Source organism: Mobula birostris, unplaced genomic scaffold (assembly GCF_030028105.1).
Source record: "Mobula birostris isolate sMobBir1 unplaced genomic scaffold, sMobBir1.hap1 scaffold_1312, whole genome shotgun sequence".
NCBI lineage: Eukaryota > Metazoa > Chordata > Chondrichthyes > Myliobatiformes > Myliobatidae > Mobula > Mobula birostris.
The window spans coordinates 37,490-108,478 of record NW_027274353.1 but is presented as its reverse complement, the minus strand read 5'-3'; the positions used below and the strand labels follow the sequence as shown (position 1 = coordinate 108,478).

The 70,989-nt window shown below is 53.7% G+C and overlaps 1 protein-coding gene across 1 annotated transcript; it reads right to left on the bottom strand.

Annotated features, from left to right (window-relative positions):
- Nucleotides 1-24,640: 24,640 nt before the first annotated feature.
- pfdn6 (prefoldin subunit 6) lies at nucleotides 24,641-41,331 on the bottom strand. The gene is made up of 4 exons (XM_072250035.1): nucleotides 41,235-41,331; nucleotides 33,797-33,867; nucleotides 26,057-26,181; nucleotides 24,641-25,529 (listed from the first exon to the last, which is right to left on the bottom strand). The coding sequence occupies exons 1-4, from the start codon at nucleotides 41,296-41,298 to the stop codon at nucleotides 25,409-25,411; spliced, it is 381 nt and encodes a 126-aa protein (XP_072106136.1). The 5' UTR covers nucleotides 41,299-41,331; the 3' UTR covers nucleotides 24,641-25,408.
- Between the last annotated feature and the right edge of the window lie 29,658 nt (nucleotides 41,332-70,989).

The window sequence follows — 70,989 nt, the reverse complement described above, 5'->3', positions numbered from 1 at the left end:
CTCCTCCAATTCTTACCATCACTGTCACGTAGCACTGGCAGCAATCCTGAGAACGTCACCCTTGAGGTCCTGTTCTTCAGCCTTCTGCCTAATTCCCGAAACTCACACTTCAGGACCTCATCCCTCTTCCCGCCTATGTCGTTGGTCCCAACATGCATCATGACTTCTGGTTGCTTTCCCTCTCGTACCAGGATGTCGTGCACCCGGTCAGAGACATCCCGGACCCTGGCCTCAGTTCCCTTGCGTCCCACGTTACCCAGACCCTCTCTCCTCTCCCCTCTCCCCATCACCCTGCCATCCAGTCCGTGTCGCAGACATCAACCCATCACCCTGTCCTGGCCACCACCCCCACAGGCCGAGGGGTTGGGGACAGAAGGTGAGGCAGGAGGCGGGCACGGGGGAGCTAGGAAGGAGAGAGGGATGGGTAGGGAGAAGGTAGGGAGGTGAGGGGGCGGAATGAGGGGGGAGGGAGAAGGTAGAGAATATGAGGGGGTGGAATGAGGGTGGAGGGATGGGGAGGGAGAAGGTGGAGAGTATGAGGGTGGAGGGATGGGGAGGGAGAAGGTGGAGAGTATGAGGGGTGGAATGAGGGTGAAGGGATGGGGAGGGAGAAGGTGGAGAGTACGATGGGGTGGAATGAGGGTGGAGGGATGGGGAGGGAGAAGGTGGAGAGTACGAGGGGGTGGAATGAGGGTGGAGGGATGGGGAGGGAGAAGGTGGAGAGTACGAGGGTGGAGGGATGGGGAGGGAGAAGGTGGAGAGTATGAGGGGGTGGAATGAGGGTGGAGGGATGGGGGGAAAGGGACACACCGGCGAAAGGAAACGGAGGAACAACAGAAAAGGAAGAAGAAAGGTGGAGAGTATGAGGGTGGAGGGATGGGGAGGGAGAAGGTGGAGAGTATGAGGGGGTGGAATGAGGGTGGAGGGATGGGGAGGGAGAAGGTGGAGAGTACGATGGGGTGGAATGAGGGTGGAGGGATGGGGAGGGAGAAGGTGGAGAGTACGAGGGGGTGGAATGAGGGTGGAGGGATGGGGAGGGAGAAGGTGGAGAGTACGAGGGGGTGGAATGAGGGTGGAGGGATGGGGAGGGAGAAGGTGGAGAGTACGAGGGGGTGGAATGAGGGTGGAGGGATGGGGAGGGAGAAGGTGGAGAGTACAAGGGGGGGAATGAGGGTGGAGGGATGGGGAGGGAGAAGGTGGAGAGTACGAGGGGGTGGAATGAGGGTGGAGGGATGGGGAGGGAGAAGGTGGAGAGTACAAGGGGGGGAATGAGGGCGGAGGGATGGGGAGGGAGAAGGTGGAGAGTACGAGGGGGTGGAATGAGGGTGGAGGGATGGGGAGGGAGAAGGTGGAGAGTACGAGGGGGTGGAATGAGGGTGGAGGGATGGGGAGGGAGAAGGTGGAGAGTACGAGGGGGTGGAATGAGGGTGGAGGGATGGGGAGGGAGAAGGTGGAGAGTACAAGGGGGGGAATGAGGCTGGAGGGATGGGGAGGGAGAAGGTGGAGAGTACGAGGGGGTGGAATGAGGGTGGAGGGATGGGGAGGGAGAAGGTGGAGAGTACGAGGGGGTGGAATGAGGGTGGAGGGATGGGGAGGGAGAAGGTGGAGAGTACGAGGGGGTGGAATGAGGGTGGAGGGATGGGGAGGGAGAAGGTAGAGAGTACGAGGGGGTGGAATGAGGGTGGAGGGATGGGGAGGGAGAAGGTGGAGAGTACGAGGGGGTGGAATGAGGGTGGAGGGATGGGGAGGGAGAAGGTGGAGAGTACAAGGGGGGGAATGAGGGTGGAGGGATGGGAAGGGAGAAGGTAGAGAGTACGAGGGGGTGGAATGAGGGGGGAGGGATGGGGAGGGAGAAGGAGAGTATGAGGGGGGAATAAGGGTGGAGGGATGGGGAGGGAGAAGGTGGAGAGTACGAGGGGGTGGAATGAGGGTGGAAGGATGGGGAGGGAGAAGGTGGAAAGTACGAGGGGGGAATGAGGGTGGAGGGATGGGGAGGGAGAAGGTGGAGAGTACGAGGGGGTGGAATGAGGGTGGAGGGATGGGGAGGGAGAAGGTGGAAGTACGATGGGGTGGAATGAGGGGGGAGGGATGGGGAGGGAGAAGGTGGAGAGTACGAGGGGGTGGAATGAGGTGGAGGGATGGGGAGGGAGGGTGGAGAGTAAAGGGGGGGAATGAGGGTGGAGGGATGGGGAGGGAGAAGGTGGAGAGTACGAGGGGGAATGAGGGTGGAGGGATGGGGGAGGGAGAAGGTGGAGAGTACGAGGGGGTGGAATGAGGGTGGAGGGATGGGGAGGGAGAAGGTGGAAAGTACGATGGGGTGGAATGAGGGGGGAGGGATGGGGAGGGAGAAGGTGGAGAGTACGAGGGGGTGGAATGAGGGTGGAGGGATGGGGAGGGGAGAAGGTGGAGAGTACAAGGGGGGGAATGAGGGTGGAGGGATGGGAGGGAGAAGGTGGAGAGTACGAGGGGGTGGAATGAGGGTGGAGGGATGGGGAGGGAGAAGGTGGAGAGTATGAGGGGTGGAATGAGGGTGGAGGGATGGGGAGGGAGAAGGTGGAGAGTACAAGGGGGGGAAATGAGGGTGGAGGGATGGGGAGGGAGAAGGTGGAGAGTACGAGGGGGTGGAATGAGGGTGGAGGGATGGGGAGGGAGAGGTGGAGAGTACAAGGGGGGGAATGAGGGTGGAGGGATGGGGAGGGAGAAGGTGGAGAGTACGAGGGGGTGGAATGAGGGTGGAGGGATGGGGAGGGAGAAGGTGGAGAGTATGAGGGGGTGGAATGAGGGTGGAGGGATGGGGAGGGAGAAGGTAGAGAGTACGAGGGGGGGAATGAGGGTGGAGGGATGGGGAGGGAGAGGTGGAAAGTACGAGGGGGGAATGAGGGTGGAGGGATGGGGAGGGAGAAGGTGGAGAGTACGAGGGGGTGGAATGAGGGTGGAGGGATGGGGAGGGAGAAGGTGGAGAGTATGAGGGGGTGGAATGAGGGTGGAGGGATGGGGAGGGAGAAGGTAGAGAGTACAAGGGGGGGATGGGGTGGAGGGATGGGAAGGAGAAGGTAGAGAGTACGAGGGGGTGGAATGAGGGTGGAAGGATGGGGAGGGAGAAGGTGGAAAGTACGATGGGGTGGAATGAGGGGGGAGGGATGGGGGAGGGAGAAGGTGGAGAGTACGAGGGGGTGGAATGAAGTTGGAGGGATGGGGAGATCACTTAGCTTATTTTTTTTATCACTTTTGTTCTTGGATCCCTAATTCTACGAATTGTATTTTCTATCTTTTTTTTCCAGTTTCCACACCAGTATTTTCATAGATTTAGATCCACTTTCATAGTGTCTCTGTTTCAGATACATTAATTTTTTTCTAATTTCTTGTGTAGCCAAACTATTAATTTCATTCTTAATTTTTAAATCTCCTCTAGTGTATCCTGTGTCAAACTCAATTTGTTTTTTTTCTAGTTCCTTCAGCTTATTTTGTAATTCCTCTAATGTTTTATTCCTTAATTTTTTCGTATATGAAGATATCGCTATAATTTTCCCTCTTAAGACAGCCTTCAGAGTATCCCATAGAATGGGAGGTGAAACCTCTCCATTATCATTGAATTCTAAGTAAAGACCAATTTCTTTTTTAATTTGTTCCTTAAAATAGGGATCATTGAGTAGACTTGAATTTAGTTTCCAAATTGTAGTCTTTGGTTGTAGGTCAAAATCAACAGATAAATATATAGGTGCATGATCACTTACATCTATTGTCCCAATTCCACAGGTGATTATTTTGTCTTTATCTTTTCCAAATGTTATGAAATAGTCTATTCTTGTATATATGGAATGGGGGGCAGAATAATGAATGTAATCCCTTCTGTCAGGGAAAAGGTCCCTCCATATATCAATTAGACCAACATCCTCAAAAAGAGTGTTAACTTTCTTATGTAAGGACTTTGTTTCATAAGTTTTTCTATTGGAAGAGTCTAACTTTGGTTGTAATTGTAAATCTCTCCCACATATCAAGAGACCTTCTGTTTCCGTTACCATAATATTAGTAATTTTCTGGAAGAAACTAATATCACTTCCTGGGGGTGCGTATATATTCAATAAAGTAACTGGATTTCCATCTATATTCCCCCTTACCAGAATATATCTGCCCTCCTTATCTCCCATTTCGAATACTTTTTCAAAATTTAGCTTGCTTGAGATGAGAATAGCAACTCCTCTCCTATGTCCTGATTTATATGAGGAGAAAAACAAATTAGTGAAGCCCATTCTCTTTAATTTTCCATGCTCATTATCACTTAAGTGAATTTCCTGTAAATATACTACATGGGCTTGTTCTTTTTTCATTTTTGTTGGAATTTTACTTTGTTTGATTGGATTCAACAGTCCATTGACATTAAAAGAAATGTCCTTAGCCATGTGTATTTATCTGTTAGTGTATCATTGTAATTTGCAGAATATAACTTAATCGATCTACTCCCTGAACAAATAAGAACCAAGAAACGCGAATAATGAAAGAAAAGGTAACGGAGGTGTGATTCCAAGGCTGGGGTCTCTAGATGACCCTGGGTTGGGCTGGAGGAAACGTCTAGCCGTGGGGGAGAGCCCCTCCTACCTGTGAGTCGAGGGCCCCCGCTGCAGTATCTATAAAAGTAAGTTAAAAAATCTTATGTCCATTACACAGAAATGATTTCCCTGTATATTCCTCCCATATATATATATATATACATATATATTCTCATTTAGGTGGGAAAAAGGAGTGAATGAATGAATAAAAAAAATTGAGTAATATAGAATCTACATTATAATACGTATTTCTTGAGATAGGTATATCACCATCTATTTTTGCTTCCGTTTAGTTTCTCAGCACTTTTAAAGTTAGCCAAACCTTATGGCTCTTCTAGAGGAGATGAGGGCTGCCCTCGGAGAACTGACAGTCTCTTCCTAATATCCTTCTCTCGTCCTGCTCCCGTCCCCTGCTTTCTCGGTTCTCTTACTATTTCCCAAACAGTTCGGGATAACTGCTCAGCCAGAGTTTCCCTTGGTTTGACCACGCTAGTGGAAAGTCCTCTGTTGTTCATGTCTGTAGTCGCCTCCTCCACCGTCTGGTACAGTCGCATCCCTTCTTGGTAAAATACCCTCAGTTTAGCAGGGTACGGGGTTTGGAATTTAATCTTTTCTTGTTTTAATATTCGTTTCGCTTCGGAATATTCCTTCCATTTCTGTAGGACCGCTGGGGGGTAATCATGATCGAAGTATATTAACCTCCCGTTCCAAAACACCCTCTTCTTACCCCAGGCCCTTCGCAGAATCTCCGCCTTGCTCTTAAATCGAAGGAATCTAAGTACCGTTGAGCGCGGTTTACTTTCTCTGTCTCCGGGAGGCCTCGGGACGAGCGAACGATGCTCCCCCTCAATTTCAATCTCCATAGTCTGGGGAATCTCCAGCGCTTCCCACAGCAACTTTTCTACAAACTTCATCATCGACAATCCCTCCGCTCCTTCGGGAACATTATAAATCCTGATATTTTTCCGTCGCGATCTTCCCTCCTGGTCAAGCGATTTACTTTCCTGTTGGTTTAATATTTTTATCGTCTAATTTAGTATCTGTTCCACGTTTTGCACGCGATCTCCCACCTTCTCAATTCGAGTCTCTGCCACCGCTATTTCTGGTTGACCTTGGCGAGCTCTGACTGTATATCGTTGAGCTGCTGTTTTATATCTTTTTGGACTTCCCTTGTCTCCTCCAGAATCCTCATCATATTTGCCGCTTCGCCCGAGCGAGGCCCCAGGTCAGCCTCGCCGCCGGTCACACGTGTAGGAGAGACTCTCTTCCATCGGCTCCGCACTGATGCTTTTTTAATCTCCATTCTTTTTCCCTTTATCAATTCAGATATTTTCGGAAGATCTTATACTTGATGGATTAGCGGGGCAACATATGCGTTTTTTCGGAGGAGCTGTCGATTTAAGCTGCCATTCTGAACGATGCCGTCACCGGAACCCTCAGTAGTCACAGTTTCAACACCACCGGTCACCGACCCACCACCACTGGTCACCGGGACCCACACCACCGGTCACCGACCCACCACCTCCGGTCACCGACCCACCGGTCACCGGGACCCACACCACCAGTCACCGACCCATCACCACCGGTCACCGACCCACCACCACCGGTCACCGACCCACCACCTCCAGTCACCGACCCACCGGTCACCGGGACCCACACCACCGGTCACCGGGACCCAACACCACCGGTCACCGGGCCCCACACCACCAGTCACCGACCCATCACCACCGGTCACCGGGACCCACACCACCGGTCAACAGTCCCATCACCACCGGTCACCGACCCACCACCTCCGGTCACCGGGCCCCACACCACCGGTCACCGGGACCCACACCACCAGTCACCGGGCCCCACACCACCGGTCACCGACCCACCACCTCCGGTCACCGGGCCCCACACCACCAGTCACCGACCCATCACCACCGGTCACCGGGCCCCACACCACCGGTCACCGGGACCCACACCACCGGTCACCGACCCACCACCTCCGGTCACCGGGACCCACACCACCGGTCACCGACCCACCACCACCGGTCACCGGGCCCCACACCACCAGTCACCGACCCATCACCACCGGTCACCGGGCCCCACACCACCGGTCAACAGTCCCATCACCACCAGTCACCGACCCATCACCACCGGTCACCGGGACCCACACCACCGGTCACCGACCCACCACCACCGGTCACCGGGCCCCACACCACCAGTCACCGACCCATCACCACCGGTCACCGGGCCCCACACCACCGGTCAACAGTCCCATCACCACCAGTCACCGACCCATCACCACCGGTCACCGGGACCCACACCACCGGTCACCGACCCATCACCACCGGTCACCGACCCACCACCTCCGGTCACCGGGCCCCATACCACCGGTCACCGGGCCCCACACCACCAGTCACCGACCCATCACCACCGGTCACCGGGACCCACACCACCGGTCACCGACCCACCACCTCCGGTCACCGGGCCCCACACCACCGGTCAACAGTCCCATCACCACCGGTCACTGACCCACCACCTCCGGTCACCGGGCCCCACACCACCGGTCAACAGTCCCATCACCACCAGTCACCGACCCATCACCACCGGTCACCGGGACCCACACCACCGGTCACCGACCCACCACCTCCGGTCACCGGGACCCACACCACCGGTCACCGACCCACCACCACCGGTCACCGACCCACCACCACCGGTCACTGGGCCCCACACCACCAGTCACCGACCCATCACCACCGGTCACCGGGCCCCACACCACCGGTCAACAGTCCCATCACCACCAGTCACCGACCCATCACCACCGGTCACCGGGACCCACACCACCGGTCACCGACCCATCACCACCGGTCACCGACCCACCACCTCCGGTCACCGGGCCCCACACCACCGGTCACCGGGCCCCACACCACCAGTCACCGACCCATCACCACCGGTCACCGGGACCCACACCACCGGTCACCGACCCACCACCTCCGGTCACCGGGCCCCACACCACCGGTCAACAGTCCCATCACCACCGGTCACTGACCCACCACCTCCGGTCACCGGGCCCCACACCACCGGTCAACAGTCCCATCACCATCGGTCACCGACCCACCACCTCCGGTCACCGGGCCCCACACCACCGGTCAACAGTCCCATCACCACCGGTCACCGACCCACCACCTCCGGTCACCGGGCCCCACACCACCGGTCAACAGTCCCATCACCACCGGTCACCGACCCACCACCTCCGGTCACCGGGCTCCACACCACCGGTCAACAGTCCCATCACCACCAGTCACTGACCCACCACCTCCGGTCACCGGGCCCCACACCACCGGTCACCGGGCCCAACACCTCCGGTCACCGACCCATCACCACCGGTCAACAGTCCCATCACCTCCGGTCACCGGGCCCCACACCACCAGTCAACAGTCCCATCACCTCCGGTCACCGGGCCCCACACCACCGGTCAACAGTCCCATCACCACCGGTCACCGACCCATCACCTCCGGTCACCGGGCCCCACACCACCGGTCACCGGGCCCAACACTACCGGTCAACAGTCCCATCACCTCCGGTCACCGGGCCCCACACCACCGGTCACTGGGCCCCACACCACCGGTCAACAGTCCCATCACCTCCGGTCACCGGGCCCCACACCACTGGTCAACAGTCCCATCACCCCCGGTCACCGGGCCCCACACCACCGGTCAACAGTCCCATCACCACCGGTCACCGACCCACCACCTCCGGTCACCGACCCATCACCACCGGTCACCGGGCCCAACACTTCCGGTCACCGACCCATCACCACCAGTCACCGGGCCCAACCCCTCCGGTCACCGACCTACCACCTCCGGTCACCGACCCATCACCACCGGTCACCGGGCCCAACACCTCCGGTCACCGGGCCCAACACCTCCGGTCACCGACCCACCACCTCCGGTCACCGGTCACCGGGCCCAACACCACCGGTCACCGGGACCCACAGCATCGGTCACCAGGACCCACACCACCGGTCACCGGGCCCAACACTTCCGGTCACCGGGACCCACACCACCGGTCACCGACCCACCACCTCCGGTCACCGACCTACCACCTCCGGTCACCGGGCCCAACACCTCCGGTCACCGGGCCCCACACCTCCGGTCACCGGGCCCCACACCACTGGTCAACAGTCCCATCACCACCGGTCACCGGGCCCAACACTTCCGGTCACCGGGCCCCACACCACCGGTCACCGACCCATCACCACCGGTCACCGGGACCCACATTACCGGTCACCGACCCATCAACACCGGTCACCGACCCACCACCACCGGTCACCGACCCACCACCTCCGGTCACCGGGACCCACACCACCGGTCACCGACCCACTACCTCCGGTCACCGACCCACCACCTCCGGTCACCGACCCATCACCACCGGTCACCGGGCCCAACACCACCGGTCACCGACCCACCACCTCCGGTCACCGGGCCCCACACCACCAGTCACCGGGCCCAACACCTCCGGTCACCGGGCCCCACACCACCGGTCACCGGGATCCACACCACCGGTCACCGACCCACCACCTCCGGTCACCGGGCCCCACACCACCGGTCAACAGTCCCATCACCTCCGGTCACCGGGCCCAACACCTCCGGTCACCAGGCCCCACACCACCGGTCACCGGGACCCACACCACCGGTCACCGACCCACCACCTCCGGTCACCGACCCACCACCTCCGGTCACCGGGCCCCACACCACCGGTCAACAGTCCCATCACCACTGGTCACTGACCCACCACCTCCGGTCACCGGGCCCCACACCACCGGTCAACAGTCCCATCACCTCCGGTCACCGGGCCCCACACCACCGGTCAACAGTCCCATCACCTCCGGTCACCGGGCCCCACACCACTGGTCAACAGTCCCATCACCACCGGTCACCGACCCATCACCTCCGGTCACTGGGCCCAACACCACCGGTCAACAGTCCCATCACCTCCGGTCACCGGGCCCCACACCACCGGTCACTGGGCCCCACACCACCGGTCAACAGTCCCATCACCTCCGGTCACCGGGCCCCACACCACTGGTCAACAGTCCCATCACCACCGGTCACCGGGACCCACACCACCGGTCACCGGGCCCCACACCACCGGTCAACAGTCCCATCACCACCGGTCACCGGGCCCAACACTTCCGGTCACCGACCCATCACCACCAGTCACCGGGCCCAACCCCTCCGGTCACCGACCTACCACCTCCGGTCACCGACCCATCACCACCGGTCACCGGGCCCAACACCACTGGTCACCGGGCCCAACACCACCGGTCAACAGTCCCATCACCACCGGTCACCGGGCCCAACACCTCCGGTCACCGACCCACCACCTCCGGTCACCGACCCACCACCTCCGGTCACCGGGACCCACACCACCGGTCACCGACCCATCACCACCGGTCACCGACCCACCACCTCCGGTCACCGGGCCCAACACCACCGGTCACCGACCCATCACCACCGGTCACCGACCCACCACCACCGGTCACCGGGCCCCACACCACCGGTCAACAGTCCCATCACCACCGGTCACCGGGCCCAACACTTCCGGTCACCGACCCACCACCTCCGGTCACCAACCCACCACCACTGGTCACCGGGACCCACACCACCGGTCACCGGGCCCAACACCTCCGGTCACCGACCCACCACCTCCGGTCACCGACCCACCACCACTGGTCACCGGGACCCACACCACCGGTCACCGGGCCCAACACCTCCGGTCACCGACCCACCACCTCCGGTCACCGGGCCCAACACTTCCGGTCACCGACCCACCACCTCCGGTCACCGACCCACCACCTCCGGTCACCGGGCCCAACACCTCCGGTCACCGACCCACCACCTCCGGTCACCGGGCCCAACACCACTGGTCAACAGCCCCACCACCACCGGTCACCGACCCACCACCTCCGGTCACCGGGCCCAACACCACCAGTCACCGGGCCCAACACCTCCGGTCACCGGGTCCAACACCTCCGGTCACCGACCCACCACCTCCGGTCACCGGGCCCAACACCACTGGTCAACAGTCCCATCACCACCGGTTCCGACCCACCACCACCGGTCACCGGGCCCAACACCACCGGTCAACAGTCCCATCACCACCGGTCACCGGGCCCAACACTTCCGGTCACCAACCCATCACCACCAGTCACCAGGCCCAACCCCTCCGGTCACCGACCTACCACCTCCGGTCACCGACCCATCACCACCGGTCACCGGGCCCAACACCACTGGTCACCGGGCCCAACACCACCGGTCAACAGTCCCATCACCACCGGTCACCGGGCCCAACACCTCCGGTCACCGACCCACCACCTCCGGTCACCGACCCACCACCTCCGGTCACCGGGACCCACACCATCGGTCACCGACCCATCACCACCGGTCACCGACCCACCACCTCCGGTCACCGGGCCCAACACCACCGGTCACCGGGACCCACACCACCGGTCACCGACCCACCTCCACCGGTCACCGACCCATCACCACCGGTCACCGGGCCCCACACCACCGGTCACTGACCCACCACCTCCGGTCACTGGGCCCCACACCACCGGTCAACAGTCCCATCACCACCGGTCACCGACCCACCACCTCCGGTCACCGGGCCCAACACCACCGGTCACCGGGACCCACACCACCAGTCACCGACCCACCACCACCGGTCACCGGGCCCCACACCACCGGTCAACAGTCCCATCACCACCGGTCACCGGGCCCAACACTTCCGGTCACCGACCCACCACCTCCGGTCACCGACCCACCACCACTGGTCACCGGGACCCACACCACCGGTCACCGGGCCCAACACCTCCGGTCACCGACCCACCACCTCCGGTCACCGACCCACCACCACTGGTCACCGGGACCCACACCACCGGTCACCGGGCCCAACACCTCCGGTCACCGACCCACCACCTCCGGTCACCGGGCCCAACACTTCCGGTCACCGACCCACCACCTCCGGTCACCGACCCACACCACCGGTCACCGGGCCCAACACCTCCGGTCACCGACCCACCACCTCCGGTCACCGGGACCCACACCATCGGTCACCGACCCATCACCACCGGTCACCGACCCACCACCTCCGGTCACCGGGCCCAACACCACCGGTCACCGGGACCCACACCACCGGTCACCGACCCACCTCCACCGGTCACCGACCCATCACCACCGGTCACCGGGCCCCACACCACCGGTCACTGACCCACCACCTCCGGTCACTGGGCCCCACACCACCGGTCAACAGTCCCATCACCACCGGTCACCGACCCACCACCTCCGGTCACCGGGCCCAACACCACCGGTCACCGGGACCCACACCACCAGTCACCGACCCACCACCACCGGTCACCGGGCCCCACACCACCGGTCAACAGTCCCATCACCACCGGTCACCGGGCCCAACACTTCCGGTCACCGACCCACCACCTCCGGTCACCGACCCACCACCACTGGTCACCGGGACCCACACCACCGGTCACCGGGCCCAACACCTCCGGTCACCGACCCACCACCTCCGGTCACCGACCCACCACCACTGGTCACCGGGACCCACACCACCGGTCACCGGGCCCAACACCTCCGGTCACCGACCCACCACCTCCGGTCACCGGGCCCAACACTTCCGGTCACCGACCCACCACCTCCGGTCACCGACCCACACCACCGGTCACCGGGCCCAACACCTCCGGTCACCGACCCACCACCTCCGGTCACCGGGCCCAACACTTCCGGTCACCGACCCACCACCTCCGGTCACCGACCCACCACCTCCGGTCACCGGGCCCAACACCACTGGTCAACAGCCCCACCACCACCGGTCACCGACCCACCACCTCCGGTCACCGGGCCCAACACCACCGGTCACCGGGCCCAACACTTCCGGTCACCGACCCATCACCACCGGTCACCAGGCCCCACACCTCCGGTCACCGGGCCCAACACCACTGGTCAACAGCCCCACCACCACCGGTCACCGACCCACCACCACTGGTCACCGGGCCACTCACCACCGGTCAACAGCCCCACCACCATTGGTCAACAGCCCCACCACCACCGGTCACCGGCCTCCATTCTGTACAAAGCGTCACGGACCCCGTGACAGAAATAAAGAACCAGCAGAGATGGAAAACACTTTGGAGTCCAGTAATGCTATTAACTAATAATATTTATTAGTAAATATGCAATACAGTAATATAAATGCAGATAAATCAAACAGATTAGCAATGATTATATATACAAGTAAGTGTGGAATATATATATATATGTATGAAAAACCAAGCCTCTTTAAGTCTAGGGGTAAAAAGATACAATCTTACGAAGTTGAGTAAAGTTCAGTTCAGTTTGTGGTGTGTAGTTGAATAGCGATGGAGAGAGAGAGTGAGTTGAGTCTTCAGGTGAGTTGTTGCCGTCGATTCTTCTCATCATCCTCCAAAATCCTTCACAAGTGACCGACTGTGACTTTAACCAGAGGGACTGGTCTTCTGTGGTGGAGCTGTCACCCCGGCAAGGGTGGACACATAGACAACTCCCCACCAGTCAACCCCTTCTTCACGCTGGAATAGCAATTTGGAATCGATCCGCCTGATCGATCCTCCAAAACCCACTTTCTCTGTGGTCACAACAATGCTCATTCAGTGTCCAGATCATGTGTCTGAGGTCTGTATCATCTGACCTCCCATTTATTTCTCTGTGCTGAGCATCACCTGTCATTCAGAGAGTCCCTCCTTCCTTTGTCTGTAAGGGAATGCACAAGCAGGCAACAAGTCATTGAAGAAATATCAACAACCTGCTGAAAATCATAACATCGAGTGTCCATTAAATGACACCGCCTTCAGTTACCATAACAACTTACAAGCTGCTCGGTGCTGTCTCCAACTCCAAACTCAGTAAAAATCCAAAGTTACTTCCAATGCCTTAAAGTGACAGTCCAACCATTAATCTTCATCTCTCTCTCTCTTTTCAAACAACCCATCAATGATAAATGTTTCTCTCTGTCTCTTGTCAATCAGTTAATAGGGGCACTCCTGGATCCCCTCACAAAAGGAACAGTTCAGAGTTCAGATCCAGCGCTGCGGGTAAGGAGTTTGTACGTTCTCCCTGACAGCTTCCTCTGGGTCTTCCTGATTCTTTCCACATCCCAAAGTTATACCAGTTAATCAGTTAATAAGGTACAGAGTGGAATCAGGCCTTTTGGCTAACTGAATCTACTCCACCATTTCCCTCTCAGCCCCAATCTCCTGCCTTCTCCCTGTATCCTTTCATGCCCTGACCAATCAAGAATCTATCAAACTCTGCCTCAAATATACTGAAGGACCTGGCCTTCAGCGAATTCCACAGATTCTCCACTCTCAGGTTAAAGAAATTCCTCCACATGGACACCCCTCTATTCTGAGGCGGTGTCCTCTGGTCCCAGACTCTCCCACTATAGGAAACATCGTCTCCACATTCACTCTGTCAAGGCCTTTCACCATTCGATAGGTTTCATTCTTCTGAATTCCAGTGAATACAGGTCCAGAGCCGTAAACTGCTCACAGTACTCCAAGTGAAACCTCACATAATACTACTTATTATAAATTACTTAAAATTGCACATTGCACATTCAGATGGACCTGTAGCGTAAAGAGTTTTACTCCTCATCTATCTGAAGGATATAAGAAATAAAATCAATTCAATTCAATTCTGTGCTTTATAAAGCCTCAATATTACATCCTTGCTTTTATATTCTAGTCCTCTTGAAATGAATGCTAACATTGTATTTGCCTTCCCCACCACAGACTCAACCTGCAAAGTAACCTGTAGAAAATCCTGCACAAATCATCACCACAGCTGGTTCAGGAGGCTGATAACTCTAATCCCACTGCCCCGATCTCTCCCCAACTAATCCCACTGTCCCGATCTCTCCCCAACTAATCCCACTGCCCCGATCTCTCCCCACACTAATCCAACTGCCTCGATCTCTCCCCACACTAATCCCACTGTCCCAATCTCTCCCCAACTAATCCCACTGTCCGATCTCTCCCCAACTAATCCCACTGTCCCGATCTCTCCCCAACTAATCCCACTGTCCCGATCTCTCCACAACTAATCCCACTGTCCCGATCTCTCCCCAACTAATCCCACTGTCCCGATCTCTCCACAACTAATCCCACTGTCCCAATCTCTCCCCAACTAATCCCACTGTCCGATCTCTCCCCAACTAATCCCACTGCCCCGATCTCTCCCAACACTAATCCCACTGCCTCGATCTCTCCCAACACTAATCCCACTGCCCCGGTCTCTCCCCAACTAATCCCACTGCCCCGATCTCTCCCCACACTAATCCCACTGACCCGATCCCTCCCAACACTAATCCCACTGTCCGATCTCTCCCCAACTAATCCCACTGTCCCGATCTCTCCCCAACTAATCCCACTGTCCGATCTCTCCCCAACTAATCCCACTGTCCCGATCTCTCCACAACTAATCCCACTGTCCTGATCTCTCCCCAACTAATCCCACTGCCCCGATCTCTCCCCACACTAATCCCACTGCCCCGATCTCTCCCAACACTAATCCCACTGCCCCGATCTCTCCCCACTAATGCGAATGCGCGGCCCTGGTCTCTGTCCAGACTTGTCTATCATCACACTCTCTCGTCACACCGACACTTCCCTCTCTCAGGGACATACATGGGTTCGGACTCCTCGGAATGGCGGAGGTCTCCGAGGGTGGGGAGTGGTGAGGCCAGACCATGGCACGTGACAGAGGCTGCAAGACCTTCACCCTCCCTGCCGGCTTTCCCAGTGTACACACACTGACGGCCACACACCCACAGGGTGGGGAGCTCTCCACTTCCTGACTGCCACATCTCATGGAAATGTGCAGGAAATGCCAGAGGGAAATCAGATGGAATCATGTCCCCTGGGACTGCCATAGCGAGAGGTGGTTACACAGATCCAGATAACTGCCTCACTCAGCGGGCGGGGAGGGGCTCCTGGCACTGGGCAGGCATTCCGACACGGTCCGGGGAGAGTGACGGAGGGGACACGGTCCGGGGAGAGTGACAGAGGGGACACGGTCCGGGGAGAGTGACGGGGGAGACACGGTCCGGGGAGAGTGAGAGTGTGGGTGCAGACCAGAGTAGCTGACAGTGGGAGCAGAGTCTGGGGTGTCTGACATTGGGGGGTGCGGAGGGAGGGTGGTGGTACAGTGGGAGGCAGAGTGAATGGGGAGGTGGGAGGCAGAGGGGGAAATGGTGGCGTGAGGAAGGATGAGGTGAAAGGGAGGGAGGAGGGAGGGGCGAGGTGAAAGGGGAGTGAGGGTGACTGTGAAGTTGGAAGGAGGGGAAGGGGAGAAGGGAGGGAGGGAGGGACAAGGGTAAGAAGGCAGGGTGAAGCAGGTGAAGAGGAGGTGAAGGGGATTGGGAGGAGGGAAGGAGGGGAAGTGAGGGTCAGGAGGGAGAGAGAGGGGAAGGGCGGATAGAGGAGGAGGGAGGAGGGGAAGGTTCATCAGGAGGGATGGGAGGGAGAAGATAAAGAGGAGGAGGGAGTGAGGGAGGAGGGGAAGGTGAAAGGGGAATGGAGAGGGAGAGGAGAGGAAAACTGTAGTGAGGGATGGAGGCTGGAGGGGAGGGGAGGGGAGGGGGAAGGGAGGAGGGGGAGATGGGGAGGGAGCGAGTGAGCTGGGATGGAGGAGGGAGGGAGGAGAGAGAACACAGCAATAAATAACGAGAACATGAGTGAATGAGATAGCGAGTCCTCAAAATGCGATCATTGCTTGTGGGAACATCTCAATGGGTGGACAAGTGAGTGGAGTTCAGAATCACAATCAGGTTTAATATCTCTGGCATGTCTTGAAATTTGTTAACTTTACAGCAGCAGTACAATGAAATACATGATAATATAAAAAAGATAAATAAATAAATTACTTATGGTATATTAAATAGTTAAACTAAAAATTATGCAAAAACAGAGATAATATTTTTAAAACTGAGGCAATGTTCATGGGTTCAATGTGCATTTAGGAATCGGATGGCAGAGGGGAAGAAGCTGTTCCTGAATCGCTGAGTGTGTGCCTTCAGGCTTCTGTATCTCCTTCCTGATGGTCGCAGTGAGACGAGAACAAGTCCTGGGTGATGGGGTCCTTGATAATGGATGCCTCCTTTCTGAGGCACTGCTCCTTGATGATGTCTTGGACACTACAGATTTTGAACCCAAGATGGAGCTGACTAATCTTATAACTTTCTGTAGAAACATCAAAAACCTACAGCACAATACAGGCCCTTCGGCCCACAAAGTTGTGCCAAATATGTCTCTACCTTAGAAATAACTAGGCTTACCCATAGCCCTCTATTTTTCTAAGCTCCATGTACCTATCCAGAAGTCTCTTAAAAGACCCTATCGTATCCACCTCCGCCACCGTTGCTGGCAGCCCATTCCACACACTCATCACTCTCTGCGTAAAAATCTTACCCCTGATATCTCCTCTGCACCTACTTCCCAGCACTTTAAAACTGTGCCCTCTCGTGTTAGCCATTTCAGACCTGGGAAAAAGCCGCTGACTATAGACACGATCAAAGCCTCTCATCATCTTATACACCTCTATCAGATCATCTCTCATCATCTGTCACTCCAAGGAGAAAAGGCCGAGTTCACTTAACCTGTATTCATAAGGCATGCTCCCCAATCCAGGCAACATCCTTGTAAATCTCCTCTGCACCCTTTCTATGGCTTCCACGTCCTTCATGTAGTGAGGCGACCAGAACTGAGCACAGTGCTCCAAGTGGGGTCTGACCAGGGTCCAATATAGCTGCAACATTACCTCTCAGCTCCTAAATTCAATTCCATGATTGATGAAGGCCAATACACCATATGCCTTCTTAACCACAGAGTCAACCTGTGCAGCTGCTTTGAGTGTCCTATGGACTCGGACCCCAAGATCCCTCTGATCCTCCACACTGCCAAGAGTCTTACCATTAATACTACATTCTGCCATCATGCTTGATCTACCAAAATGGACCACTTCACACTTATCTGGGTTGGTAGTCTCTTTCAGTCCTGTGCAGTAGCCCCTGCATATCAGACAGTGATGCAGCCCTTCAGAATGCTCTCCGCAATACATCTGTAGACGTTTTTGAGTGTTTTAGGTGACAAATCAAATCTCTTCAAACTCATGAAATATAGTTGCTGTCTTCCCTTCTTTATAGCTGCATCAATATGTTGGGACCAGATTAGATCCTCAGAGATCTTGACATCCAGGAACTTGAAGCTGCTCACTCTCTCCACTTCTGATCCCTCTATGAGGATTGGGATGTGTTCCTTTGTCTTACCCTTCCTGAAGTCCACAATCAGCTCTTTGGTTTTACTGATGCAAGGTTGTTGCTACAACAGCACACAACTAGCTGGTATATCTTGCTCCTGTGTGTCCTCTCATCATGATCTGAGATTCTGCCAGCAATGGTTGTATCGTCAGCAAATTTATAGATGGTATTTGAGCTATGCCTGGCCAACAGTCATGTGTACATAGAGAGTAGAGCAGTGGGCTAAGCACACATCTCTGAGGTGCACCAGTGTTGATCGTCAGCGAGGAGGAGATGCTGTAGCTTATTGATCGGGAGTGTGGGAATGATGGTGTTAAACACTGAGCTGTAGTCGACAAACAGCATCCAGACAGAGTGTAGGTGTTTGTATCATCCAGGTGCTCTCGGGCCATTGAGACTGCACCTGCTGCAGACCTATTGTGACATTAGACACAATTTCCCTTTTGTTCAGGGAGCCTGATGGTTGTGGGGTAGAAATTGCTCGGACCCGGTGGAGTGCATCCTCAGTTTCTTCTACCTGATGGCAGCAGTGAGAAGAGACTTGGCCGAGATGGTGGGGATCCCTGATGACTGGCGCTGCTCTCCCACGACAGTGTTTCATGTGGCTGTGCTCAATGGTTAGGAGCGGATCCTTTACTGGGGCAAATCCACTTCCCATTTCAAAGGCGTTGGTGTTCCCATAGCAGACCATGAAGCAGCTGGTCAATGCAATCTCTACCACCCATCTATAGAAGGTTCTCAGGAGCTTGGATGCCGTGCCGAATCTGCAGAATTCTAAGGTAGAAACACTGCTGTACTTTCTTCGCAATTATGTGCTAGGTCCAAGACAGGACAGGACAAGTCCTCTGAAACAGTAACACCCAGGAATTTAATGCTAACCCTCTCCGTAAAGGCGTACAGGAATGAGATACAGCATCTAGTGGAGTGGTGCCACAGCAACAACCTGGCACTCAACGTCAGTAAGATGAAAGAGCTGATTGTGGTCTTCAGGAAGGGTAAGACGAAGGAACACATACCAATCCTCAGAGGGATCAGAAGTGGAGAGAGTGAGCAGCTTCAAGTTCCTGGGTGTGAAGATATCGAGGACCTAACCTGGTTCCAACACATCGATATAGTTATAAAGAAGGCAAGACAGCGGCTATACTTCATTAGGAGTTTGAAGAGATTTGGTGTATCCACAAATACACTCAAAAACTTCTATAGTTGTATCGTGCAGAGCATTCTGACAGGCTGCAGAGGACTGAAAGAAGCTGCAGAGGGTTGTAAAGCTAGTCAGCTCCATCTTGGGTACTAGCCAAGAAAGTACCCAGGACATCTTCAGGGAGCGGTGTCTCAGAAAGGCAGCGTCCATTATTAAGGACCTCCAGCACCCGGGGCATGCCCTTTTCTCACTGTTACCATCAGGTAGGAGGTACAGAAGCCTGAAGGCACACACTCAGCGATTCAGGAACAGCTTCTTCCCCTCTGCCATCCCATTCCTAAATGGACATTGAACCCTCGGACACCACCTCACTTTAAAAAAAAGTGTATGTTTTCCGACGTTTAAAAAAAATCTATTCAATATACGTAATTGATTGACTTGTTCATTTATTTTTTTCTTTCAGCTTGATCATGTATTGAACTGCGGAGTAAACAAATTTCACGTCACGTGCCGGTGATAATAAACTTGATTCGGATTCCAGCTCTGATCGTCAATGAGGACTGCCCAAGTGGGTTTTAACTCTTGTTAAGGTATCCTCCTCTTTCAGATACTGGGCAAAGGTGTTGTCCCTCCGCTCCCTATTAAAACACCCGTTAGAGTGATTTTTCGGTTTAGGTCATTTACATTTAGCCAGTGGCTTTAGTTACCTGTCTTCTGTTCCTTGAAAATGTATTGCGGATTTAATTTGGAACAATGCATTCCTAAAAAGCTGTGAATCCCAGATGCTGGCGTCTGTGGGATGGATGCAAATCAGAAGCTGTGAAGTTTGCATGCAGCTTCAAATGAAGCATTTTCTATACTTTGCAAATACGGAATTGTCCTTTGTGTTTTGCAAATAAATAGAGCCCCACCTTGGGCCAGCAGACCATTCCACCAAAAGTGTCTCCGTATGACGCCTGTTGTACTTTGTTCTGTCGAATAAAGAAGCTGCTTTGCATCTACCAGTAACTCACCGGCGATTTCATTCACGCAGGCACCTTACACTGACCCTTCCACCATGAACTCAGCCAGCTTCGACAACAGTCAGTGCGGACTGCTCCCCACTATGATGTCCGCTGCCTCAGCACCCACACCAAGTCAGGAGCAGTTATTACCTCAACCACCAGGCTCTGGAACCAGAGCCACAACCAATCGACATTTTGGTGTGGAACTTGTGGTAACGACTGCCCTCTCCCTTCCCTTTCTTCCATGGTTTCTGTCCTCTCCTATCAGATTTCCCCCCCCCCCTCCCCCCGCTTCTGTATCTCTCTCACCAAGCAACATTCCAACTTTTTACTCACCACCCCCCGAGGTTCACCTATCACCTAGTACTTCTTCCCCTCTCCCCCCACTTTCTTCTCATCCTTTTCTCCCCAGTCCTGATGAAGCCCCAAACAGTGACTGTTACTCTTCTACACATTCTGCCTGGCCTGCTAAGTTCCTCCAGCATTTTGTGTACGCCTGGAGAGCCTCCAACCTGGTGGAATGAGCATCACTTTCTTGAACTTCTGGTAATCTGCACTCCCTCTCATCAGTCCCCATTCCCATCACCTCCCTCTGGAGCTCCTGCTCCCTCCCACACCCCTTTTTTCCTGGTCTCAAGACCATGAAGACATACAGTAGAACTTGCTCTGTTGAGTCTGCCCCACCATCTCACCATGGCTGACCCCACTTTCCTCTCAGCCCATCTCCTGCCTTTTCCCCATGCTCTTCATGTCCCTGACCAATCACGAATCGATGAACCGCTGCCTTAAATACACATAAAGACCTGGCCTCCACCACTGCCTCGGGCACAGATTCACCACTCTTTGTCTAAAGAAATTCCTCATCTCCATTCTAAAAGGATGTCTCTCTAGTCTGAGGCTGTGTTCTCTGGTCTTAGATTCTCCCACCATAGGACACATCCACTCCATTAAGGCCTTTCCCCATTCAACAAGTTTCCATGAGGTCACCCTTCTCGTGAACAGAGGCCGAAAGCCATCAGATGCTCTTCATATAAGTTGTTCAACCTAGAATGATTTTCATGAATCTTCTGCTGTTTCAACACATCCTTTCTACGTAAGGGGCCCAAAACTGCTCACAATACTCCACAAGTAGAGCCTCACCAGTGCTCGATGAAGTCTCAATGTTACATCTAGTCCTCTTGAAATCAATGCCAACATTGCATTTGTCTTCCTCACCAGACTCAACCTGCAAATGAACCTTTAGGGAATCCTACACAAGGACTCCCAAGTCCCTCTGCATCTCTGTCTTTTTAAAAAAAATTTTCTCCACTTAGAAAATAATCAAACCTTTCATTTCTCCTACCAAAGTACATGTCCATAACTTCCTGACTCTGTTCAATATGCCACTTCTGTGTCCAATCTCCTAATCTAAGTCATTCTGTAGCCTCTCTACTACTTTGAACTACCTGTCCCTCCACCTATATATGCACTGCCGGCAAACTTTGATCAAGGCGCATGGACATCAGCAAGTTAGACCGGCGGAAAGAATTTAAAAGGAGATCATTTTTCTTCAGTGGTTTGATCAAAGCGTGACAGGGGTGGCGAATGGACACCAGCAAGTTACACACCGGAGGTACTTAAAAAGAAGACAGTTTTATAGAGCGGGTGTCAGAGTAGGAGGGCTTTTGCTCAACAGGGCTTCGGTGATAACAGGTCGAGGCAAGTTACTTGTGAAGAACAGGAATAGGACGTATGTCTGTGAGGCCGGTGTTCTGTACTGGGTGTCGGATGTGGGATGTCCGGGAGTCTGTGCCAAGTGCGTTGAGCTGCAGCTCCTTAGGGACCGGGTTAGGGAACTGGAGATGCAGCTCGATGTCTTCGACTGGTCAGGGAGAGTGAGGAGGTGACAGATAGGAGCTCTAGGCAAGTAGCACACAGGGGCCTCGGGAGACCGACAAGTGGGTAACAGTCAGGAGAGGGAAGGGCAGGAGTCAGATACTAGAGAGTACCCCAGTGGCTGTCCCCCTTGACAATAAGTACTCCTGTTTGAGTACCGTTGGGGGGGGGGGAACAGCCTACTTGGGGGAAGCGACAGTGGCCGTGCCTCTGGCACAGAGTCTGGCCCTGTGGCTCAGAAGGGTGGGGGAAGGAAGAGGATGGCAGCAGTGATAGAGAACTCTAGAGTTAGGGGTCAGAGAGGCAATTCTGTAGATGCAGGAAAGAAACACGGATGTCACAAAAATTGCTGGTGAACGCAGCGGGCCAGGCAGCATCTATAGGAAGAGGTACAGTTGATGTTTCGGGCCGAGGTAGTAAGAGAGTTGAAAGTGGGAGGGGGAGGGGGAGGGATGGAGCTAAGAGCTGGAAAGTTGGAGCTCTCAGCTCCATCCCTCCCCCTCCCACTTTCAAATCTCTTACTATCTCTTCTTTTAGTTAGTCCTGACGAAGGGTTTCCGCCCGAAATGTCGACTGTATCTCTTCCTAGAGATGCTGCCTGACCTGCTGCGTTCACCAGCAATTTTTATGTGTGTTGCTTGAAATTCCAGCACCTGCAGATTTCCTCATGTTTGTGTTTTTAAAGAAACGTGGATGGTAGTCTGCCTCCCAGGTGCCAGGGTCCGGGATGTGTCTGATCATGTCCACAATATCCTGCAGTGGGAGGGTGAATAGCCAGAGGTCATGGTACATATTGGTACCAATGACATAGGTAGGAAAAGGGAGGAGGTCCTGAAAACAGACTACAGAGAGTTAGGAAAGAGGTTGAGAAGCAGGACCTCATAGGTAGTAATCTCAGGTGCCATGCGACAGTGAGAATAGGAATAGAATGAGGTGGAGGATAAGTACGTGGCTGAGGGATTGGAGCAGGGGGCAGGGATTCAGATTTCTGGATCATTGGGATCTCTTCTGGGGCAGGTGTGACCTGTACAAAAAGGACGGGTTGCACTTGAATCCCAGGGGGACCAATATCCTGGTGGGGAGGTTTGCTAAGGAGAGAGTTTAAATTAGAATTGCTGGGGGTTGGGAACCGAACTGAAGAGACTGGGGAAGAGGAGTTGGCTCACAAATAGAGAAAGCTTGGAGACAGTGTGTGAGGGAGGATAGGCAGGTGATAGAGAAGGGACGCGCTCAGATGGATGGTTTGAGATGTGTGTTTTAATGCAAGGAGTGTTGTGAACAAAGCACATGATCTCAGAGTGTGGATCAGTACTTGGAGCCATGTTGTTGTGGCCATTACAGAGACTTAGATGGCTTCATAAAGGACAGGGAGGGAGGCGAAAGAGGTGGGGGCATGGCACTGCTGATCAGAGATAGTGTCGGCTGCAGAAAAGGAGGAAGTCATGGACGGATTGTCTGCGGAGTCTCTGTGGGTGGAAGTTAGGAACAGGAAGGGTCAGTAACTCTACTGGGTGTTTTTTATAGACCACCCAATAGTAACAGGGACTTCAAGGAGCAGATACAGAGACAGATTCTGGAACAGTGCAATAACAGGGTTATGACGGGAGATTTTAATTTTTTCAATATTGATTGGCATCTTCCTAAAGCAAGGGGTTTAGATGGGGTGGAGTTTGTTAGGTGTGTTCAGGAAGGTTTCTTGACACAATATGTAGATAAGCCTACAAGAGGAGAGGCTGTACTTGATCTGGTATTGGGAAATGAACCTGGTCAGGTGTCAGGTCTCTCAGTGGGGGAGCATTTTGGAGATAGTGATCACAATTCTATCTCCTTTACCATAGCATTGGAGAGGGATAGGAACAGACAAGTTAGAAAAATGTTTAATTGGAGTAAGGGGAAATATGAAGCTATCCGGCAGGAACTTGGAAGCATAAATTGGGAGCAGATGTTATCAGGGAAATGAGTGGCAGAAATGTGGCAAATGTTCAGGGGATATTTGCGTGGTGTTCTGCACAGGTACGTTCCAATGAGACAGGGAAAAGATGACAGGGTACAGGAACCATGGAGTACAAAGGCTGTTGAAAATCTAGTCAAGAAGAAGAGCTTATGAAAGGTTCAAAAATACTAGGTAATGATCAAGATCTCGAAAATTATTAGGCTAGCAGAAGGAGGTTAAGAAATGAAATTAGGAGAGCCAGAAGGGAACATGAGAAGGCCTTGGCAGACAGGATTAAGGAAAACCCCAAGGTATTCTACAAGTATATGAAGAGCAAGAGGTTAAGACGTGAGAGAGTAGGACCAAGTGTGACAGTGGAAAAGTGTGTATGGAACCAGAGGAGGTAGCAGAGGTATTTAATGAATACTTTGCTTCAATATTCACTACGAAAAAGGACCCTGGCAATTGTAGGGATGACTTACAGTGGACTGAAAAGCTTGAGCATGTAGATATTAAGAAAGAGGATGTGCTGGAGCTTTTGGGAAGCATCGTTGGATAAGTCACCGGGACCGGATGAGAACCTCTGCCTGTGCTAGCCCAACCCTGTTGATCCAAAGCCAGACCACTCTAATGCTGGCCCACTCTAACAGTGGCTGCTCTGATTACCCCTTTTTCACTGGTCTCACACTGATTTTAGCCCACAGTTGAATAGATGAAATCTCGTGCTTTATCACCAACGACTGACCTCTCCTGCAGAGAAAAATACACATGCACACATCACACCAGCTCAGCAGTAAGAACACAAACACTTTATTGCCCAGGGATATGCTGGCATTCAACACTCAGCACCCACTGACCATCTGACCAGGCGATCTGGCCCCACCCACAGGCCCTGGTCTACCCAGAGCGGGAGTCCAGCCACCCAACACCCACTGATCATGGGTGACACAACTCACATTGTGGGAGGCTCAGTGTTGGGATCCCAGCAGCCATAGACCTGGGAAACCTAGTGACCAGCAGCCATGGACCTGGGCATCTCACAGCGAGCTCGCTGTGAACCCCAACACCCAGTGGACAATCCAGACCCATCCTCTGGGCAACAGGAGCCCATGGATGGACGGATGGGATGGCAGGGCGGTCACAGCATGAGGGACACAGTGCTGGGAAGAGAAGGGGGTCTGCCCTCCAGCCCAACCCTAGTGACTGGGGTGAGAACCTTCCCTCACACGGGCTGGGTGATCACACACTGAGTGCCCCTAGCCCCTCAGTCACTCACAGGGGGAGAGGGGATGGAGGAAAGGCTGGGAGGCGAGGGGAGGGGTGGGAGTGGGATAAGCAAGATGGATGGAAGGATGTGCTCACACAATGACAGTCCCCCGATGATGTACAGGGATTGGGGGGTGTGGTACGTTTACGGGCACAGAGATTCAGTACACTGACACGCCCTCATCCACAGGTCAGCCAGAGAGTATTGGGCCGGGCAGACTCAGTCACTGTTGGGCCAGGGGACAGGAAAGGGGAGAGTGGCTGGGGAAGGGTGAATGAGGACACACACTCAGTCGCGGGCAGGTGTCTTCCCCTGGGCCCTCTGGAAGTCCTGCTGCAGTTTGCCAAGCGTCTCCCGATGCTGTTCCGATTTCCGTTCCATCTCCTTCATCTGTCCCTCGTAGCGCTTTCTGTAAAACACCACACAGTCCGTGAGTACTACGGGAAGGTGGGGGGGGGGGGGGGAACGGATCCTCCGTCAGTACCACCCCTCCCTGTGTAAAACACCACACCGTCCGTCAGTACCACCCCTCACGGTTCCTTGTTTCCTTCTCCAGGTAGATGCCTCAGGAGTGGCTACTGGAGGGAGATGTACTAGCTGAAGCAGAACTCGGAGCAGAGTGACCCTCTCTCAGTATCACCTCCACCCCCAGTGTGACCCTCTCTCAGTATCACCCCCACCCCCAGTGTGACCCTCTCTCAGTATCACCTCCCACCCCCAGTGTGACCCTCTCTCAGTATCATCCCCACCCCCAGTGTGACCCTCTCTCAGTATCATCCCCACCCCCAGTGTGACCCTCTCTCAGTATCATCTCCACCCCCAGTGTGACCCTCTCTCAATATCATCCCTGCCACACTGTTTCACTCCCAGAGTCTCTCAGTACAGCCCCCTCCCCCTCCCCTCCCCCCCCCGGATGCTGCCCCCACCCACACTCACATCTCTCCGGTGATGTAGTGAAGCCGTTTGGCAACTGTGGACTTTGCCTCCTCTAGATCCTGCTTCACCAGCACGGGGCCCATCAGCTTGTAGACACGGTTCTCTGCTTCCAACAGGTCCAACTCCTGGGATAGGATGGGACAGAGAAATCAGACTGCGAGTACTGGGGCCGGGGCAGACACAGAGGACGATGGAATGGGACAGGGAAATCAGCCTGCGAGTACTGGGGCCGGGGCAGACACAGAGGAGGATGGAATGGGACAGGGAAATCAGACTGCGAGTACTGGGGCCGGGCAGACACAGAGGAGGATGGAATGGGACAGGGAAATCAGACTGCGAGTACTGGGGCCGGGGCAGACACAGAGGACGATGGAATGGGACAGGGAAATCAGCCTGCGAGTACTGGGGCCGGGCAGACACAGAGGAGGATGGAATGGGACAGGGAAATCAGCCTGCGAGTACTGGGGCCGGGGCAGACACAGAGGAGGATGGAATGGGACAGGGAAATCAGACTGCGAGTACTGGGGCCAGGGCAGACACAGAGGACGATGGAATGGGACAGAGAAATCAGACTGCGAGTACTGGGGCCGGGGCAGACACAGAGGAGGATGGAATGGGACAGGGAAATCAGACTGCGAGTACTGGGGCCAGGGCAGACACAGAGGACGATGGAATGGGACAGAGAAATCAGACTGCGAGTACTGGGGCCGGGGCAGACACAGAGGAGGATGGAATGGGACAGGGAAATCAGACTGCGAGTACTGGGGCCGGGGCAGACACAGAGGAGGATGGAATGGGACAGGGAAATCAGACTGCGAGTACTGAACAGTGAAGGGAACAGACAGGAGATTCTGTGGATGTGAACAGAACACCCAGATGGTATGTTGCCTCCCAGGTGCCAGGGTCAGGGACATCCACAACATTTTGGAGGAGGAGGGAGAGCAGCCAGATGTCTTGGTACACATTGGGACCAGTGACATAGGAAGGAAAAACAAAGAGGTCCTGAAAAGAGAATTTAGAGAGCGAGGTAGAAAGCTGAGAGGCAGGACCTCCAGGGTAGTAATTTCTGATTGCTGCCTGTGCCACGCAGCAGTGAGGGTAGAAACAGGATGATCTGGCAGATAAATGCGTGTCTGAGAAGCTGGTGCAGGGGCAGGGCTTCAGGTTCTTGGATCATTGGGATCTCTTCTGGGGGGATATGACCTGTTCAGAAATGACGAGATGCACCTGAACTTGAGGGGAACCAATATCCTCGCGGGTAGGTTTGTTAGAGCTGTTGCGTTAGGGACTCAGGATAGGACGGATAGTAAAAAAGCAAAGATAGCCTGAAGTCAGATGACAGGCTGAGTATCAGTGCATTCGGGATGCAGAATTAAAAAGGATAGCAAATACAGTCCACAAAGTGTAATCTCTCAATCCATGGAGTATAAGAAATAAGGTGGATGATCTTGTCGCACTTATACAGATTGCCAGGTATGATGTTGTAGCCATCACTGAATCGTGGCTGAAGGATGGTTGTAGTTGGGAGCTGAATGTCCAAGGTTACAGGTTGTATTGGAGGGATAGCAAGGTAGGCAGAGGTGGTGGTGTGGCTCTACTGGTAAAGAATGGCATCAAATCAGTAGAAAGATTTGATATAGGATCGGAAGATGTCGAATCCTTGAGTGAAGATATGGCAAGGGTAAAAGGACTCTGATGACAGTTATATACAGGCCTCCAATCAGTAACTGGGAGGTGGACCACAGGTTACAACAGGAAATAGAAAAGGCGTGTCAAAAGGGCAATGTTATGGTAGTCATGGGAGATTTCAACATGCAGGTCGATTGGGAAAATCAGGTTGGTAATGCATCTCAAGAGAGTGAGTTTGTTGAATGCCTAAGAGTTGGCTTTTTAAAGTAAAAGAACCCTTAGGAACCAGTGATCACAATATGACTGAGTTCAACTTGAAATCTGATGTCTGATGTAACAGTATTTCAGTGGAGTAAAGGAAATTACACTGGAATGAGAGAGGAGTTGGCCAAAGTAAATTGGAAGGAGCTGCTGGCAGGGATGACAGCAGAGCAGTAACGATGTGAGTTTCTGGGAAAAATTAGGGAAGGTGCAGGACAGATATATTTCAAAAATGAAGAAATATTCAAATGACAAAACAGTACAACCGTGGCTGACAAGGGAAGTTAAAGCTAATGTAAAACCAAAAGAAAGGGCGTACCACAGTTCAAAAATGAGTGGGAAGACAGAAGATTGCGAAGCTTCTAAAAACCTACGTAGAGCAACGAAAAGTCATTAAGAGGGAAAAGTTGAAATGTGATAACCAGCTAGCAAACAATATCAAAGTGGATAGTAAAAGCTTTTTCAAGTATGTAAAATATGAAAGAGAGATGAGAGTAGATATGGGACTGCTAGTAAATGAGGCTGGAGAAACAATAACGGGGGCCAAGGAGATGTCAGATGAAGTAAATGAGTATTTTGCATCAACCTTCACTGTGGAAGACACTAGCAGTGTGTTGATGGATGTGAAGGAAGAGAAGTGAGTGCAGTTACTATTACAAGGGGGAAAGTGCTCAAAAACCCGCAAGTACTAAGGGCACACAAGTCACCCAGGCCAGATGAACTGCAGCCTAGAGTTTTGAAAGGGGTAGCATTCGAGATTGTGGAGGCATTAGTAATGATCTTTCAAGAATCATTGGATTCTGGCATGGTGCCAGAGGACTGGAAAACTGCAAGTATCACTCCACTCCTTATGACAGGAGGGAGGCAGCAGAAAGGAAATTATCCATCAGTTAGCCTGACCTCAGTGTTAGAGTCAATCGATAAGGATGAGGTGATGCAGTACTTGGTGACACAAGACAAGATGGTACAAAGTCAGCATGGTTTCCTTCAGTGAAAATCCTGTCTGACAAACCTGCGGGAATTCTTTGAGGGGATTACAAGTGGGATAGATAAAGAGGATGCAGTGGATGTTGCATATTTGGACTTTCAGAAGGCCTTTGACAAGCTGCCACACATGAGGTCATTTAACAAGTTAAGAGCCCATGGTGTTATAGGAAAATTACTGGCATGGTTTGAGCATTGGCTGATTGGTAGGAGGCAGTGAGTGGGAATAAAAGGATCCTTTTCTGCTTGGCTGCTAGTGACTAGTGGTGTTCCACAGGGGTTGGTGTGGGGACCACTACTTTTTATGCTGTATACCAATAATTTAGATGATGGAATAGGTGGCTTTGTTGCCAAGTTTGCAGATGATACAAATTTTGGTGGAGGGGCAGGTAATGTTGAGGAAACAGGTAGGCTGCAGAAGGACTTGGACAGATTAGGAGAATTGGCAAGAAAGTGGCAAATGAAATACAATGTTGGAAAATGCATGGTCACGCACTTTGGTTACAGAAATAATTGTGCAAACAATTTTCTAAACGGGGAGAAAATCCAAAAATCTGAGATGCAAAGGAACTTGTGCAGAACACCCGAAAGGTTAACTTGCAGGTTGAGTTGGTGGTGAGGAAGGCAAATGCAATTTTAACATTCATTTCAAAAGGTGTAGAATATAAGAGCAGGGATGTGATGCTGAGGCTTTATAAGGCACTGGTGAGGCCTCACCTTGAGCATTGTGAACAGTTTTGGGCTCCTTATCTAAAAAAAGGTGTACTAGCATTGAAGAGGATCCAAAGGAGGTTCACAAGGATGATTCTGGGAATGAAAGGGTTATCCTATGAGGAACATTTGGTGGTTCTGGGTCTGCACTCCCATGACAGGGGAGTCTAGGACAAGAGGGCACAGCCTCAGGATAGAGGGGTGTCCATTTAAAACAGATGTAGAGAAATTTCTTTAGCCAGAGGGTGGTGAATTTGTGGAATTTGTTACCACAAGCAGCTGTGGAGGCCAGGTTGTTGGGTGTGTTTAAGGCAGAGATTGATAGGTTCTTGATCAGATGTGTCATCAAAGGTTACAGGGAGAAGGCTGGGGAGTGGGGTTGAGGAGAGGAAAAAAGGATCAGCCATGTTTGAAGGTTTGCTCACCATGGGAAACATCCTTTTCATATCTACTCTGTCTACATCTTTCAACATTGAAAAGGTTTCAATGAAATCTCCCCTCATCCTTCTAAATTCCAGTGAGTATAGACCCAGAGCTATCAAATGTTCTTCGTATGATAACCCTTTCATTTCTGGAATAGGGGAGAAAGAAATGGGAGATGAACTTAATAAGTATCTTGCCTCAGTCTTTAATGTGGAAGACACTAGCAGTATGCCAGAGGTCCGTGAGTGTCAGGGAGCGGGAGTGAGTGTCATTGCTATTACAAAGGAAAATGTGCTAGTCAAACTGAAAAGTCTTAATGTGGATAAGTCACCTGGACCAGACAGACTACGGCCCAAAGTCCTGAGAGAGGTTGCTGAAGAGATAATGGATGCATTGGTCATGATCTTTCAAGAATCACTTGATCTTGGCATGGTCCCAGAGAACTGGAAGATTGCAAATGTCACTCCACTCTTTAAGAAAGGGGGAAGGCAAAAGAAAGGAAATTATAGGTCAGTTAGCCTAACCTCAGTGGTTGGGAAAGTGTTGGTGTTTATTATTAAGGTTGAGGTTTTGGGAACTTGGAGACTAACGATAAAATAAGTCAAGGTCAGTATGGTTTCTGTAAAGGGGAATCTTGCCTGACAGATCTGTTAAGAGTTTTTCGAGGAAGTGACAAGCAGGGTTGACAAAGGAGAGGCAGTGGATGCCACTTACTTAATTTTTCAGAAAGCATTTGATAAGATGCCTCATATGAGGCTGCTTAACAAGATTAAATCTTATGGTGTTACAGGAAATATACTGGCATGGATAGAGAAATGGCTGACAGGCAGGAGGCAGTGAGCGGAAAGAAAAGGGGCCTTTTCTGATTGGCTACTAGTGACTAGTGGTGTTTTTCAGGGGGTCAGTATTGGGGCGGCTACTTTTCACATTGTTTGTCAATGATTTGGATAATGGAATTGATGGCTTTGTGGCAAAGTTTGCAGATGATACAAAGATAGGTGGAGGGGTAGGTAGTGCTGAGGAAGCAATGCGATTGCAGCAGGACTTAGACAAATTGGAAGAATGGGCAAAAAAGTGGCAGATGGAATACAGTGTTGGGAAATGCATGATAATGCACTTTGGTAAAAGGAACAACAGTGCAGACTATTATCTAAAAGGGGAGAAGGTTCAAACATCAGAGGTGCAGAGGGACTTGGGAGTCCTCGTGCAAGACTCCCAGAAGGTTAATTTACAGGTTGAGTCTGGGGTAAAGAAGGCAAATAAAATGCTGGAATTTATTTGAAGGGGAATAGAATATAAAAGCAAGGAGGTAATGCTGAGCCTTTATAAGACACTAGTCAGGCCGCACTTGGAGTATTGTCAACAGTTTTGTGGCCCATATCTCAGAAAGGATGTGTTATCATTGGAGGGAGTCCAGTGGAAGTTCACGGGGATGATTCCAGGAATGAAGAGGTAAACATAGGAGGAGGGTTTGGCAGCTTTGGGCCTGTACTCACTGGAATTTAGAAGAATGCTGGGGGATCTCATTGAAAGGACTAGACAGCTTGGATGTGAAGAGGATGGTTCCTCTGGTGGGAGTATCCACAACTAGAGGGCACAGCCTCAATACTGAAAGGCGACCTTTTAGAACAGAAATAAGGAGGAATTATTTTTTAGACAAAGTGTGGTGAACCTGTGGAATGCTCTATCACAGACTGCAACCAAGTCCGTGAGTATTTTTAAGCGGAAGTTGGTAGATTCCTGACTGGTTGGGATAAGGTGAGAGGCCAAGTGTATGGGGTTGCATGAGATCCAGGATCATCCATGATGAAATGGTGGAGCGGAATCAATGGGCTGAATGGCCTAATTCTGCCCCTCTCTCTTATGGTCGTATATAATCACGGTAATTGATTTATTTATCTATATCATGCATTGCGTTGAACTGCTGCTGCGAAGTTAACAAATTTCACAACATGTGCTGGTGATACTAAACTGGATTTTGATTCTGCTCAGGACTGGGAAATAAAAGGTGAGAAGTCAGGGTAAGAAGGTGGGGCGGGGGGGAGGAGGAGGGGGGGATGAAGATGTACAAGTTGGTCGTTGTTCGATGAAAACGGGAGAGGGGGAGGAGGAGGGATGAAGTAAAGAGCAGGGAGGTTGACTGCTGAAAGAGATAAAGGGCTGGAGAAGGGGGAACCTGATAGGAGAGGACAGCAGGCCATGGAAGAAAGGGAAAGGGGGAGGAGCACCCCAGGGAGGTGATGGGCAGGTCAAGAGACAAGGTGAGAAAAGGAAATGGGAATGGTGAGAGGAGGGGGTCCATTACCAGACGTTTGAGAAGTTGAGAAGGTTGGAGGCTACCCAAAACGATTATTACAACAGGGCATGGACTGACATGTTGGAATGGGAATGGGAAGTGGTATTGAATTAGCTGGCCAGCGGGAGAACCTGCTTTTTCTGACAAATGGAGCATAGGTGCCTGCCCCTTCACCATTTCCGCTTACCCCTCTCACCTCATCTCCACACCTACCAATCACCTCCCCTCCCATGTTGTGTCCTCTCCTGTCAGATTCTCCCTTCTCCAGCCCTTTATCTCTTTCACCAACCTCCCAGCTCTTTACTTCACCCCTCACCTACCATCTTCTATTTCTTCTTCCCCTCCCACCACCTTCTTACTCTGACTTCTCATCTTGTTGAAGGGTCTCGGCCCAAAATGCTGACTGTACTCTTTTCCATCGACGCTGCCTAGCCTGCTGAGTTCCTCCAGCATTTTGTGCGTGTTGCTTAGAAAACCATAGAAAAACTACAGCACAGAAACAGGCCTTTTGGCCCTTCTTGGCTGTGCTGGACCATTTTCTGCCTAGTCCCACTGACCTGCACACGGACCATATCCCTCCATACACCTCCCATCCATGTATCTGTCCAATTTATTCTTAAATGTTAAAAAAGAACCCGCATTTACCACCTCGTCTGGCAGCTCATTCCATACTCCCTCCACTCTCTGTGTGAAGAAGCCCCCACTAATGTTCCCTTTAAACTTTTCCCCCCTCACCCTTAACCCATGTCCTCTGGTTTTTTTTCTCCCCTTGCCTCAGTGGAAAAAGCCTGCTTGCATTCACTCTATCTATACCCGTCATAATTTTATATACCTCTATCAAATCTCCCCTCATTCTTCTACGCTCCAGGGAATAAAGTCCTAACCTATTCAACCTTTCTCTGTAACTGAGTTTCTCAAGTCCTGGCAACATCCTTGTAAACCTTCTCTGCACTCTTTCAACCTTATTTATATCCTTCCTGTAATTTGGTGACCAAAACTGAACACAATACTCCAGATTCGGCCTCACCAATGCCTTATACAACCTCATCATAACATTCCAGCTCTTATACTCAATACTGTTTTCCCAGATCCCTCTGTTCTACTGCACTCCTCAGTGCCTTACCATTAACCCTGTATGTTCTACCTTGTTAAGCAAGTTAAGCAAAGACAGTTAAGACAGTTAAGCAAATGGTCAATATGCACAAATGATATGCCAGTTCTGTATAAGCACAGCAGTTTTTGTTCCGGCTGCAGCGAAGCGTGGTGACAGGGAACATGCTGGGCTCTTTGTGCACGGGTGAAGTAAAACATTTCTGAGCGGTAGAGTGCGTGTGTTCAGTTATTACTGGCAATGAGATTGTGGGGCGGTGTCTGTGTAGGGCGAGGAGCGTACTGCAATGACCCCAGGCCATGGACACCACACCCCACGAGCTCACCTCCTGCACAATGGTATTCTCTGTCAGTTGCGTCTCCAGCTTCTGACGTGCCGACAGGCACCGGCTCAGCTCTGTGGGGAGAGACATAATAAGGTGGGGGGACAAACACGCTTTTGGGGGGGGGGACAAATACACTTGGGAAAGGAGGAGAGACATCAGTGAGGGGAGAGACATTGAGAGGGAGTAGACTGGAAAGTAGTGAGAGACACTGGGTTCAAACACACAACACTCCCAAAACTACCCTTCTGTCTATATGTATGTATGTATCTCTCTCTCTCTCTCACACACACACACACACACACACACACTCACCACCCTCTGGCTAAAGAAATTTCTGCATCTCTGTTCTGTTTTAAAACGGATGCCCCTCTATCCTGAGACTGTGCCCTCTTGTCCTAGACTCCCCCACCATGGGAAATATCCTTTCCACATCTACTCTGTCTAGGCTTTTCAGCATTTGAAAAGTTTCAATGAGATTTCCCCCCCCCTCCATCTGTCTGAATTCTAGTGAGTACAGACCCAGAGCCATCAAATGTTCCTCGTATGATAACCCTTTCATTCCCGCAGTCATCCTTCTGAACCTCCTCTGGACCCTGCCCAATGTCAGCACATTTTTTTCTTAGATGAGGAGCCCAAAACTGTTCACAATGCTCAAGGTGAGGCCTCACCAGTGCCTTATAAAGCCTCAGCATCACATCCCTGCTCTTGGATTCCAGACCTCCTGAAATGAGTGTTAACATGGCATTTGCCTTCCTCACCACCAACTCAACCTGCAAGTTATCCTTTAGGGTGTTCTGCACAAGCACTCCCAAGTCCCTTTGCATCTCAGATTTTTGGATTTTCTCTCCATCTAGAAAATAGTCTGCACATTAATTTCTTCAACCAAAGTGCATGACCGTACATTTTCCAACATTGTATTTCATTTGCCACTTTCTTGCCCATTCTCCTAATCTGTCTAAGTCCTGCAGCCTACCTGTTTCCTCAACACTACCTGCCCCTCCACCAATCTTTGTATCATCTGCAAACTTGGCAACAAAGCCACCTATTCCATCATCTAAAGCATTGATATACAGCATGAAAAGAAACTGTCCCAACACCTGGCAGCCAACGATTCCCACTGGCTGCCTCCTACCAATCAGCCAATGCTCTAACCATGCCAGTAACTTTCCTGTATTATCATGGGCTCTTAACCTGGTAAGCAGCCTCATGTGTGGCACAGAGTGTGGTGAGGGCATGGAATGGGCTGCCAGCGATGGTGGTGGAGGCGGATACAACAGGGTCTTTTAAGAGCCTCTTGGATAGCTTAGAAAAATAGACGGTTATGGGTAACCCTAGGTAATTTCTAAAGTACCTGTTCAGCACAGCATTGTGGGTCAAAGGGCCTGTATTGTGCTGTAGGCTTTCTATGTTTCTACCTTGTCAAAGGCCTTCTGAAAGTCCAAATATACATCCACTGCATCTCCTTTATCTATCCTTCTTGTAATCTTCTGAAAGAATTCCAACAGGTTTGTAGGCCACTTCACCCTTGAACCTACCCCCTCTCACCTTCCATGCATGCCCTCTGGTATTAGACATTTCAACCCTGGGAAACAGATACTGTCTGTCTACCCTATCAATGCCTCTCATAATCGTATAAACCTCTCTCAGACCTCCCCTCAGCATCCGCCGCTCCAGAGTAAACAACCCAAGTTTATCCAGCCTCTCATGATAGCACATGCTCTCCAAACCAGGCAGCATCCTGGTAAACCTCTTCTGCACTCCCTTCAAAGCCTCGTCATCCCTCCTATGACTGTGTACACAATACTCCAAATGTGGCCTAACCAGAGTTTTATAAAGTTGCAACTAACCTCTTGACTTTTGAACCCAGTGCCTTTACTAATAAAAGCATAAGCCTTCTTAACCACCTTATCGACCTGTGTAGACACTTTCAAAGAGCTAAGAACTTCAATCCCAAGATCTCCCTGCTTAGCAACACCGTTAAGGAACTTGCCCTTAACAGTGTACTGTCTCCTTGCATTTGCCCTACTGAGGTGCAACATCTCACAGTTACCTAGGTTACACTCGATCTGCCATTTCTCAGCCCATATCTGCAGATTGTCTATATGGTGCCGTATTCTTTGCCAGTCTTCTACACCATCCACAACTGCACCAGTCTTGGCATCAACACACCCATCTACATTTTCATCCAGGTCATTTATATACATCACAAACAGCAGAGGTCCCCGTGGAACTCCACTAATTACAGACCTCCAACCCAGAACAGTCCCTTCAACCACTACCCTCCATCTCCTGTGAGCAAGCCAGTTCCGAATCCAGACAGACAATTCTCTGTGGACCCCATGCATCTTAACCTTCTGGATGAGCCTCCCATGAGGGACTATGTCAAACGCCTTACTAAAATCTATGTAGACAATATCTACTGCCCTACCCTCATCAACCTCTCTCATCACCATGTCACAAAACTCAATTAAGTTGGTGAGGCATGCCCTGCCACACACAAGCCCAATGCTGGCTCTCCCCAGTTAGGTCACGGGTTCCCAAATACTCATATATCCAAGAATTTCCACCAGCATCTTCCCTACAACTGAGGTGAGACACACCGGTATATAGATCCTAGGATTTTCCCTCGTTCCCTCCTTAAGTAGAGATACAACATTAGCCACTCGTCAGTCCTTCAGGACCCCACCTGTGGCTAGAGAGGACATGAAGATACTGGCCAAGGGCCTGGTCCTTCAATAACCTGGAGAAAATCCCATCAGGTCATGGAGACTTAACCATCTTAATACTCATTAGGAAGCCCAACACTTCCTCCTGCTTGACCTTTAAACACCCTGACGTATTTATACACTCAGCACTGATCTCCTGGTCCTCCAAATCCTTTTCCTTGGTAAAGTACTCATTAACTACCTCATTCACATTCTCCACATCCAAGCAATTGTTTCTCCCTTTATCCTTGAGTTGTCCTACCCTCTCCCTGCTTATCCAATTGCTCTTGATGGAAGCATAAAATGATTTGGAATTCACCTTAATCTAACTTGCCAAGGATTTTTTATGATATATATTCATACATACACATAAATATATAGAGACAGATATACAAACACACATGTATACACATACACACAGCAGAAAATGCGATTTCTCCGGCCCTTCACTCTGTTCTAGGACATCAGGACCACAGGAACTTGTACATCAGGCTGCTGTTCATCGACTGCAGCTCAGCACTCAACACCACCATCCCCTCTAAACATAGAACAGAGGCCTGAGCAGCCCCTTCAGCCCACAATGTTGTGCGGAACCAATTAAATTACTAATCAAATGGCCAACTAAACTAATCCCCTCTGCCGACACAATGTCCACTTTCCTCACATTTATGTGCTTATCTGAACATCTCTTCGAAGTCCCGAATGTTTCTGCCTATACCGCCACCCCAGGCACCCACCACTCTCTGTGCAAATAAACTTGTCCCCCACATCTCCTTTGAAATTACCCTCTTTCACCCGAAATGCATGTCCTCTGGCATTTCAACCCTGGGAGAAAGATACTCCCTGTCTACCATACCTATGCCTCTCAAAATATTATAAACCTCTATCAGATCTCTGACGCTCCGGAGAAAACAACCCGTTTGTCCAACCTGTCGTTGGAGCACACGCCCTCTAAACCAGGCAGCATCCTGGTAAACCTCTTCTGCACCGTCTCCAAAGCCTCAACATCCTTCCTATAACAGGGTGACCGGAACTGGATGCAATTCTCTAGATAATGCCCAACCAGAGTTTTATAAACTTCCTGACTTTTGAATTTGATGCCTCGACTAATAGCATGCCATGTGCCTTCCTAACCAGCCTCTCAACCTGTGCAGCCACTTTCAGGAAGCTACGAATGTGGACACCCAAGAACACGATGCCCATCAACACAGTTAACAGAAAAACCCATCTTCAAGCTTCAGGATCTTTAGCTCTGTACCTGGATCCTCAGCTCGTTCATCAGGAGAACAGAGCCAGTGAACATTTTGTCCTCACTGGAGCACCTCGCGGCTGAGTCCCCTGCTCTACTCCGTTCTGACGTTACTGTGTGGGTAAGCACAGCTCTAAAGGCATACACAAATTCGCTGACAACACCACAGCCTGTGGGACAAACCACAGGTTGTGATCAGCTGGCCGGAATGAGACGGGTCACCTGCCTGAGCGACAACCTCTCGCTCAATAGCAGCAGAACTGAAGAGTTTTGGTATGGAGGGGAGGGCCCACTGCACAGGATCAGAAAAAGCAGGAAGTTGCAAACTCAGCCAGCTCCACCAAGAGCACTCCCCGACATTCAGGACATCTTCAAAAGGTGGTGCTTCAAAAAACTGGCATCCACCATTCATCACCCACGACATCATCAGCCTCCTCTCACTGCTACTATCAAGGAGAAGACACTGGAGCCTGAAGACACACACCCAATGTTTCAGGAACAGCTTCTTCCCCTCTGCCACCAGACTTCTGAATGGACATTGAACCCAGGAACACTACCTCACTACATTTTGCACTGCTGATTTAATTTATTTTTACATATACTTATTGCAAGTTAATTTTTTAAATTATGTATTGCAATGTACAACAAATTTCCCAACATGCTGTACCCAGTGATAGTCAACTGGACTGGGACTCTGAGCTGACCGTTGACGTCAGGGAGGGAGAAGCAGGGTGAACACAAACAGTCTACCTTGGGGATCGGCAGTTTAAAGTCAGGACTCCTGGCATATCAGGCTCAGCACACAGAAGCAATCTGACAGAAATTCCACCAGCATCTTTACAAAGGTTTGGTTTATTGTGTAACTTCCACTGAGGTACTGTTGAAAGTATTCTGGCTGATGGCATCACACCTCGAATGCGCAACACAAGCAGCTGCGGAGTGCAGTGGGCATCACAGAAACATCGGTAGTTTCTGCAGGATCTGCTATCACCAAGCAGCTTCAGGAACAGCTACTTCCCTTCAATCACCCTCTTCTTGAAAAGATCCTGATGGGAGTTCTATACGGAACCCCAAACAGTAATAAGGATGTGGTCTACAAATTACAACGGGAGGTAGAAAATGCACGCCAAAAGCGCAATGTTACAATCGTCATGAGGGATTTCACTGTGCAGGTAGAGTGCAAAAACCAGGTTGGTGCTGACACAACTGTGGCTAACAAGAGAGTCAAAGCCAACATAAGCCAAAGAGAGGGCATATAATAGAGCAAAAATTAATGGGAAGTTAGGGGATTGGGAAGCTTTTAAAAACCAACGGAAGGCAACTGAAAAAGTCATTATGAAGGTAAAGATGGAATATGAAAGTAAACTAGCCAATTATATAATAGAAGATACCACAAGGTTCGTCGGATACCTAAGGTGTAAATGAGAGGTGAGAGTGGATATCTGACCGCTGGAAAGTTAGTAATGGGGGACAATGAAATGGCGGACAAACTGAGTAAGTATTTTGCATCAGTCTTCACTCTGGAGGACACGAACAGTACGGTGGAAGCTCCAAGTGTCGGGGGTCATGCAGTGTGTGAAGTTACCATTACTGGGGAGAAGGTTCTTGTGAAGCTGAAAGGTCTGAAGGCAGATAAGTCAGCTGTGCACCCTAGGGAAATGAAAGAGGTGGCTGAAGAGGCATTAGTTATGATCTTTCAACAATCACCAGATTCTGCGATGTCTTCAGAGGACCAGAAAATTGCAAATGTCATTTCATTCTTTAAGAAGGGAGGGAGGCAGAAGAAAGGATATTATTGGCCAGTTAGCTTGACTCCAATGGTTGGAAAGATGTTGGAAGTCTATTATTAACAAACAGGTCAGGGCACTCAGAGGCACAAGATAAAAGAGGCCAAAGTCCGGCTGGTTTTCTAAAGGGGAAACCTTGCCTGACATATCTGTTGGAAATCTTTGAGGAAATAACAGGCAGGATAGACAAAGCAGAGTCAGTGGATGTTGTTTATTTGGATTTTCAGAAGGTGCCACACATGCAGGACGATACTAGAATGGATTGGGGATTGCATGACTACTAGGAGTCAGCGAATGGGAATAAAGGGAGCCCTTTTTGGCTTGGTTGCTGGTGACTAGTGGTGTTCCACAGGTTTCTATGTTGGGACCAATTCTTTTCATGTTGTATGTTCATGATTTGAATGAAGACACTGAGGGCTTTGTGGCCAGGTTTGCAGAAAATGCGAAGGAAGGCGGAGGAGTAGGTAGTGTTAAGGAAACAGGGGCCTGCGAAAGATCTTGGACTGGGAGAATGAGTAAAGAAGTGGCAGATAGAATACGTGTTGGGAAGAGTATTCCTACTTTGGTAGAAGAAATAAAAGGGTAGACTATTTTCTAAATGGAGAGAAAATACAAAAATATGAGCCACAAAGGAATTTGGAAGCTATCATGCAGGATTACCTAAAGGTTAATTTGCAGGTTGAGTCTGCGGTGAGGAAGGCAAATACAATGTTAGCACTGATTTCGAGAGGTCTAGAATATAAAAGCAAGGATGTAATGTTGAGGCTTTATAAGACACTGGAGAGGCCTCACTTGGAGTATTGTGAGCAGTTTTGGGCCACTTATGTAAGAAAAGATGTGCTGAAACTGGAGAAGATTCAGAGTAGGTTCACATAGTCATACTTTATTGATCCTGAGGGAAATTGGTTAATTGGTTAATGAGAATGATCCCAGGAATGAAAGGCTTAACATGAGGAGTGTTTGATGGTTCTGGGCCTGTACTTGCTGGCTGTGGAAACCTTTCAACGAAGGGGCAAGCAGAGCTGAGTGAAGTTGTCCCCTTCGGTTCACAAGTCTGAATGGTTGAGGGATAGTAACCACAACCATTACTGATGGTGTCAGACCTGACAGCAGCTCCCCTATACTTTCCTCCAATCACCTTAAAACAATGCCTCCTCTTACTTGCCATTTCCGTCCTAGGAGAAAAGTCTCTGGCTATCCACCCGATCTGTGCCTCTTATCATCTTGTACACCCCTATGAAGTCACCTCTCATCCTGTTACTTCATTTAACCTTTGTGAACCCCTCCTCTCTCCTGACTCACAGTGTACATCTCCCACCCACTGTCCACTCCACACACAACACACATCCTACTGTACATCCATGGATACAAAACAATTATGTATATAACCTTAAGAGTTTAGGCAATCCTCCCACACTTCCCTTCCCTATTGCTTGTAGATTGCGACAGAGACGCAACGTAAAGATTTTTACTCTCTCTCTCCCTTCTGAGATTGATGAAAGGAATAAAATTCTAATTGTAACATACGATGCAGTTACAACAGGCAGGACCCGTAGCACAGTCCCAGGATCTCCCGCCTGCCTGCCACCCACACGGCCCCACGTCTTCCCGCCACACAGACAGCACACCCCACAGACACACACATGGTATAAAGAGTACACCCCACACGTCTGAGGGAGAGGGAGAAATGGACAAACCCTTTTGCACCCCCTGGTATCGCTCCAGCTCCGTCTGCAATTTCCGCTGCAGGACCTCCGCCATCTTCCCGGCCCTGACCTCCGACCCCGCCACGTGACCGGGTCGGAACCACGTGACGCCGGGGAGCGGGAGGGGGAGGGGGTATCACCAGCGTCTGGCGTGAAATGTGTTGTTTTGTGGCAGCAGGACGATGATAACAGAAAATTATAAAATACAATTATATATGTATTCAGTTTATGAACAGTGAGCAGTGCTAAAAGAGGGTGAAATACTGTCGTTGACAGTGATGAAATGCTCGGAGAGGTCGGTCATGACTGGACTGATCTCCTGCCTCAGCAAGGACCTGGACCCAGTGCAATTTGCCTGTCGCCACAATCGGTCAACGGCAGATACAATCTCAATGGCTCCTCACACAGCTTTAAACCACCTGGACAACACCAACACCTACATCAGGATGCTGTTCATTGACCATAGCTCAGCATCGAACACCATCTTTCCCACACTCCTGATTGAGAAGTTGCAGGACCTGGGCCTCTGTTCCTCCCTCTGCAATTGGATCCTCAACTTCCTAACCGGAAACCACAAACTGTGTGAATTGGTGATGACATCCCCTCCTCGCTGACATCAACACTGGCTGTGTGATTAGCCCACTGGTCTACTCTCTATATACACATGACTGTGCGGCTAGGCACAGCTCAAATGCCATCTATAAATTTGCTGACGATACACCCATTATTGGTAGAATCTCAGGTGGCGACAAGAGGGCCTACAGGAGCGAGATATGACAATAGTGAGATGGTGTCGCAGCAAAAACCTGGCACTCAACGTCAGGAAGACAAAAGAGCTGATTGTGTACTCCAGGAAGGGTAAGACAAAGGAACGTACAGTGGAATGCAGAAGTTTGGGCACCCCTGCTCAGGATTTCTATTACTGTGAATAGCTAAGCGAGTAAAAGATGAACTGATTTCCAAAAAGCATAAAGTTAAAGATGACACATTTCTTTAATATCTTAAACAAGAAAACTTTTTTATTTCCACCTTTTACAGTTTCAAAATAACAAAAAAGGAAAAGGGCCCAAAGCAAAAGTTTGGGCACCCTGCATGGTCAGTACTTAGTAACACCCCTTTTGGTAAGTATCACAGATTGTAAATGCTTTCTGTAGCCAGCTAAGAGTCTTTCAATTCTTGTTTGGGGGATTTTAGCCCATTCTTCCTTGCAAAAGGCTTCTAGTTCTGTGAGATTCTTGGGCCATCTTGCATGCACTGCTCTTTTGAGGTCTATCCACACATTCTCCATGATGTTTAGGTCGGGGGGACTGTGAGGGCCATGGCAAAACCTTCAGCTTGTGCCTCTTGAGGTAGTCCATTGTGGATTTTGAGGTGTGTTTAGGATCATTATCCTGTTGTAGAAGCCATTCTCTTTACATCTTCAGCTGTTTTACAGACGGTGTGATGTTTGCTTCCAGAATTTTCTGGTACTTAATTGAATTCATTCTTCCCTCTACCAGTGAAATGTTCCCCATGCCACTGGCTGCAACACAAGCCCAAAGCATGATCGATCCACCCCTGTGCTTAACAGTTGGAGAGGTGTACTTTCATGAAATTCTGCACCCTTTTTTCTCCAAACATACCTTTGCTCATTGCAGCCAAAAAGTTCTATTCAAAAGGTTCAAAGGAACTTCCAAACAAGCCTGATGCAATTTGGAAACAGGTCCTGTGGACTGATGAAGTTAAAATAGAATAGAAATGTTGTACTGTGGAGAGCATTCTGACAGGCTGCATCACTGTCTGGTATGGAGGGGCTACTGCACAGGACCGAAAGAAGCTGCAGAAGGTTGTAAGTCTAGTCAGCTCCAACTTGGGTACTAGCCTACAAAGTACCCAGTACATCTTTAGGGAGCGGTGTCTCAGAAAGGCAGCGTCCATTATTAACGACCTCCAGCACCCAGGGCATGCCCTTTTCTCACTGTTACCATCAGGTAGGAGGTACAGAAGCCTGAAGGCACACACTCAGCGATTCAGGAACAGCTTCTTCCCCTCTGCCATCCAATTCCTAAGTGGACATTGAACCCTTGGACACTACCTCACCTTTTTAATATATATTATTTCTCTTTTTGCATAATTTCAAATCTATTCAATATACATATACTATATTTACCTTTTTTTTCTTCTATATTATGTATTGCATTGAACTGCTGCTGCTACGTTAACAAATTTCACGTCACATGCCGATGATAATAAACCTGATTCTGATTCTAAAAATACTGAAGTGCTCATGGGTTCATTTTCCTTTCAATCATCTGATGGTGGAGGGAGAGAAGCTGTTTTTGAAATGTTGGAGTGTGTGTCTTCAGGCTCCTGTCCCTCCTCCCCGACGGAGGCAATGAGAAGAGGTGATGGATGCTGCCCTTGGGTGGCCTCACCCTTTGAAAATGTCATCTGTGCTGAGGAGGCGAGGACCCATGATGTTCACAACTTTCTGCAGCTTTTTCTGATCCTGTGTGGTGGCCCCTCCACACCAGACCTCTCCACTTTTGTTGCTATCACCTTTTGAAGATTTCCTAGATTCTGGGAAGGCTGGTACCCTGGGAAGGGAGGGGAGGGAGAGGGAGAAGGAGGAACAGAAGGCGAGAATATAATTCATTACCAGATGAAAATTTATTGTAGAGAGTGAGAGACAGAGAGAGGGACAAACAAGGAGAGACGGTGATAGAGAGAGGGACAGACAAGGAGAGACAGAGGGAGGAACAGACAGGGAGGGACAGGGATGGGTAGGCAGGCAGAGACACAGACAGAGAGGGAGATAGACAGACAGAGAGAGAGAGAGACAGACTGATAGAGGGAGAGGCAAAGAGTGAAAGATGGAGGGAGATATGGACAGTGAGGGACAGGCAGGGAGACAGAGAGGGGGACAGAAGGGGAGACAGGTAGAGAAAGATAGGAAGAGATAGAGAATGTGACACAATGGGACAGACAGGGAGAAACGAGATGGAGTGAGAGACGGACACATAGGGATGTAAATCAGATTTTTATTGAAATGGTGAAAGGTTACAGCTGGCTGCTGTACAGGGTCACCTGGGAAAGCTTGTGCAGGAAAGGCAAGAGGTTTGTTGGCAAGTACAACAAGTTATCAAGAAGGCAAGTGGAATGTAAGTCTTCATTGCAAGAGGCATTGAATTTCAGAACAACTGTACAGAGCAGAGCGAGAGATATAGAGAGGGACAGGCAACTGTACAGGGCATTGGTGAGGCTGCACCTGGAGTGCTGCGTGCAGTTCTGGTCTCCATACTTGAGGAAGGATATACTGGCTTTGGAGGCAGTGCAGAGGAGGTTCACCAGGTTGATTCCAGAGATGAGGGGTTAGACATGAGGACGGATTGTCCCTGCTGGCACTATACTCACTGGAGTTCAAATGAATGAGAGGGGAACCTAGAGGTGATAAAAGCGATGGATGAGATAAGAGGCAGGTAAGTTGTTTTCACTGGCGGGTAAGACGAACTAGAGGACATAGCCTCAAGATTCGGGGAGTAGGTTTCGGACGGACATGCGGGGAGACTGTTTTTCCCAGAGAGCAGTGAATCCGTGGAACCCTGTGCCCGGGCAAGCTGTAGCAACACCTCAGTAAATATACTTAATACGCAGTTATGTAAACAGTGGGGCCAAGGCTGTTCATCGGGATCGGAGAGAAAGGGGGCTGACGTCAGAATGTTGGCTCTTCGCAGATGCTACCTGGCCGGCCGAGTTCGTTCAGCGTTTTGAGCGCAGCGCTGTGGATTTTCCAGCCTTTGCAGAACGTGCTGTGTCCGAATCAGCTGAGACTGGGTGGGTGGGGAGGGGGGATGAACTGAGAAGCTGGTGGGTGACGGGTGGAAGAGATAAAGGCTGAAGAAGATGGAATCTGATGGGAGAGGAGAGCAGCCCGCGGGAGAAAGGGGAGGAGGCGGGGAACCGGAGGAAGGTGAGGTGAGGAAAGGATTAGGGTTACAATTGATTTCAAAAGGGTGACGACTGGAATCAAGAGTGCGGAATAGAAAAGACAGAAGAGTTTGGGGACAGACCGGAAGTTGGAGAAATTGATGTTTATGCCATTTGGAGGCTGTCGCTGTGGAATGTGAGGTGTGGCTCCTTCAACTTGATCGTGGCAGTAGGGGAGGCCGTGTGCCGCCATGTCAGACTGGGAGCGGGAATATCTTTCAGCCCTCTCCTGCAGTGCCACTCAGAACTTGTGAGGAGCCTTGGCCTGAAACAATGACTGTCCATTCCCCTCTATCCTTGTTTAAGGTTAATGTAGTTTGTCATTTCCTGTACACAAGTGGAAAGGAGAACAAAATGAGGCTGAGGAGAGCTGGACTTTACACATCTATACTCATGTCATTCTACAGATGAACTGCAGAGAGCATCCTAACATGTTGCATCACTGCTTGGCACTGTGGCAGGCAAGGTGGCTCGATAACAGGTGGTCAAAACTCTCCATGCATCACCAACACCAGCCTACCCAACATCAAGGACGTACATACAGAAAAGTGCCCGAAAATGGCCAGTAACATCACCCACCCGGCTCATGGACTGTCTGTCCCACTCCCATCAGGGAGGAGGCTACGTAGCATCCACACCAGGACCCACCAGACCCAAAAACAGTGACTTTCCCCAAGCAGTAAGGCTGATCAACACCTCCACCCACTGACCCACCCCTCCACACCCCCAACCACCACTACTTTATCATTTCCTGTCAGAGTCACCTGATGTACCGACACTCCCATCTCTAGTGTCACTTTGTGGACGTACAATCAATCAATGTATATAAGCTACTTATATTAATTGATTTTATTATCATTGTTTTCTTTATCTTATTGTGTTTTTGGTGCTGTGCTGGACCCAGAGCAACAATTATTTTGTTCTCTTTTTGCATACGAGCAAGTTTATTTGTATAGTACTTTTCAATCACAAGGCAGTGCTTTACGTAGAACAAAATCTAACATCAAATTTCGGGCAACATACAAGAGAATTTAATTGACACAAAAATGGATATGATAAATAGATGAAAAAAGAATAAAAGTTACAGTGCAGGAGATTCTCATTAAAAGTTACAGCGACAAGAAAAGTTTTAAGCCTCGATTTAAAAGAGCTTAAATCTGGGGCAGACTTCAGATCCTCTGGAAGGTTATTCCTGATATGTGGAGCATAGTAACTAAAAGCTGCTTCCCCATGTTTAGTTTTGACCCTGGAGACGGTAAACAGACCCACCCCAGACAACCTGAGAGCTCAGGAAGGTTCATGATGCAGCAAGAGATCGGAGATGTATTTCGGCCCTAGTCATTCAGTACTGTAGTAGTATTTTAAATTCGTTCCTCCGATGGACAGGAAGCCAGTGTAGGGATCTGAGGACTGGAGTGATGTGCTTCAAACTCCTGGTCTCTGTGCGGACTCCAGCAGTCGCGTTCTGAGTGAACTGCAGCTGTCTGAGGGATTTTAACAGAGACCTGTGGAAACACCAGACCTGTAGTCAAGCCTGCTAAAAATAGGAGGAGTTTTTCTAGATCTCGCTGAGACACAAGGCCTTTAACTCTCGCTGGATTTTTTAAGATGGCAGTAGGCTGACTTTGTAATTGTCTTAATGTGGAGTTAAAATTTAAGTCAGAGTCCATCACAACACCCAGGTTTCTGGCTTGGTTTGTGGTCTGGAACGACAGGGATTCGAAGTGAGAACTGACTTTTAATCATTCTATTTCGGCACTAAAAACAATTATTTCAGTTTTCTCTTTGTTTAACAGGAGGAAAATTTGGCTCACCCAATCAGTGAATTGTTCAATACAGTTTTTTTAGTGATTGTATGGGACCATAGTCACTTGATGGCACTGATATATTAATCTGGGTGTCATCCGCATAATTAGGGGGAGATATTTTATTGTTTACCATGATTTGAGCTAGAGGGAGCATTTATATGTTAAACTGAAGAGGCTCCAGTATGGAGCCTTGAGGCACTCTGCATGCCATTTTTGTTTGTAACAATTATTAGTGACAATTCAGAGTAATAATTATTTCCTCTTCAGAAATTAGAGGCATTGGAGAGCTGAGCTTGTGCTTTGGCCTGACGTGCTGAATTCCTGCAGCATTTTGTCTGCATTGAAACGGTACCAGTGCGAAGGATCCAGTGTACAACGCTGAGGATCGGCCCCCAGAGACAGCCACAAAGCAGAGAAACCCAGGGAACCCATACAAAGACACCCCCCTCACTAAAAACAAATGGCACAAATGGAAACATCAACCCCCCCCGTTAAAAACGAATGGCAAATTGCGAAGTAGAAAAACAATCAGCTCAGTCTTCATTATCCGAAGGCAGCCCCACTCAAATTTGCCCAAAACAGCGACAAAAAAAGGAGCAAGCAGGAAGGACTGTCCAATCCACAAACCACAGAGCCAGAGCTTCTGTACCATTCTCTGAAAGCATCACGGGAGAGAGACAGCTTTCAAACTTCCCTCCGGAGCCGTGAGGGAGAGACCCTGACACACACAGTCCTTCCTCCGGCAGCCGTGAGGGAGAGACCCTCACACACAGACAGTCCTTCCTCCGGCAGCCGTGAGGGAGAGACCCTCACACAAACAGTCCTTCCTCCGGCAGCCGTGAAGGAGAGACCCTCAAACACACAGTTCTTCCTGCGCAGCCGTGAGGGAGAGACCCTGACACACAGACTCCTTCCTCCGGCAGCCGTGAGGGAGAGACCCTCACACACAGACACCTTCCTCCGGCAGCCGTGAGGGAAAGACCCTCACACACACAGTCCTTCCTCCGACAGGTATGAGGGAGAGACCCTCACACACAGACACCTTCCTCCAGCAGCAGTGAGGGAGAGACCCTCACACACACAGTCCTTCCTCTGGCAGGTAGGAGGGAGAGACCCTGACACACACAGTCCTTCCTCCGGCAGCCGTGAAGGAGAGACCCTCACACACACAGTCCTTCCTGCGCAGCCGTGAGGGAGAGACCCTGACACACAGACTCCTTCCTCCGGCAGCCGTGAGGGAGAGACCCTCACACACAGACAACTTCCTCCGGCAGTCGTGAGGGAGAGACCCTAACACACAGTCCTTCCTCCGGCAGCTGTGAGGGAGAGACCCTCACACAAACAGTCCTTCCTCCGACAGTCATGAGGGAGAGACCCTCACACACACAGTCCTTCCTCCGAAAGGCATGAGGGAGAGACCCTCACACACACACAGTCCTTCCTCCAGCAGCCGTGAGGGAGAGACCCTCACACACACAGTCCTTCCTGCAGCAGCCGTGAGGGAGAGACCCTCACACACACAGTCCTTCCTCCGGCAGGTATGAGGCAGAGACCCTCACACACACAGACACCTTCCTCCGGCAGGTATGAGGGAGAGACCCTCACGCACACAGTCCTTCCTCTGACAGCCGTGAGGGAGAGACCCTCACACACACACAGTCCTTCCTCCGGCAGCCGTGAGGGAGAGACCCTCACACATACAGTCCTTCCTCCGGGAGCCATGAGGGAAGAGACCCTCACACACAGACACCTTCCTCCGGCAGCCGTGAGGGAGAGACCATCACACACACAGTCCTTCCTCCAGCAGCCGTGAGGGAGAGACCCTCAGACACACAGTCTTTCCTCCGGCAGCCGTGAGGGAGAGACCCTCATACACACAGTCCTTCCTCTGACAGCCGTGAGAGAGAGACCCTCATACACACAGTCCCTCCTCCGAAAGGCATGAGGGAGAGACCCTCACACACAGACACCTTCCTCCAGCAGCCGTGAGGGAGAGACCCTCACACACACAGTCCTTCCTCCGGCAGGTATGAGGGAGAGACCCTCACACACACAGTCCTTTCTCCAGCAGCCGTGAGGGAGAGACCCTCACACACACACAGACCTTCCTCCGGCAGCCGTGAGGGAGAGACCCTCACACACACAGTCCTTCCTCCAGCAGCCATGAGGGAGAGATCCTCACACACACAGTCCTTCCTCCGGCAGGTATGAGGCAGAGACCCTCACACACACAGACACCTTCCTCCGGCAGCCGTGAGGGAGAGACCCTCACACACAGACACCTTCCTCCGGCAGTCGTGAGGGAGAGACCCTCACACACAGTCCTTCCTCCGGCAGCTGTGAGGGAGAGACCCTCACACACACAGTCCTTCCTCCGACAGTCATCAGGGAGAGACCCTCACACACACAGTCCTTCCTCCGAAAGGCATGAGGGAGAGACCCTCACACACACACAGTCCTTCCTCCAGCAGCCGTGAGGGAGAGACCCTCACACACAGAGTCCTTCCTCCAGCAGCCGTGAGGGAGAGACCCTCACACACACAGTCCTTCCTCCGGCAGGTATGAGGCAGAGACCCTCACACACACAGACACCTTCCTCCGGCAGGTATGAGGGGGAGACCCTCACACACACAGTCCTTCCTCCAGCAGCCGTGAGGGAGAGACCCTCACACACACCGTGTGGAGAGACCCTCACACAAACAGTCCTTCCTCCGACAGCCATGAGGGAGAGACCCTCACACACAGATACCTTCCTCCGGCAGCCGTGAGAGAGAGACCCTCACACACACAGTCCTTCCTCCGGCAGCCGTGAGGGAGAGACACTCATACACACAGTCCTTCCTCTGACAGCCGTGAGAGAGAGACCCTCATACACACAGTCCTTCCTCCGAAAGGCATGAGGGAGAGACCCTCACACACACAGTCCCTCCTCCGAAAGGCATGAGGGAGAGACCCTCACACACAGACACCTTCCTCCAGCAGCCATGAGGGAGAGACCCTCACACACACAGTCCTTCCTCCGGCAGGTATGAGGGAGAGACCCTCACACACACAGTCCTTTCTCCAGCAGCCGTGAGGGAGAGACCCTCACACACACACAGTCCTTCCTCCGGCAGCCGTGAGGGAGAGACCCTCACACACACAGTCCTTCCTCCGGCAGGTATGAGGCAGAGACCCTCACACACACAGACACCTTCCTCCGGCAGGTACGAGGGAGAGACCCTCACACACACAGTCCTTCCTTCGACAGGCATGAGGGAGAGACCCTCACACACACAGTCCTTCCTCCGCAACCGTGAGGGAGAGACCCTGACACACGGACACCTTCCTCCGGCAGCCGTGAGGGAGAGACCTTCACACACAGACACCTTCCTCCGGCAGCCTTGAGGGAGAGACCCTCACACAAACAGTCCTTCCTCCGGCAGCCGTGAAGGAGAGACCCTCACACACACAGTTCTTCCTGCGCAGCCGTGAGGGAGAGACCCTGACACACAGACTCCTTCCTCCGGCAGCCGTGAGGGAAAGACCCTCACGCACAGACACCTTCCTCCAGCAGCAGTGAGGGAGAGACCCTGACACACACAGTCCTTCCTCCGGCAGCCGTGAAGGAGAGACCCTGACACACACAGTCCTTCCTCCGGCAGCCGTGAAGGAGAGGCCCTCACACACACAGACACCTTCCTCCGGCAGCCGTGAGGGAGAGACCCTCACACACAGACACCTTCCTCCGGCAGTCGTGAGGGAGAGACCCTCACACACACAGTCCTTCCTCCGACAGTCATCAGGGAGAGACCCTCACACACACAGTCCTTCCTCCGAAAGGCATGAGGGAGAGACCCTCACACACACACAGTCCTTCCTCCAGCAGCCGTGAGGGAGAGACCCTCACACACAGAGTCCTTCCTCCGGCAGGTATGAGGCAGAGTCCCTCACACACACAGACACCTTCCTCCGGCAGGTATCAGGGAGAGACCCTCACACACACAGTCCTTCCTCCGACAGCCGTGAGGGAGAGACCCTCACGCGCACACAGTCCTTCCTCCGGCAGCCGTGAGGGAGAGACCCTCACACACACAGTCCTTCCTCCGGCAGCCGTGAGGGAGAGACCCTCACACACACAGTCCTTCCTCCGGCAGGTATGAGGCAGAGACCCTCACACAGACAGACACCTTCCTCCGGCAGGTATGAGGGAGAGACCCTCACACACACAGTCCTTCCTTCGAAAGGCACGAGGGAGAGACACTCACACACACAGTCCTTCCTCCGGCAGCCGTGAGGGAGAGACCCTCACACAGAGACACCTTCCTCCGGCAGCCGTGAGGGAGAGACCCTCACACACAGACACCTTCCTTCGGCAGCCGTGAGGGAGAGACCCTCACACACACAGTCCTTCCTCCGACAGGTATGAGTGAGAGACCCTCACACACAAACACCTTCCTCCGGCAGCCGTGAGGGAGAGACCCTCACACACACAGTCCTTCCTCCGGCAGCCATGAGGTAGAGACCCTCACACACAGTTCTTCCTCTGGTGCCGTGAGGGAGAGACCCTCACACACAAACACCTTCCTCCGGCAGCCGTGAGGGAGAGACCCTCACACACACAGTCCTTCCTCCGACAGGTATGAGGGAGAGACCCTCACACACAAACACCTTCCTCCGGCAGTCGTGAGGGAGAGACCCTCACACACACAGTCCTTCTCCGACAGGTATGAGGGAGAGACCCTCACACACACAGTCCTTCCTCCGACAGCCGTGAGGGACAGACCCTCACGCACACACAGTCCTTCCTCCGGCAGCCGTGAGGGAGAGACCCTCACACACACAGTCCTTCCTCCGGCAGGTATGAGGCAGAGACCCTCACACAGACAGACACCTTCCTCCGGCAGGTATGAGGGAGAGACCCTCACACACACAGTCCTTCCATCGACAGGCACGAGGGAGAGACCCTCACACACAGTCCTTCCTCCGCAACCGTGAGGGAAAGACCCTCACACACACAGTCCTTCTTCCGACAGGTATGAGGGAGAGACCCTCACACACAAACACCTTCCTCCGGCAGTCGTGAGGGAGAGACCCTCACACACACAGTCCTTCCTCCGACAGGTATGAGGGAGAGACCCTCACACACACAGTCCTTCCTCCGGCAGCCGTGAGGGAAAGACCATCACACACACAGTCCTTCCTCCGACAGGTATGAGGGAGAGACCCTCACACACAGACACCTTCCTGCAGCAGTAGTGAGGGAGAGACCCTCACACACACAGTCCTTCCTCCGGCAGCCGTGAGGGAGAGACACTCATACACACAGTCCTTCCTCTGACAGCCGTGAGAGAGAGACCCTCATACACACAGTCCTTCCTCCGAAAGGCATGAGGGAGAGACCCTCACACACACAGTCCCTCCTCCGAAAGGCATGAGGGAGAGACCCTCACACACAGACACCTTCCTCCAGCAGCCATGAGGGAGAGACCCTCACACACACAGTCCTTCCTCCGGCAGGTATGAGGGAGAGACCCTCACACACACAGTCCTTTCTCCAGCAGCCGTGAGGGAGAGACCCTCACACACACACAGTCCTTCCTCCGGCAGCCGTGAGGGAGAGACCCTCACACACACAGTCCTTCCTCCGGCAGGTATGAGGCAGAGACCCTCACACACACAGACACCTTCCTCCGGCAGGTACGAGGGAGAGACCCTCACACACACAGTCCTTCCTTCGACAGGCATGAGGGAGAGACCCTCACACACACAGTCCTTCCTCCGCAACCGTGAGGGAGAGACCCTGACACACGGACACCTTCCTCCGGCAGCCGTGAGGGAGAGACCTTCACACACAGACACCTTCCTCCGGCAGCCTTGAGGGAGAGACCCTCACACAAACAGTCCTTCCTCCGGCAGCCGTGAAGGAGAGACCCTCACACACACAGTTCTTCCTGCGCAGCCGTGAGGGAGAGACCCTGACACACAGACTCCTTCCTCCGGCAGCCGTGAGGGAAAGACCCTCACGCACAGACACCTTCCTCCAGCAGCAGTGAGGGAGAGACCCTCACACACACAGTCCTTCCTCTGGCAGGTAGGAGGGAGAGACCCTGACACACACAGTCCTTCCTCCGGCAGCCGTGAAGGAGAGACCCTGACACACACAGTCCTTCCTCCGGCAGCCGTGAAGGAGAGGCCCTCACACACACAGACACCTTCCTCCGGCAGCCGTGAGGGAGAGACCCTCACACACAGACACCTTCCTCCGGCAGTCGTGAGGGAGAGACCCTCACACACACAGTCCTTCCTCCGACAGTCATCAGGGAGAGACCCTCACACACACAGTCCTTCCTCCGAAAGGCATGAGGGAGAGACCCTCACACACACACAGTCCTTCCTCCAGCAGCCGTGAGGGAGAGACCCTCACACACAGAGTCCTTCCTCCGGCAGGTATGAGGCAGAGTCCCTCACACACACAGACACCTTCCTCCGGCAGGTATCAGGGAGAGACCCTCACACACACAGTCCTTCCTCCGACAGCCGTGAGGGAGAGACCCTCACGCGCACACAGTCCTTCCTCCGGCAGCCGTGAGGGAGAGACCCTCACACACACAGTCCTTCCTCCGGCAGCCGTGAGGGAGAGACCCTCACACACACAGTCCTTCCTCCGGCAGGTATGAGGCAGAGACCCTCACACAGACAGACACCTTCCTCCGGCAGGTATGAGGGAGAGACCCTCACACACACAGTCCTTCCTTCGAAAGGCACGAGGGAGAGACACTCACACACACAGTCCTTCCTCCGGCAGCCGTGAGGGAGAGACCCTCACACAGAGACACCTTCCTCCGGCAGCCGTGAGGGAGAGACCCTCACACACAGACACCTTCCTTCGGCAGCCGTGAGGGAGAGACCCTCACACACACAGTCCTTCCTCCGACAGGTATGAGTGAGAGACCCTCACACACAAACACCTTCCTCCGGCAGCCGTGAGGGAGAGACTCTCACACACACAGTCCTTCCTCCGGCAGCCATGAGGTAGAGACCCTCACACACAGTTCTTCCTCTGGTGCCGTGAGGGAGAGACCCTCACACACAAACACCTTCCTCCGGCAGCCGTGAGGGAGAGACCCTCACACACACAGTCCTTCCTCCGACAGGTATGAGGGAGAGACCCTCACACACAAACACCTTCCTCCGGCAGTCGTGAGGGAGAGACCCTCACACACACAGTCCTTCTCCGACAGGTATGAGGGAGAGACCCTCACACACACAGTCCTTCCTCCGACAGCCGTGAGGGACAGACCCTCACGCACACACAGTCCTTCCTCCGGCAGCCGTGAGGGAGAGACCCTCACACACACAGTCCTTCCTCCGGCAGGTATGAGGCAGAGACCCTCACACAGACAGACACCTTCCTCCGGCAGGTATGAGGGAGAGACCCTCACACACACAGTCCTTCCATCGACAGGCACGAGGGAGAGACCCTCACACACAGTCCTTCCTCCGCAACCGTGAGGGAAAGACCCTCACACACACAGTCCTTCTTCCGACAGGTATGAGGGAGAGACCCTCACACACAAACACCTTCCTCCGGCAGTCGTGAGGGAGAGACCCTCACACACACAGTCCTTCCTCCGACAGGTATGAGGGAGAGACCCTCACACACACAGTCCTTCCTCCGGCAGCCGTGAGGGAAAGACCATCACACACACAGTCCTTCCTCCGACAGGTATGAGGGAGAGACCCTCACACACAGACACCTTCCTGCAGCAGTAGTGAGGGAGAGACCCTCACACACACAGTCCTTCCTCTGGCAGGGAGAAGGGAGAGACCCTGACACACACAGTCCTTCCTCCGGCAGCCGTGAAGGAGACACCCTCACACACACAGTCCTTCCTCCGGCAGGTATGAGGCAGAGACCCTCACACACACAGACACCTTCCTCCGGCAGGTACGAGGGAGAGACCCTCACACACACAGTCCTTCCTTTGACAGGCATGAGGGAGAGACCCTCACCCACACAGTCCATCCTCCAGCAGCCGTGAAGGAGAGACCCTCACACACAGACTCCTTCCTCTGGCAGCCGTGAGGGAGAGACCCTGACACACACAGTCCTTCCTCCGGCAGCCGTGAAGGAGAGGCCGTCACACACACAGACACCTTCCTCCGGCAGCCGTGAGGGAGAGACCCTCACACACAGACACCTTCCTCTGGCAGTCGGGAGGGAGAGACCCTCACACACACAGTCCTTCCTCCGAAAGTCATCAGGGAGAGACCCTCACACACACAGTCCTTCCTCCGAAAGGCATGAGGGAGAGACCCTCACACACACACAGTCCTTCCTCCAGCAGCCGTGAGGGAGAGACCCTCACACACAGAGTCCTTCCTCCGGCAGGTATGAGGCAGAGTCCCTCACACACACAGACACCTTCCTCCGGCAGGTATCAGGGAGAGACCCTCACACACACAGTCCTTCCTCCGACAGCCGTGAGGGAGAGACCCTCACGCGCACACAGTCCTTCCTCCGGCAGCCGTGAGGGAGAGACCCTCACACACACAGTCCTTCCTCCGGCAGGTATGAGGCAGAGACCCTCACACAGACAGACACCTTCCTCCGGCAGGTATGAGGGAGAGACCCTCACACACACAGTCCTTCCTTCGAAAGGCACGAGGGAGAGACCCTCACACACACAGTCCTTCCTCCGGCAGCCGTGAGGGAGAGACCCTCACACAGAGACACCTTCCTCCGGCAGCCGTGAGGGAGAGACCCTCACACACACAGTCCTTCCTCCGACAGGTATGAGTGAGAGACCCTCACACACAAACACCTTCCTCCGGCAGCCGTGAGGGAGAGACCCTCACACACACAGTCCTTCCTCCGGCAGCCATGAGGTAGAGACCCTCACACACAGTTCTTCCTCTGCTGCCGTGAGGGAGAGACCCTCACACACAAACACCTTCCTCCGGCAGCCGTGAGGGAGAGACCCTCACACACACAGTCCTTCCTCCGACAGGTATGAGGGAGAGACCCTCACACACAAACACCTTCCTCCGGCAGTCGTGAGGGAGAGACCCTCACACACACAGTCCTTCTCCGACAGGTATGAGGGAGAGACCCTCACACACACAGTCCTTCCTCCGACAGCCGTGAGGGACAGACCCTCACGCACACACAGTCCTTCCTCCGGCAGCCGTGAGGGAAAGACCCTCACACACACAGTCCTTCCTCCGGCAGGTCTGAGGCAGAGACCCTCACACAGACAGACACCTTCCTCCGGCAGGTATGAGGGAGAGACCCTCACACACACAGTCCTTCCATCGACAGGCAGGAGGGAGAGACCCTCACACACACAGTCCTTCCTCCGCAACCGTGAGGGAAAGACCCTCACACACACAGTCCTTCTTCCGACAGGTATGAGGGAGAGACCCTCACACACAAACACCTTCCTCCGGCAGTCGTGAGGGAGAGACCCTCACACACACAGTCCTTCCTCCGACAGGTATGAGGGAGAGACCCTCACACACACAGTCCTTCCTCCGGCAGCCGTGAGGGAAAGACCCTCACACACACAGTCCTTCCTCCGACAGGTATGAGGGAGAGACCCTCACACACAGACACCTTCCTGCAGCAGTAGTGAGGGAGAGACCCTCACACACACAGTCCTTCCTCTGGCAGGTAGAAGGGAGAGACCCTGACACACACAGTCCTTCCTCCGGCAGCCGTGAAGGAGAGACCCTCACACACACAGTCCTTCCTCCGGCAGCCGTGAAGGAGAGACCCTCACACACACAGTCCTTCCTCTGCAGCCATGAGGGAGAGACCCTGACACACAGACACCTTCCTCCGGCAGCCGTGAGGCAGAGACCCTCACACACACAGTACCTCCCCCGAAAGGCATGAGGGAGAGACACTCACACACACAGTCCCTCCTCCGAAAGGCATGAGGGAGAGACCCTCACACACAGACACCTTCCTCCAGCAGCCGTGAGGGAGAGACCCTCACACACACAGTCCTTCCTCCGGCAGCCGTGAGGGAGAGACCCTCACACACACACAGTCCTTCCTCCGGCAGCCGTGAGGGAGAGACCCTCACACACACAGTCCTTCCTCCAGCAGCCGTGAGGGAGAGACTCTCACACACACAGTCCTTCCTCTGGCAGGTATGAGGCAGAGACCCTCACACACACAGACACCTTCCTCCGGCAGGTACGAGGGAGAGACCCTCACACACACAGTCCTTCCTTCGACAGGCATGAGGGAGAGACCCTCACACACACAGTCCTTCCTCCGCAACCGTGAGGGAGAGACCCTGACACACGGACACCTTCCTCCGGCAGCCGTGAGGGAGAGACCTTCACACACAGACACCTTCCTCCGGCAGCCTTGAGGGAGAGACCCTCACACACACAGTCCTTCCTCCGGCAGCCGTGAGGGAGAGACCCTCAGACACACAGTCCTTCCTCTGAGCGCCGTGAGGGAGAGACCCTCACACACACAGTCCTTCCTCCGGCAGCCGTGAGGGAAAGACCCTCACACACACAGTCCTTCCTCCGGCAGCCATGAGGTAGAGACCCTCACACACAGTTCTTCCTCTGCTGCCGTGAGGGAGAGACCCTCACACACAAACACCTTCCTCCGGCAGCCGTGAGGGAGAGACCCTCACACACACAGTCCTTCCTCCGACAGGTATGAGGGAGAGACCCTCACACACAAACACCTTCCTCCGGCAGTCGTGAGGGAGAGACCCTCACACACACAGTCCTTCTCCGACAGGTATGAGGGAGAGACCCTCACACACACAGTCCTTCCTCCGACAGCCGTGAGGGACAGACCCTCACGCACACACAGTCCTTCCTCCGGCAGCCGTGAGGGAAAGACCCTCACACACACAGTCCTTCCTCCGGCAGGTCTGAGGCAGAGACCCTCACACAGACAGACACCTTCCTCCGGCAGGTATGAGGGAGAGACCCTCACACACACAGTCCTTCCATCGACAGGCACGAGGGAGAGACCCTCACACACACAGTCCTTCCTCCGCAACCGTGAGGGAAAGACCCTCACACACACAGTCCTTCTTCCGACAGGTATGAGGGAGAGACCCTCACACACAAACACCTTCCTCCGGCAGTCGTGAGGGAGAGACCCTCACACACACAGTCCTTCCTCCGACAGGTATGAGGGAGAGACCCTCACACACACAGTCCTTCCTCCGGCAGCCGTGAGGGAAAGACCCTCACACACACAGTCCTTCCTCCGACAGGTATGAGGGAGAGACCCTCACACACAGACACCTTCCTGCAGCAGTAGTGAGGGAGAGACCCTCACACACACAGTCCTTCCTCTGGCAGGTAGAAGGGAGAGACCCTGACACACACAGTCCTTCCTCCGGCAGCCGTGAGGGAGAGACCCTCACACCAACAGTCCTTCCTCCGAAACGCATGAGGGAGAGACCCTCACACACACAGTCCCTCCTGCGAAAGGCATGAGGGCGAGACCCTCACACACAGACACCTTCCTCCAGCAGCCGTGAGGGAGAGACCCTCACACACAGTCCTTCCTCCGGCAGGTATGAGGGAGAGACCCTCACACACACAGTCCTTTCTCCGACAGTTATGAGGGAGAGACCCTCACACAAACACAGTCCTTCCTCCGGCAGCCATGAGGGAGAGACCCTCACACACACAGTCCTTCCCCCAGCAGCCGTGAGGGAGAGACCCTCACACACACAGTCCTTCCTCCGGCAGCCGTGAGGGAGAGACCCTCACACACACAGTCCTTCCTCCGGCAGGTATGAGGCAGAGACCCTCACACAGAGAGACACCTTCCTCCGGCAGGTATGAGGGAGAGACCCTCACACACACAGTCCTTCCTTCGACAGGCACGAGGGAGAGACCCTCACTCACACAGTCCTTCCTCCGCAACCGTGAGGGAAAGACCCTCACACACACAGTCCTTCTTCCGACAGGTATGAGGGAGAGACCCTCACACACAAACACCTTCCTCCGCAGTCGTGAGGGAGAGACCCTCACACACACAGTCCTTCCTCCGACAGGTATGAGGGAGAGACCCTCACACACAAACACCTTCCTCCGGCAGTCGTGAGGGAGAGACCCTCACACACACAGTCCTTCCTCCGACAGGTATGAGGGAGAGACCCTCACACACACAGTCCTTCCTCCGGCAGCCGTGAGGGAAAGACCCTCACACACACAGTCCTTCCTCCGACAGGTATGAGGGAGAGACCCTCACACACAGACACCTTCCTGCAGCAGTAGTGAGGGAGAGACCCTCACACACACAGTCCTTCCTCTGGCAGGTAGAAGGGAGAGACCCTGACACACACAGTCCTTCCTCCGGCAGCCGTGAAGGAGAGACCCTCACACACACAGTCCTTCCTCCGGCAGCCGTGAAGGAGAGACCCTCACACACACAGTCCTTCCTCTGCAGCCATGAGGGAGAGACCCTGACACACAGACACCTTCCTCCGGCAGCCGTGAGGCAGAGACCCTCACACACACAGTACCTCCTCCGAAAGGCATGAGGGAGAGACCCTCACACACACAGTCCCTCCTCCGAAAGGCATGAGGGAGAGACCCTCACACACAGACACCTTCCTCCAGCAGCCGTGAGGGAGAGACCCTCACACACACAGTCCTTCCTCCGGCAGCCGTGAGGGAGAGACCCTCACACACACACAGTCCTTCCTCCGGCAGCCGTGAGGGAGAGACCCTCACACACACAGTCCTTCCTCCAGCAGCCGTGAGGGAGAGACTCTCACACACACAGTCCTTCCTCTGGCAGGTATGAGGCAGAGACCCTCACACACACAGACACCTTCCTCCGGCAGGTACGAGGGAGAGACCCTCACACACACAGTCCTTCCTTCGACAGGCATGAGGGAGAGACCCTCACACACACAGTCCTTCCTCCGCAACCGTGAGGGAGAGACCCTGACACACGGACACCTTCCTCCGGCAGCCGTGAGGGAGAGACCTTCACACACAGACACCTTCCTCCGGCAGCCTTGAGGGAGAGAGCCTCACACACACAGTCCTTCCTCCGGCAGCCGTGAGGGAGAGACCCTCAGACACACAGTCCTTCCTCTGAGCGCCGTGAGGGAGAGACCCTCACACACACAGTCCTTCCTCCGGCAGCCGTGAGGGAAAGACCCTCACACACACAGTCCTTCCTCCGGCAGCCATGAGGTAGAGACCCTCACACACAGTTCTTCCTCTGCTGCCGTGAGGGAGAGACCCTCACACACAAACACCTTCCTCCGGCAGCCGTGAGGGAGAGACCCTCACACACACAGTCCTTCCTCCGACAGGTATGAGGGAGAGACCCTCACACACAAACACCTTCCTCCGGCAGCCGTGAGGGAAAGACCCTCACACACACAGTCCTTCCTCCGGCAGGTCTGAGGCAGAGACCCTCACACAGACAGACACCTTCCTCCGGCAGGTATGAGGGAGAGACCCTCACACACACAGTCCTTCCATCGACAGGCACGAGGGAGAGACCCTCACACACACAGTCCTTCCTCCGCAACCGTGAGGGAAAGACCCTCACACACACAGTCCTTCTTCCGACAGGTATGAGGGAGAGACCCTCACACACAAACACCTTCCTCCGGCAGTCGTGAGGGAGAGACCCTCACACACACAGTCCTTCCTCCGACAGGTATGAGGGAGAGACCCTCACACACACAGTCCTTCCTCCGGCAGCCGTGAGGGAAAGACCCTCACTCACACAGTCCTTCCTCCGACAGGTATGAGGGAGAGACCCTCACACACAGACACCTTCCTGCAGCAGTAGTGAGGGAGAGACCCTCACACACACAGTCCTTCCTCTGGCAGGTAGAAGGGAGAGACCCTGACACACACAGTCCATTCCTCCGGCAGCCGTGAAGGAGAGACCCTCACACACACAGTCCTTCCTCCGGCAGCCGTGAAGGAGAGACCCTCACACACACAGTCCTTCCTCTGCAGCCATGAGGGAGAGACCCTGACACACAGACACCTTCCTCCGGCAGCCGTGAGGCAGAGACCCTCACACACACAGTACCTCCTCCGAAAGGCATGAGGGAGAGACCCTCACACACACAGTCCCCTCCTCCGAAAGGCATGAGGGAGAGACCCTCACACACAGACACCTTCCTCCAGCAGCCGTGAGGGAGAGACCCTCACACACACAGGTCCTTCCTCCGGCAGCCGTGAGGGAGAGAGCCTCACACACACACAGTCCTTCCTCCGGCAGCCGTGAGGGAGAGACCCCTCACACACACAGTCCTTCCTCTGGCAGGTATGAGGCAGAGACCCTCACACACACAGACACCGTCCTCCGGCAGGTACGAGGGAGAGACCCTCACACACACAGTCCTTCCTTCGACAGGCATGAGGGAGAGACCCTCACACACACAGTCCTTCCTCCGCAACCGTGAGGGAGAGACCCTGACACACGGACACCTTCCTCCGGCAGCCGTGAGGGAGAGACCTTCACCACACAGACACCTTCCTCCGGCAGCCTTGAGGGAGAGACCCTCACACACACAGTCCCTTCCTCCGGCAGCCGTGAGGGAGAGACCCTCAGACACACAGTCCTTCCTCTGAGCGCCGTGAGGGAGAGACCCTCACACACACAGTCCTTCCTCCGGCAGCCGTGAGGGAAAGAACCTTCACGCACACAGTCCTTCCTCCGACAGGTATGAGGGAGAGACCCTCACACACACAGACACCTTCCTCCAGCAGCAGTGAGGGGGAGACCCTCACACACACAGTTCTTCCTCTGGCAGGTAGGAGGCCTGACACACACAGTCCTTCCTCCGGCAGCCGTGAAAGAGAGACCCTCACACACACAGTCCTTCCTCTGCAGCCGTGAGGGAGAGACCCTGACACACAGACACCTTCCTCCGGCAGCCGTGAGGGAGAGACCCTCACACACAGACACCTTCCTCCGGCAGCCGTGAGGCAGAGACCCTCACACACAGACACCTTCCTCCGTCAGCCGTGAGGGAGAGACCCTCACACACAGTCCTTCCTCCGGCAGCCGTGAGGGAGAGACCCTCACACCAACAGTCCTTCCTCCGAAACGCATGAGGGAGAGACCCTCACACACACATTCCCTCCTGCGAAAGGCATGAGGGCGAGACCCTCACACACAGACACCTTCCTCCAGCAGCCGTGAGGGAGAGACCCTCACACACAGTCCTTCCTCCGGCAGGTATGAGGGAGAGACCCTCACACACACAGTCCTTTCTCCGACAGTTATGAGGGGAGAGACCCTCACACAAACACAGTCCTTCCTCCGGCAGCCATGAGGGAGAGACCCTCACACACACAGTCCTTCCCCCAGCAGCCGTGAGGGAGAGACCCTCACACACACAGTCCTTCCTCCGGCAGCCGTGAGGGAGAGACCCTCACACACACAGTCCTTCCTCCGGCAGGTCTGAGGCAGAGACCCTCACACAGAGAGACACCTTCCTCCGGCAGGTATGAGGGAGAGACCCTCACACACACAGTCCTTCCTTCGACAGGCACGAGGGAGAGACCCTCACTCACACAGTCCTTCCTCCGCAACCGTGAGGGAAAGACCCTCACACACACAGTCCTTCTTCCGACAGGTATGAGGGAGAGACCCTCACACACAAACACCTTCCTCCGCAGTCGTGAGGGAGAGACCCTCACACACACAGTCCTTCCTCCGACAGGTATGAGGGAGAGACCCTCACACACACAGTCCTTCATTGGACAGGTATGAGGGAGAGACCCTCACACACAGACACCTTCCTCCAGCATGCAGTGAGGGAGAGACCCTCACACACACAGTCCTTCCTCTGGCAGGTAGGAGGGAGAGACCCTGACACACACAGTCCTTCCTCCGGCAGCCGTGAAGGAGAGACCCTCACACACACAGTCCTTCCTCTGCAGCCGTGACGGAGAGACACTGACACACAGACACCTTCTTCCGGCAGCCGTGAGGGAGAGACCCTCACACACAGACACTTTCCTCCGGCAGCCGTGAGGCAGAGACCCTCACACACAGACACCTTCCTCCGGCAGCCGTGAGGGAGAGACCCTCACACACAGTCCTTCCTCCGGCAGCCGTGAGGAGAGACCCTCACACACACAGTACCTCCTCCGAAAGGAATGAGGGAGAGACCCTCGCACACAGACACCTTCCTCCAGTAGCCGTGAGGGAGAGACCCTCACACACACAGTCCTTCCTCCGGCAGGTATGAGGGAGAGACCCTCACACACACAGTCCTTCCTCCGACAGCCGTGAGGGAGAGACCCTCACACACACACAGTCCTTCCTCCGGCAGCCGTGAGGGAGAGACCCTCACACACACAGTCCTTCCTCCAGTAGCCGTGAGGGAGAGACCCTCACACACACAGTCCTTCCTCCGGCAGGTATGAGGCAGAGACCCTCACACACACAGACACCTTCCTCCGGCAGGTATGAGGGGGAGACCCTCACACACACAGTCCTTCCTTCGACAGCCGTGTGGAGAGACCCTCACACAAACAGTCCTTCCTCCGACAGCCATGAGGGAGAGACCCTCACACACAGATACCTTCCTCCGGCAGCCGTGAGGGAGAGACCATCACACACACAGTCCTTCCTCCAGCAGCCGTGAGGGAGACACCCTCACACACAGAGTCCTTCCTCCGGCACCCGTGAGGGAGAGACCCTCATTCACACAGTCCTTCCTCTGACAGCCGTGAGAGAGAGACCCTCATACACACAGTCCTTCCTCCGAAAGGCATGAGGGAGAGACTCTCACACACACAGTCCCTCCTCCGAAAGGCATGAGGGAGAGACCCTAACACACAGACACCTTCCTCCAGCAGCCATGAGTGAGAGACCCTCACACACACAGTCCTTCCTCCGGCAGGTATGAGGGAGAGACCCTCACACACACAGTCCTTTCTCCAGCAGCCGTGAGGGAGAGACCCTCACACACACACAGTCCTTCCTCCGGCAGCCGTGAGGGAGAGACCCTCACACACACAGTCCTTCCTCCAGCAGCCGTGAGGGAGAGACCCTCACACACACAGTCCTTCCTCCGGCAGGTATGAGGCAGAGACCCTCACACACTCAGACAGCTTCCTCCGGCAGGTACGAGGGACAGACCCTCACACACACAGTCCTTCCTTCGACAGGCATGAGGGAGAGACCCTCACACACACAGTCCTTCCTCCGCAACCGTGAGGGAGAGACCTTGACACACGGACACCTTCCTCCGGCAGCCGTGAGGGAGAGACCTTCACACACAGACACCTTCCTCCGGCAGCCTTGAGGGAGAGACCCTCACAGAAACAGTCCTTCCTCCGGCAGCCGTGAAGGAGAGACCCTCACACACACAGTTCTTCCTGCGCAGCCGTGAGGGAGAGACCCTGACACACAGACACCTTCCTCCGGCAGCCGTGAGGGAGAGACCCTCACACACAGATACCTTCCTCCGGCAGCCGTGAGGGAGAGACCATCACACACACAGTCCTTCCTCCGGCAGCCGTGAGGGAGACACCCTCACACACACAGTCCTTTCTCCAGCAGCCGTGAGGGAGAGACCCTCACACACACACAGTCCTTCCTCCGGCAGCCGTGAGGGAGAGACCCTCACACACACAGACTTCCTCCTGCAGCCGTGACGGAGAGACCCTCACACACACAGTCCTTCCTCCAGCAGGTATGAGGGAGAGACCCTCACACACAGACTCCTTCCTCCAGCAGCCGTGAGGGAGAGACCCTCAGACACACAGTACTTCCTCCGACAGGTATGAGTGAGAGACCCTCACACACAAACACCTTCCTCCGGTAGCAGTGAGGGAGAGACCCTCACACACACAGTCCTTCCTCTGTCAGGTAGGAGGGAGAGACCCTCACACACACAGTCCTTCCTCCGGCAGCCGTAAAGGAGAGGCCCTCATATACACACAGTACTTCCTCCGGCAGCCGTGAAGGAGAGGCCCTCACATACACAGACACCTTCCTCCAGCAGCCGTGAGGGAGAGACCCTCACACACAGACACCTTCCTCCGGCAGCCGTGAGGGAGAGACCCTCACACACAGTCCTTCCTCCGACAGTCATCAGGGAGAGAACCTCACACACACAGTCCTTCCTCCGACAGTCATCAGGGAGAGACCCTCACACACACAGTCCTTCCTCCGAAAGGCATGAGGGAGAGACCCTCACACACACACAGTCCTTCCTCCAGCAGCCGTGAGGGAGAGACCCTCACACACAGAGTCCTTCCTCCAGCAGCCGTGAGGGAGAGACCCTCACACACACAGTCCTTCCTCCGGCAGGTATGAGGCAGAGACCCTCACACACACAGACACCTTCCTCCGGCAGGTATGAGGCAGAGACCCTCACACACACAGACACCTTCCTCCGGCAGCCATGAGGGAGAGACCCTCACACACTGTCCTTCCTCCGGCAGCCGTGAGGAGAGACCCTCACACAAACAGTCCCTCCTCCGACAGCCATGAGGGAGAGACCGTCACACACAGACACCTTCCTCCGGCAGCCGTGAGGGAGAGACCATCACACACACAGTCCTTCCTCCAGCAGCCATGAGGGAGAGACCCTCACACACACAGTCCTTCCTCTGGCAGGTATGAGGGAGAGACCCTGACACACACAGTCCTTCCTCCGGCAGCCGTGAGTGATAGACCCTGACACACAGACACCTTCCTCCGGCAGCCGTGAGGGAGAGACCCTCACACACAGACACCTTCCTCCAGGAGCCGTGAGGCAGAGACCCTCACACACATACACCTTCCTCTGGCAGCCGTGAGGGAGAGACCCTCACACACAGTCCTTCCTCCGGCAGCCGTGAGGGAGAGACCCTCACAGACACAGTCCCTCCTCCGAAAGGCATGAGGGAGAGACCCTCACACACAGACACCTTCCTCCAGCAGCCGTGAGGGAGAGACCCTCACACACAGTCCTTCCTCCGGCAGGTATGAGGGAGAGACCCTCACACACACAGTCCTTCCTCCGACAGCCGTGAGGGAGAGACCCTCACACACACACAGTCCTTTCTCCGGCAGCCGTGAGGGAGAGACCCTCACACACACAGTCCTTCCCCCAGCAGCCGTTAGGGAGAGACCCTCACACACACAGTCCTTCCTTCGACAAGCATGAGGGAGAGACCCTCACACACAGACACCTTCCTCCAGCAGCCATGAGGGAGAGACCCTCACACACAGGCCTTCCTTCGACAGCCGTGAGGGAGAGACCCTCACACACACAGTCCTTCCTCTAGCAGGTATGAGGGAGAGACCCTGACACACACAGTCCTTCCTCCGGCAGCCGTGAGGGAGAGACCCTCACACACACAGTCCTTCCTCCGGCAGCCTTGAGGGAGAGACCCTCACACACACAGTCCTTCCTCCAGCAGCCGTGAGGGAGAGACCCTCACACACACAGTCCTTTCTCCGGCAGCCGTGAGGGTGAGACCCTCATACACACAGTCCTGCCTCCGACAGCCGTGAGGGAGAGACCCTCACACACACACAGTCGTTCCTCCGGCAGCCGTGAGGGAGAGACCCTCATACAGACAGTCCTTCCTCCGGCAGCTGTGAGGGAGAGACCCTCAGACAGACAGTCCTTCCTCCGGCAGGTATGAGGGAGAGACCTTCACACACAGACTCCTTCCTCCAGCAGCCGTGAGGGAGAGACCCTCACACACACAGTCCTTCCTCCAGCCGGTATGAGGGAGAGACCCTCACACAGAGACTCCTTCCTCCAGCAGCCGTGAGGGAGAGATCCTCAGACACACAGTACTTCCTCCGACAGGTATGAGTGAGAGACCCTCACACACAAACACCTTCCTCCGGCAGCAGTGAGGGAGAGACCCTCACACACACAGTCCTTCCTCTGTCAGGTAGGAGGGAGAGACCCTCACACACACAGTCCTTCCTCCAGCAGCCGTGAAGGAGAGGCCCTCACATACACAGACACCTTCCTCCAGCAGCCGTGAGGGAGAGACCCTCACACACAGACACCTTCCTCCGGCAGCCGTGAGGGAGAGACCCTCACACACAGTCCTTCCTCCGGCAGCTGTGAGGGAGAGACCCTCACACACACAGTCCTTCCTCCGACAGTCATCAGGGAGAGACCCTCACACACACAGTCCTTCCTCCGAAAGGCATGAGGGAGAGACCCTCACACACACACAGTCCTTCCTCCAGCAGCCGTGAGGGAGAGACCCTCACACACAGAGTCCTTCCTCCAGCAGCCGTGAGGGAGAGACCCTCACACACACAGTCCTTCCTCCGGCAGGTATGAGGCAGAGACCCTCACACACACAGACGCCTTCCTCCGGCAGGTATGAGGCAGAGACCCTCACACACACAGACACCTTCCTCCGGCAGCCGTGAGGGAGAGACCATCACCCACACAGTCCTTCCTCCAGCAGCCGTGAGGGAGAGACCCTCACACACAGTCCTTCCTCCGGCAGGTATGAGGGAGAGACCCTCACACACACAGTCCTTCCTTCGAAAGGCACGAGGGAGAGACCCTGACACACACAGTCCTTCCACCGGCAGCCGTGAGGGAGAGACCCTCACACACTCAGTCCTTCCTCCGGCAGCCGTGAGGGAGAGACCCTCACACACAGACACCTTCCTCCGGCAGCCGTGAGGGAGAGGCCCTCACACACAGAAAGCTTCCTTCGGCAGCCTTGAGGGAGAGACCCTCACACACTGTCCTTCCTCCGGCAGCCGTGAGGAGAGACCCTCACACAAACAGTTCTTCCTCCGACAGCCATGAGGGAGAGACCGTCACACACAGACACCTTCCTCCGGGAGCCGTGAGGGAGAGACCATCACACACACAGTCCTTCCTCAAGCAGCCGTGAGGGAGAGACCCTCACACACACAGTCCTTCCTCTGGCAGGTAGGAGGGAGAGACCCTGACACACACAGTCCTTCCTCCGGCAGCCGTGAAAGAGAGACCCTCACACACACAGTCCTTCCTCTGCAGCCGTGAGTGATAGACCCTGACACACAGACACCTTCCTCCGGCAGCCGTGAGGGAGAGACCCTCACACACAGACACCTTCCTCCGGCAGCCGTGAGGCAGAGACCCTCACACACATACACCTTCCTCTGGCAGCCGTGAGGGAGAGACCCTCACACACAGTCCTTCCTCCGGCAGCTGTGAGGGAGAGACCTTCACAGACACAGTCCCTCCTCCGAAAGGCATGAGGGAGAGGAGACCCTCACACACAGTCCTTCCTCCGGCAGGTATGAGGGAGAGACCCTCACACACACAGTCCTTCCTCCGACAGCCGTGAGGGAGAGACCCTCACACACACACAGTCCTTCCTCCGGCAGCCGTGAGGGAGAGACCATCACACACACAGTCCTTCCTCCGGCAGCCGTGAGGGAGAGATCCTCACACACACAGTCCTTCCTCCAGCAGCCGTGACGGAGAGACCCTCACACAGAGACACCTTCCTCCGGCAGGTATGAGGGAGAGACCCTCACACACACCGTCCTTCCTCCGGCAGGCATCAGGGAGAGCCCCGCACACAAACAGTCCTTCCTCCGGCTGCCGTGAGGGAGAGACCCTCACACACACAGTCCTTCCTCCGCAGCCGTGAGGGAGAGACCCTGACAGACAGACAGCTTCCTCCGGCATCCGTGAGGTAGAGACCGTCACACAGAGTCCTTCCTCCGGAATCCGTGAGGGAGAGACCCTCACACAAACAGTCCTTCCTCCGACAGTCATGAGGGAGAGACCCTCACACACACAGTCCTTCCTCCGAAAAGCATGAGGGAGAGACCCTAACACACAGACACCTTCCTCCAGCAGCCGTGAGGGAGAGATCCTCACACACACAGTCCTTCCTCCGGCATGTATGAGGGAGAGACCCTCACACACAGACACCTTCCTCCGGCTGCCGTGAGCGAGAGACCCTCACACACACCGTCCTTCCTCCGGCAGCCGTGAGTGAGAGACCCTGACACACACACAGAAACATTCCTTCGGCAGGTATGAGGGAGAGAGGGAGAGACCCTCACACACACCGTCCTTTCTCCGGCAGGTATGAGGGAGAGACCCTCACACACACAGCCCTTCCTTCGACAGCCGTGAGGCAGAGACCCTCACACACACAGACACCTTCCTCCAACAGGTATGAGGGAGAGACCCTCACACACACATTCCTTCCTCCGGCAGCCGTGAGGGAGGGAACCTCACACACACAGTCCTTCCTCCGGCAGCTATGAGGGAGAGACCCTGACACACACAGTCCTTCCTCCGACAGCCGTCAGGGAGAGAACCTGACACACAGTCCTTCCTCCGGCAGGGATGAGGGAGAGACCCTCACACACACACAGACCTTCCTCCGGCAGCCGTGAGGGAGAGTCCCTCACACACACAGTCCTTCCTCCAACAGGTATGAGGGAGAGACCCTCACACACAGACAGTCCTTACTCCGGCAGCCGTGAGGGAGAGACCCTCACACACAGACAATCCTTCCTCTGGCATCCGTCAGGGAGAGACCCTCACACACACAGTCCTTCCTCCGGCAGGTATGAGGGAGAGCCCCTCACACACACACAGTCCTTCCTCCGGCAGCCGTGAGGGATAGACCCTCACACACAGATTCCTTCCTCCGACAGCTATGAGGGAGAGACCCTCACACACAGACATCTTCCTCCGGCAGCCGTGAGGGAGAGCCCATCACACACACAGTCCTTCCTCCAGCAGCTGTGAGGGAGAGACCCTCACACACACAGTCCTTCCTCCGGCAGCCATGAGGGAGAGACTCTCAGTCACACAGTCCTTCCTCCGGCAGCCGTGAGTGAGAGACCCTCAGACACACAGTCCTTCCTCCGGCAGCTGTGAGGGAGAGACCCTCACACACACAGTCCTTCCTCCGGCAGGTATGAGGGAGAGACCCTCACAGAGAGACTCCTTCCTCCGGCTGCCGTGAGGGAGAGACCCTCCACACACAGTCCTTCCTCCAGCATCCGTGAGGGAGAGACCCTCACACACACAGTCCTTCCTCCAACAGGTATGAGGGAGAGACCCTCACACACACAGACACCTTCCTCCGGCAGCCGTGAGGGAGAGACCATCACCCACACAGTCCTTCCTCCGGCATGTATGAGGGAGAGACCCTCACACACAGACACCTTCCTCCAGCAGCCGTGAGGGAGAGATCCTCACACACACAGTCCTTCCTCCGGCATGTATGAGGGAGAGACCCTCACACACAGACACCTTCCTCCGGCTGCCGTGAGCGAGAGACCCTCACACACACCGTCCTTCCTGCGGCAGCCGTGAGTGAGAGACCCTGACACACACACAGAAACATTCCTTCGGCAGGTATGAGGGAGAGAGGGAGAGACCCTCATACACACCGTCCTTTCTCCGGTAGGTATGAGGGAGAGACCCTCACACACACAGTCCTTCCTTCGACAGCCGTGAGGCAGAGACCCTCACACACACAGACACCTTCCTCCAACAGGTATGAGGGAGAGCCCTCACACACACATTCCTTCCTCCGGCAGCCGTGAGGGAGAGAACCTCACACACACAGTCCTTCCTCCGGCAGGTATGAGGGAGAGACCCTGACACACACAGTCCTTCCTCCGACAGCCGTCAGGGAGAGACCCTGACACACACAGTCCTTCCTCCGGTAGCCGTGAGGGAGAGAACCTGACACAAAGTCCTTCCTCCGGCAGCCGTGAGGGAGAGACCCTCACACACAGATACCTTCCTCCGGCAGGGATGAGGGAGAGACCCTCACACACACACAGACCTTCCTCTGGCAGCCGTGAGGGAGAGTCCCTCACACACACAGTCCTTCCTCCAACAGGTATGAGGGAGAGACCCTCACACACAGACAGTCCTTACTCAGGCAGCCGTGAGGGAGAGACCCTCACACACAGACTCCTTCCTCTGGCATCCGTCAGGGAGAGACCCTGACACACACAGTCCTTCCTCCGGCAGCCGTGAAGGAGAGGCCCT

Coding starts and splice junctions, on each gene's coding strand:
- pfdn6 (XM_072250035.1), bottom strand. CDS start 41,298: ATGGCGGAGGTCCTGCAGCGGAAATTGCAGACGGAGCTGGAGCGATAC. Junction 33,868..41,234: donor ATACCAGGGGGTGCAAAAGG/GTTTGTCCATTT, acceptor CTCTCCCCACAG/AGCTGAGCCGGTGCCTGTCG. Junction 25,530..26,056: donor CACTACATCACCGGAGAGAT/GTGAGTGTGGGT, acceptor GGTGTTTTACAG/AAAGCGCTACGAGGGACAGA.